At 50.6% G+C, this 70335-nt stretch overlaps 1 protein-coding gene and 1 long non-coding RNA gene across 14 annotated transcripts; both read right to left on the bottom strand.

The window, feature by feature from the left end:
• Nucleotides 1-7110: 7110 nt before the first annotated feature.
• Nucleotides 7111-14339, bottom strand: LOC113903156. The gene is made up of 3 exons (XR_003514035.1): nt 14177-14339; nt 11147-11207; nt 7111-8303 (listed from the first exon to the last, which is right to left on the bottom strand). It is a non-coding gene; the product is annotated as an uncharacterized LOC113903156 (long non-coding RNA).
• A 3015-nt stretch (nt 14340-17354) lies between these two features.
• On the bottom strand, nt 17355-56298 carry HM13 (histocompatibility minor 13). 13 transcript variants are annotated; one of them, XR_003514033.1, is made up of 14 exons: nt 55992-56297; nt 47842-47940; nt 47391-47519; nt 42773-42855; nt 36413-36501; nt 34535-34674; nt 34312-34437; nt 33558-33615; nt 30585-30668; nt 27617-27653; nt 25241-25343; nt 21064-21149; nt 18659-18861; nt 17715-17802 (listed from the first exon to the last, which is right to left on the bottom strand). XR_003514033.1 is itself a non-coding variant. In XM_027558883.1 (14 exons), exons 1-14 carry the CDS (start codon nt 56172-56174, stop codon nt 17961-17963), a joined length of 1485 nt encoding a protein of 494 aa, XP_027414684.1. In that variant the 5' UTR covers nt 56175-56298; the 3' UTR covers nt 17849-17960. The 13 variants fall into 13 exon arrangements, 11 of the variants coding, with proteins under 11 accessions (XP_027414687.1, XP_027414692.1, XP_027414694.1 ...); XM_027558883.1 differs by lacking the exon at nt 17715-17802 and adding an exon at nt 17849-18081 and having other exon boundaries at nt 18715-18861; nt 55992-56298; XM_027558892.1 differs by lacking the exon at nt 17715-17802 and adding an exon at nt 17850-18081 and having other exon boundaries at nt 18715-18861; nt 47842-47982; nt 55992-56067.
• Between the last annotated feature and the right edge of the window lie 14037 nt (nt 56299-70335).

The raw sequence follows: 70335 nt of genomic DNA on the forward strand, positions 1-70335 counted from the left end.
TTGAAAACTACCCATCCGTTCAACAACAGGAGAACAGGGAAATGAAATAATGGTGGCGTGGTGGTTGTTGTTCAATTGCTAAGTCGTGTCAGACTGTTTGCAACCCTATGGACTGCAGCACATCAGGCTCCTCTGTCCTCCACTATCTCCTGGAGTTTGCTCAAATTCATTCCCATTGAGTGGAGTGGTGAAAGTGAAGTGAAGTCGCCCAGTCGTGTCTGACTCTTTTCCACCCCATGGACTGTAGCCTATCAGGCTCCTCCATCCATGGGACTTTCTAGGCAAGAGTGCTGGAGTGCATTGCCATTTCCTTCTCCAGGGGATCTTCCTGACCCAGGAATCGAACCCAGGTCTCCTGCATTGCAGGCAGACACTTTACCGTCAGCTAGACCTGTATGTATTCTGCTGGATACCTGCAAAAATATGATGCTGCTTAGGGGGAAATACAGAAGGATTTGTTTTTTAAGTGTAAATTTAAAAAGCCACAAACAACGTTAATAAATTTCTTTGTATTAAAAGTATAAGAGGGCTCCCCTGGTGGTTGAGTGGTTAAGAATCCACCTGCCAATGCAGGGGACATGGGTTTGATCCCTGGTTCAGGAAGATCCCACAGGCCCTGGAGAAAATGAACTCTGTGCACTGCAATTACTGAAGCCCCCACGCCTAAAGCCTGTGCCCCACAAGAAGATAAGCCATTGGAATGGGCAGCCCGGCAGGGCAAGGAAAGAATAGCCCCCACTTGTGGCAACTAGAGAAAGCCCAGGTACATGACAGCCAGAAGACCCAGAGCAGCCAAAAATAATAAATCTTAAAAAAATATACATGGCCTGGAAGAAACATGGCCACTTTGTGATGTTACCTGGGAAGTGGAGAGGGTGGCAAGTAGTCTTGGAGAAAAGGGCAGAGGCACTGACTACAGGGGAAAGCTAGCAGCATCTGTAAAGTTTTATTCTTTAAAGAATATGGGAGGGGGAATTCCCTGGCGTCCAGTGGTTAGGACTCCACCTGTTCACTGGAGGGGACGCGGGTTCCATCCCAGGTCAGATCTTGCAAGCTGTGGAATGGAGAGGGGGAAAAAACCTAAAAGATGTGAGGGGAACAATGATAGCAAACTGCTGGGTTGTTAGCTCCTGGTGGTGGGAATACAAATCGCTGTATTTCTCCGTCATTTCTACACCACACTAAGTAAAACGTTAGGCAAGCAAGAAGGGCAAAAGGCATTTCCAAGCAGAAGGGCCAGTCCAGTTAAAGGTTGGGGGCTGGAGGTGGAGAGTTGCGCGGGGGACCCCGGGCGTTCAGGGTTAGCGGGAGGTCAGCAAGGGAGCGCTTTGCAAAGAGGCGGGGTGCCCGAGCGCCCTTCATCTCCGCAGGCCCGGCAGTGACTTCGGGGTGAGCAGGAGGGGAGAGGCGCCGCACCCCAGCTTTTGTTGGGGCGCGCACCTGCCTGAAAGAGGGCGATCCGCCCCTCGGGGCCGCCTGGCGGCAGGACCAGCCGCGCCGGGCAGATGGGCCGCCCGCTTCCTGCGCTCGCCCCGTGGGAACCGACCGGGCGGGCGGGGGCGGGGACGCCGGGAGCCGCGCACAGATGGGCGGGGTCCGCGGGCGGCGGCAGATGGGTGCGAGCCCGGCCTGGGCCCGGAGACAAAGGCTAAGGGCAGATGTTCGCGGCCAGATGTTCGCGGGAGAGGGGGGCTACTCTGGGAAAAACCGACTTGCCTTCCCGCCGCCCTCCCCCTAAAGTGGCTCCGGGCGGGCGGTGGGCTAAGTGAAGCTGGTGTAGCCAACGGCAGGGGCAGCTGGGAAGCGGGGAGCCCACGACAGGGGCTAAGGGGCTCTCTGGTGGAAGCATTTTACCCCTAGCTTCCCCCAACCCCGACCCCGAAAGTTCCATCTTCTTTCTGCAAAGTACCAGTAAGACAGCTCAGGAATCTGGTCTGAACTTCCCTCCCCTATGTGACCTCCTTCCCCAGGCCTCCGGTATTAGGGGCCGAGGTGTCAGCACACACCCCTGTCTGCATCACCACACCTCCACCATCATCATCATGAAGAAGGGAAGCGAAGGTCGCTCAGTCGCAGACGGATTCTTCACCAACTGAGCTATCAGGGAAGCCTAATGAAAACACCCCATGGCAGTCCATGGCATTCTCCAGGCCAGAATACTGGAGTGGGTAGTGGTTCCCTTCTTCAGGGGATCTTCCCAACCCAGGGACCGAATCCAGGTCTCCAGCATTGCGGGTGGATTCTTTACCAGCTGAGCCACAAGGGAAGCCCAAGAATACTGGAGTGGGTAGCCTATCTCTTCTCCAGCGGATCTTCCCGACCCATGGTCCAACCGGGTCTCCTGCATTGCAGGCGGATTTGTTACCAACTAAGCTATCAGGGAAGCCTTGTCATCATCCTAGCGGCAGCAATGCTGGCTGACATTTATTAAACACTTATCAGGGCTTTAAATCATTCAGTTCAGTTCAGTTCAGTTGCTCAATAATGTCCGACTCTTTTTGACCCCATGGACTGCAACACGCCAGGCTTCTCTGTCCATCACCAACTCCTGGAGCTTGCTCAAACTCATGTCCATTGAGTCAGTAATGCCATCCAACCATCTCATCCTCTGTCATTCCCTTCTCCTCCCGCCTTCAATCTTTACTAGCATCAGGGCCTTTTCAAATGAGTCAGTTCTTCTCATCACATGGCCAAAGTACTGAAGTTTCAGTTTCAGCATCAGTCCTTCCAGTGAATATTCAGGATTGATTTCCTTTAGGATGGACTGGTTGGATCTTCTTGCAGTCCAAGGGACTCAAGAGTCTTCTCCAACATCACAGTTCAAAAGGATCAATTCTTCGGTGCTCAGCTTTCTTTATAGTCCAACTCTCACATCCATTCATGACTACTGGAAAAACCATAGCCTTGACTAGACGGACCTTTGTTGGTAAAGTAATGTCTTTGCTTTTTAATATGTGCTCTAGGTTAGTCATAGCTTTTCTTCCAAGGAGCAAGTGTCTTTTAATTTCATAGCATCAGTCACCATCTGCAGTGATTTTGGAGCCCCCCAAAATAAAGTCTCTCACTGTTTTAATTGTTTCCCCATCTATTTGCCCTAAAGTGATGGGACTGGATGCCATGATCTTAGTTTTCTGAATGTTGAGTTTTAAGCCAACTTTTTCACTCTCATCTTTCATTTTCATCAAGATGCTCTTTAGTTCTTCTTTGCTTTCTGCCATAACGGTGCTGTCGTCTGTGTATCTGAGGTTGTTGATATTTGTCCCAGCAATCGTGATTCCAGCTTGTGCTTCATCCAGCCTGGCATTTTGCATGAAGTACTCTGTATATAAGTTTAATAAGCAGGGTGACAGTATACAGCCTTGATGTACTCCTTTCCTGATTTGGAACCAATATGTTGTTCCATGTCCAGTTCTAACTGTTGCTTCTTGACCTGCATACAGATTTCTCAGGAGCTCATTAATTCTCACAGCCACTCCGAGTAGAGATGCTCTAACCATCAACTCCAGTTGAGGGATGATGAACACAGAGGTCCTGAATGACTGGTGACTTAGTGAAGGTCAAAGAAGAATTTAGCAAGGCTAGGGTTGAAGTCTGGGTTTCTCAAAGCCTATGGGTTCCCAGGTATCATGCCTCCTTTACCCTCCTGTGTGCTAAGTGCTTTACCAACCTAATTTCTTCATTTAATCAACAATATTTGTGAAGCACCTACTGCACCTCTGGCTCTGGGCCCACACTGGGATATTAGAGTGAACAGAACAGAGGGAAGTCACTATTCTGTGGAGTTTATATTTAGGGGAGAAGCGCACACAAAGAGCAGGGTAAGTGCAGTATGTATTATCTCTTCTGGTGATAAATATTATGGAGGAAATAAGTCAGGAAAGGGGGGGTTAGGGAGGGCTGGGGTTAGGATAGTTTGCAATCTCAGGGGCTGGGAAAAGTCTTCTCTGGGAAGGTGGGTAGCTCAGTAAATAACTTGTATTTGCACTTCCTTCAGCTACTGGGGACAAAACATTCCAGGCAGAAGTCAAAATCAGTGCAGAGGTCCTGAGGCAGAAAGGTGCCTGGTATGTTCAAGAGGCTAATGTGACTCTGGTCGAGTGAGCAAGGAGAAGGCTGCTAGAAGGTGAAAGTCATGAAGATATGGGGGCAGAGACATAGCTAGATCTCAGAGGCCACAGTGAGGAGTTTGGTGAGGCAAGATCCTGGGATGGTTTTAAGCAGAGGAGGATGGTGGTCTGACTCCTTGAGCAGAATCTCAACGACTCTGATCCAGCTGCTGTAGGGTTCCTATCCCTGTACTGCAGGGTGGCCCCTGCTCATCTCCACCCTTGTGTTTCTCTGCTTGGATGACAGCAGTTGGTTTAGATCAGAGTGTCTTAATTTGAGGCGCCTAGATGGGTTTCATTGTTGGGTAAATTTACTGTATTTTTTTGTGGGGAAAAGATCCACAGCTTTTAACACATTGCCAAAGGGGTCTGTGAGGAATATAAAGTGTTCATAGATGTCTTGCTCATAAGAGCACCCAATTGGAAACAGTTTAAATATCCATCAAAAGGAGAATAGCTAAATGCACTGTGAAATACTATGGGGCTCTGGGAAATTATGAGACAGCACTTCCACTTTCAGGAATGTATACTAAGGAAAAACTCAATGTGTGAAACAAGGTATGTCCAGGAAGAAGAGTCAACTGGAAAAAAACCCATTTGTCCATCACTAGGGGATTGAATCGGAGAAGGCAATGGCACCCCACTCCAGTACTCTTGCTGGAAAATCCCATGGGTGGAAGAGCCTGGTAGGCTGCAGTCCATGGGGTCGCTAAGAGTCGAACACGACTGAGAGACTTCACTTTCACTTTTCACTTTCATGCATTGGAGAAGGAAATGGCAACCCACTCCAGTGTTCTTGCCTGGAGAATCTCAGGGACGGGGGAGCCTGGTGGGCAGCCGCCTATGGGGTCGCACAGAGTCGGACATGACTGAAGCGACTTAGCAGCAGCAGCAGCAGCGGATTGAATAAAGACCATTCTCTCCATATAATAGAATACATACATGCAGCTGTGAAAAAACAAGAAAGCTGCCTTTATCCTGAAATACTAAGGTTTCCTAGTACTTTGTTAAGTGGAAAAACAAAACAAGTTGTAAGGTAGTATGCAAAGACTGCCACCACTTTTGTTTAAAAAGAAAGAAAAACAAAATATTCATATTTGCATGTAACTCACTAGGAAACTGCCTCTGGGGTGAAAAGAGAGATGTTTCTACTTTTTAAATTGTGTACCATGAGGATGCATTACCTATTTAAAAATGAAATAAAATTAAAATGTAAAAGGGGGGGACTTTCCTGGCAGTCCAGTGGTTAAGACTGTGCTTCCACTGTAGGGGGCATGGGTTTGATTCCTAGTCAGGGAACTAATATCCAACATTCTGAACAGTGTGTCCAAAAAAAAAAAAAAACCACAAAAAATGTAAAAGGGAAAGGTTTGGACCCAGAAAAGATTAAGGGAGAGTGCTTTGCCTCTGGGGCTTCCTCCCTGTCTGAGATTGTGTGTTATGTGGTTAGGAGATATCTGTGAACAACCTGAGAAACTCAGCTGGACCTGTGACGGGACCTGAGACTCGCTCAGAGTCACGTCCACCTGGAGGTGGGACCCAGGGCTTGGAGGTGGGAAATACCCTGTCAGTGGGCTGAGGGCTCCAAGATAGGAGCATTTATAGAATTTACTTTTTTTTTAAAAAACAACTGGGAAAGTGTTGATCACTCAGTCATGGCTGACTCTTTGTGACCCCATGTACTGTAACTGGTAGCCCACCAGGCTCCTCTGTCTGTGGAATTCTCCAGGCAAGAATATTGGAGTGGATTGGCATTCCCTTCTCCAGGGGATCTTCCCAACCCAGGGATCGAACTGGGGTCTCCTGCATTACAGGCAGACTCTTCACCATCTGAGCCATCAAGAAAGCTTTATTTAACAGCTTTATTGAGATATAATTCATATATCATACAATTCACTCATTTAAAGTATATAACTTGGGGGTTCCCTTGTGGATCAGTGGTAAAGAGAGACAAGGATTCAATCCCGGATCTGGGAAGATCCCAGATGGTGTGGAGCAACTAAGCCCGTGTGCCACAACTATTGACCCCGTGCTTTCGAGTCTGGGAGCCACAATTACTGAGCCCACGTGCCTCAACTACTGAAATCTGGGTGCCCTAGAGCCCATGCTCTGCAGCAAGAGAAGCCAGGGCAATGAGAAGCCCAAGCGAGCACCACAACTACACAGTAGACCCCACTCTCCACACCTAAAGGAAAGCAATGAAGAATGCAGCAACGAAGACCCATCGCAGCCTAGAATAAATAAAGTCAAATTACAGAGTGTGTAACTCCATGGTTTTTAATATATCATAGAGTTGTGAAGTGATCACCACAATTAATTTTATAACATCTTCATTATCCCCAAAGAAATCTATTGGCGAGTCACTTCCCATTCCCCCCGCTACCTCTCAGACCCTGGCAGCCACTAATCCACTTTCTGTCTCTATAGATTTACCTGTCCTGGTTATTTCCTATCAGTGGAATCATACATATGTAGTCTTTTGTGACTGGTCTCTTTTATGCAGCATAATGTTTTCAGGGTTTCCCTAGAGTATACTTTTAAATGCCCAGAGAGGGACTTTCCTGATGGTCCAGTGGTTAAGACTCCAAGCTTCCACTGCAGGGACCATGGGTTCAATCCCAGGTTCCCTCATGTTGCTCAGTGCAGCCAAAGATAAATAAATAAAATAAAATGCCCAGTTACTCCAGCAGACTGTATAGGGGTTGTCTCTGGGGTTGGGATGTGGGATCAGGTCTCTGACTCAGGTTGAAAGTGGACCTTCCTCTTTCTCTGACATGTACCTCTACATGATTTGCTTTTTCATAATAATGTATTTCATGTATTAAGGCTGGTTAAAATGATAGTTCATTGGAAGGACTGATGCTGAAGCTGAAGCTTCAGTACTTTGGCAACCTGAAGCTGAAGCTTCAATACTTTGGTTGGGATGTGAAGAGTCGACTCATTAGATGCTGGTAAAGACTAAAGGCAAAAAGAGAAGGGGTTGGCAGAGGATGAGATGGTTAGATAGCATCACTGACTTGAATGTGAGCAAACTGTAGGAGAGTGGATGATGGGAGAGCCTGGCATACTGCAGTCAGTGAGGTCGCAAAGAGTTGGACACAACTTAGGGACTGAACAACAAAAATGATATTTACATGGTGCAAAAATAATTGCAGTTATGGACAACGAATTTTAAATCATTATAACTAGGCTCAAACACATCTTTATTAATCAAAACAGGAACCTTTACAATCAACACATTTTTGCCAACTAGAAATAAGTTTGCTTACTCCTGTAGCATAAAAATCAATGCTTCAGAAATCAACGAACTCTTGGAAAGCATTTTCTGTATCCTGCTGGTTGTGGAAGTGTTTTTCCTGCAAAAAGTTGTCAAGATGATTGAAGAAGTAGTAGTTGGTTGGCCGAGGTCAGGTGAATATGGCGGATGAGGCGAAACGTCGTAGCCCGATTCCTTCAACTTTTGGTTGTGCGACCTTTCGTCAGGCCCTTTCTGTTGACTGATACCGGCTGCAGTTTTTGGTGATTTCACTGATTTGCTGAGCATACTTCTCAGATATAATGGTTTCACCAGGATTCAGAAAGCTGCAGTGGATCAGACCAGCAGCAGGCCACCAAACAGTGACCATGACCTTTTTTTGGCACAAGTTTGGCTTTGGTAAGTGCTTTGGAGCTTCTTCTCACTCCAACCACTGAGCTGGTCATTGCTGGTTGTTGTATGCAGTTCACTTTTCATTGCAGGTCACAATCCCAATTGAGAAATGGTTGGTTGTTGTTGCATAGAATAAGAAAAGATGACACTTCAACATGACGATTTTTTTGATTTGCAGTCAGCTCATGAGGCACCCACTTACCAAGCCTTTTCACCTTTCCAATTTACTTTAAATGCCGAACAACTGTAGAATAGCTGACACTGAGTTCTTTGGCAACACTGAGTTCTTTGGTGTAGTTGTAAGAGGATCAGCCTCAGTGACTGCTCTCAATTGGTTGTTGTCACCTTCCGATGGCCAGCCACTGCACTCCTCATCTTCAAGCCTCTCATCTCCTTTGCAAAACTTCTTGAATCACCATTGCACTGTGCATTCCTGGGCCAGATGTGTTGTTGATGTTGCCAATTGTCTCTGCTGCTTTACGACCCATTTTGTACTCAAGTAAGAAAATTGCTCGGATTTGCTTTTTGTCTAACATCATTTCCATAGTCTAAAATAAATAAAAACAAACAGTAATAAGTTATTAGCAAAAAACCAAGTGAGAAATGTATATTAAGACGATGTATAACATAACCACGTTTATTGAAAATGTATTCCAATATCAAGTGGAAAATTTCAATAATGCAAAAACTGCAATTTTGTTTGCACCAACCTAAATAATACATATTCATTATAGAGAAGTTGGACAGACATACAGTTCAACTTAAGCAAGATAAAGTCATCCTTAATTCTGTCCTTCTACCTGTAAATACATACAGACATTCCTTCTGAATGTTTACGAAGTGGGGATGGGATCTGGGCAGGGTACAGGAGAGGCAGTTTCTGCACTGGGGAGCAGTAACTGGGGGGGTGGGAAGGAGGTGCTGTGGTCCAGGGATTTCTAGGATTCTGCTTACAGAGGCAGTGATTTTTATTTTCTGTTACTTGCTCTGAATGCCCTCCTCCTCTTTGCCCTAGCCTCTATTACAGCAAGGTGGAATTATGCATTTATTTGAGGAAATCATTTATTCATGAGCATTTTGTAGTAGATGCTCAAGAGAAAGTAAAAGATAATGAAACCGACTCCATGACCCAGAATATAAAGCTGTGCGTTTTGTTTCTCAGTTATGTCACTCAGGCAGGCCTCAGTTATTAATCACCTACTGTGTGCCAGGCTCTGGCCAAGTCCTGGGGAGACATAGATGAGTAATATTTAGGTCTCCCACTCTTCCTAGCTTCCCTAGGGACTTTCAGGTGGCCTTTGCCAGGATTACCACCTAAGTCAATAACTGTGATGATAATGATGATGGTGATGATCTAAAGTAGTGGTTAGTATTTTAGGCTCTGGGGTGAGGCAAACTCGATACATGGCTCTGTGGCTTTGGGAACTGTGGTGCTCCTGGCATGAAGCCCATCTTCCTGGGCCTCAGTGTCCTCTTCTATAAATGGTCTTAGCTGTTCTACCTGCAGGATTGCGATGCTCTGTGACAGTACTGCAATATGCTTCATCCCGCCTGGTCCCATGTAAAGTGGTAGTGATCACTGAGCGTTTATCACTGACCCCACTCCCCACTTGTCTGCATTTCACATAACACCGTTCCCAACGGAATCCTTCCAGCCACACTGTGACTTGAGTACCACCACCTCCATTTTGCAGATGAGGTAACTGAGGATGCAGTTAGCTCAGGGGGTGACGAGGACGTGAGTTCTCTCACTGTCTGACTCCCAGGTCCAGGGGGCCAGTAGACTGGGGGCTGGGAGCAAGAGGCTCTTCTCCACTCTCTCCCACACTTCCCTGGGAAAATCCAACAGGTGGTGGGGCCTCTGCACTGGGGACCATTGTGCAGGGGCCTGGGAGGGTCGGAGGGCCCAGTGTGTGTCTGGGAGAAGATGGATGCCTTCATTACCATGTGAATCCTGGGAAACTGCTTCCCTGGCTGGGTGGTGGGTGGGCGTGGGCCGCAGGGGGTGGGTGGGGGAGCTGGGTGTTCTCAGGCCTGGACCACACAGTGACTGGGAAGGGAGTCCTTATGGAATCCTGAGGGACCCATTAAGAAGACAGATAATGGGATTTCCCTTCTTGCTTAATTTCTTATTTTAGGATATCTCCATCCTGTGAGGCTTAAAAGAGACACAGATTGAACACAAAATGTTGTTTTTAAGGAAGAAAAAAAACCTTCCCCCACCTCACCGCCCCCCACCCCGCCAGTTGCAACTTTCCCACTGACTGTGCTGCACGTTTGGGTCTCAACACTTAGAGCTGGAGCCTTTCACAAAGTGCGCATGGGTCAGCATCTCATGGGGGCATTTCCCCGCGCCAGTCCCTGAATAGCTCTTTCATTCATGGAAAATATGTCCTGGGGGAATCCAGGGTGATTAGCAAATATTAATAGCTGCTGAGCAAATTAGGAGAAGCAGGTTTTAGACTTAAAAATCAAGGTATTGTCAATTTTTAAAAAAACATTTTAAATTGAAGGATAATTACAATATTGTGTTGGTGTCTGCCGTGCATCAATATGGATCAGCCATAGGTATACATATGTTCCCCAGGGTGTTGTCAGATTGATTGGAGCAGAAATGACTGGCCAGTGTTTGGACAAAAGGTCAGTAGTAGAGAGGGAATAAGGTAATCGGAATCACAATGGTACCCAGTGACCTGGTGTCCCCATTTTACAGATGAGGAAGCGAAGGCTTCAGAGGGACCCAGGCAGAGGGGTGCACAGACCATAGCAGGAAACCTGGAGCACACGCGGACTCACATACATGCACGCGCAGAAATACATCTGCAGCCCTGCCCCATGTAAGGTTTCCGTGCCCTCACATTTATACAAACCCCAAAGTCATACAGATTTCACAAGAAAACACATTCTTACTCTTGCTGACACGTGTAATTGCACAGAGAACCTCTAAGGCAGGAAGGGGCCCGGACCCTCCCCTGGACTCTGCACCATGGCAGCTAGCTCTATGGCCTTGAGCTCAGGTTTTTTCTACTTCCCCCGGACCACCTACCACCTTTGACACATATGTCTCCACCTCCTCTCCCCTCCCCCCTTCAGGGCCCCCAGGGTATTAAGGGGGTAACTCAGGTCTTAGCAGCAAGAGAGGTGCCTACTTTCGGGGCACAAACATGTGGAGAGGCCTTGAATGCAGCGCCCAGGGGCTCAGCCTTCTCGGTGTCCCCGCTGCCATCACCCTCCCCCAAGGCTTAGTCCCAGGAGCGCAAGGGGCCAGGCCCCACCACCGCTTTGTAGAGGGCAGGGTGCCCTGGGGAGGAAGGGCCCATTACAGACCCCGGAGGGGCTCATCCGCCTCACAGGGATCTGCCTTCACATGCAGATGGCCTGTTTGTCTCACCTGGTCTGCCTTAAAATGACAAAGAGGTTGGAGGCTGTCTGGGTATTACAGGAGATGACACCTGACCAAAATGAGAAGAGGAAGGTTGTTAACTACAGTAACACAATAGATATCAAAATTGTTTGCACTGTATATATGATTTGTGTTAAAAAATACATACTACAAAAAAAAATCTGAAATTTACGTTTAGCTGTTAACAGTAATCTCTGGGTGGCAGGAAAATGCTGGTTTATTTTCTCACTTTTTAACATATATGCTAATTTTCTACAAAGCATGGCTGTAACTTCTGGATAATAAAAGTTTTTTAAATTAAATTGATGTTTTTGAATTGTGGCATTGGAGAAGACTCTTGAGGGTCCCTTGGACAGCAAGGAGATTCAACCAGTCCATCCTAAAGGAAATCAGTTCTGAATATTCATTGGAAGGAGTGATCTGAAGCTGAAACTCCAATACTTTGGCCACCTGATGCAAAGAACTGACTCATTGGAAAAGACCCTGATGCTAGGAAAGACTGAAGGCGGGAGGAGGAGGGGACGACAGAGGATGAGATGGTTGGATGGCATCACCGACTTGATGGACAAGAGTTTGAGTAAGCTCTGGGAGTTGGTGATGGACAGAGAAGCCTGATGTGCTGCAGTCCATGGGGTCGCATAGAGCCAGATTCGACTGAGTGACTGAACTGAACTGATCTATTTGTTTCATTTATTTTTGGTCGTGCTGGATCTTCGTTGTGCGTTGGCTTTTCTCTAGTTGAGGCGAGTGGAGGCTCTTCTCCAGTTGCAGTGTGCGGGCTTCTATTACAATGGCTTCCTTGTTGCCGAGCATAGTCTCCGCAGTGTGTGGGCTTCAGTGGTTGTGAGCACAGCTTCAGTAGTTGCGGCACACGGGCTTAGTTGCTCCACGGCATGTGGATCTTCCTAAATTAGGTAATGTCTCCTGCATTGGCTGGTGGATTCTTTATCATGGAGCCCCCAGGGAAGCCCAATAAAAGGTTTTTAAAAATGAATACTGAATGACATGAAAAATTACAAGGGAGTGGTGTCCTCACATGAGTTCAGAGGTCTTTTTTTAAAATTAATTGTGTATTTATTTGTCTGTGCTGGGTCTTAGTTGCAGAATGTGGAATCTTTACTTGCAGTATGCAAACTCTTAGTTGCAGCATATGGGATCTAGTTCCCTGACCAGGGATCGAACCCAAGCCTCCTGCACTGGAAGCTTGGAGTCTTAGCCACTGGTCCACCAGGGAAGTCCCGAGTTCAGGGCTCTTGATTGCTGTGTGGGCAGCTTCCTTCTCTGTGCCTTTATTTCCTCATCCCTACGATGGAGACTCAGCACATGGAGGATGTGAACACTTGGGATGGTGCTTGGCACACAAGAAGTGCTCAGTAATGGCAGCTGCTATTCTTCTTCCAGGAAGGTTTCTGTTAACGCTTCCCAGTACAGATTGGATGCCACCTGGCTGCCTGCAAGGATGGGTGTGCACAAGTTCCCTAGGCTGGGTCATGTACGGGTTCACCTGCATATAGGTTTGCCCACGCACTTACGTGTCCCTCGAGCATTGAAGTCCATACATTGTGTGCGAGGAGTCCATACATGTTCACCCATGGGGTATCAGGGACAAGCACTGTGCTTGCAAACAAGATCACAGGTCCTTTGCTTCTGATCGCTGGGGTGGAGGAAATGCTCTTTCAGTTTTCTACCTCAGCACACTCATCCCTTGTTTCCTTTCAGCTCAAAACTGCTGGGAATTTAGGCTTCTTCCTGGCATTGGCCTAGACTCAGGGCTCTTTTAGGGGTCTTAGGACATTTGTAAGGTTGTATGTAGTATGGGTTGAACAACCTCCAAGGAAGAGGAAGTTGGTAAGAAGTGTTGGGACATGTGGATTCACGGTCCTGCCATGGTGCTGAGGAATATCTGTATGACCGTCCACCTTCTGGATTGCTTCGAGTTCTTAAATCTTTCTTATTCATCTGTCCCCGTGGACGGTTTCATCCACTCATCACTCATAGTGTTATCATTACCGTCGTGGAGCCCCACCCCTGGCTTCCAGGCCTTCCCCAATGTAATGTTTAGAAAGGACTATGTCACCCCCCTGCTCAGAAACCTTCCTTGGCTCCCACTGCCTCCAGGATAAGGCCTAAGCTCCATGGCCTGGCCTTGTGGGATCTGCTCACCTTTCCTTATACCTCAGTCTTTCCCACTCTGCCAGCCTCTTCCTTCTCCTCGGAAGGGGATCTCTCCTGGAAACAGCAATGAAAGCTAAATGAACTTCCTTTCCTCCTTTTTGTTTCTAATGTGGAGTCTAAGAGATTTGCGTTCAAATCTCATCTTGCCGTTTCCCAGCTCCCTTGTGACTAAGAAAGTTTTCAGATCCTTTCTGAGTTTTAGGGGCTTCCTTTGCCTGATGGAGATAATAGCTGATATTTCTTTTTTTTTTTTCTTTTTTTTGCTGGGGATGGATTTAATTTTACTTTCAGTTCTATTTGGTTTTGAAAAACTCAAGATTTGGAAAATACAAAGTATACAAAAGATTACAAGCCACCCAGATCTTCACATCTTTCTTGCCCTCAAATTTCCTCAAATTACTATCTCTTTTTACACATCTTAGAGACTCTTCCATAAATATTATCTATTGAAGATGTGCTGTGTGTTTTCCATGGATTATTTCACTTAAATCCTCACAGCCACCTGTGGGCAGACTGAGGCTCAGAGACCAGAGCCTCACGGTTGGTAAGCAGTAGATCCGAGACAACGTGTCCATTTATGAAGTGCTTTCTATGTGCCCTAGGATTGTCCCAGAGCTGGGACATTCAACACATACTGAGTGCCACTCTAGGTCACTGGGCCGGGGGCTAGGTTACTCTGGTGGGGAGGAGGGCAGAGGCTCAACCTTCCCACAGTTTATCAGTGGAGATGGCCTGTCGCTGTTGCCCCCTTTTCTCTGAGTAGGAAAACCAAGGAACAGACGCGAAAGAAACAGACCTGAGGTCATACAGTGGTAAGAAAAGAGCTGGGATAAGCAGACTTACTTTACTATTGGGGAAGCTGGGGCACGGAGACGGAAACAGACTTGCCTAAGGAAACATGGCAGGCGGCAGAGCCGGGATTCCCAGGCTCACAAGGTCTCGGCCTTCCCGGCCCTCCCCTCGGGGGGCGGGCCCACTGTGGCCCCGCCCCACCGCTCGCGCCCGCCTTCCTGGCAGCCTTGGCGGCTGTTTCCTGCCCGCGTAGCTGGGCGGGCGGGCGGCCGGCCCATCTGGCGGCCCCCACGGGGAGGCGGCCCAGACTCGCTGGAGCCAGGCGCCGGCCTGGGCCCCCATGCCCGCCTGGAGAGCCCAGGTGTGGCCGCGGCGGGGGTGGGGGTGGTGCCTTCCTTCCCGCTCGGCCCTTCCTGACGCACCCGGGCAGGATGCTGCCTCCTCCCCAACCTCCGCCTCCCACGACCTGGCCTGGAACGGGGAGGGAACGCTAGCGGTGGGAGAGCGGGCTGGGCAGGGAGCAGCAGGCCCCGCCTCTGGTCTCCACTCCTTAGGAGACCTCGGGCAAGTCTGGCCCTTTTTTTTTGGCGTGGGTGGGACGGGAGTAGAGAGCACTCCGTTTTCCCATTTGTGCGAGAACGGCTGAACTCTGACCGGGTCACCCAGGATCCTACCTTGCCACTCAGGGTCCGACCCCAGACAGGATTGTGGGAGCGGGAGGCACCTCTTCTGCCTGAGGATCGTGACATGATCATTGACTTGACATTATCCATTCGTTCAGCCATTTAAAGTCTGTCTGCCTGATCACAACGTCAGCCGGGAAGCCCGCGCTTGACCTGTGTTCGCTGCCATGCCCAGCGGCTTGACCTGTGCCCAACTCATACCTGGTGCTGAAAACCCAAAAGGGCATGTCAAGGCTTTACCCCCTCCCCCTTAAACTGGAGCCACCCCTCCAAATTGGAGCTTACTCATTTTACAGCTGAGCAAACAGGACAGAGTGGGCAGCCAGCCCTGCTGTCGATGCTGACCCTCTTCTCCAGCGCCACTCCAAGACGGAACCCAGAATTAAGCATCTTGATTTATGTCAGCAGCACCTGCGGTGAACATCCCCCAAACCAGGCATCCTAGGTTCAAATCCCTCTGGGGCCCTTAATGTCTCTCTACTTCAGTTTCCTTTATCTGTAAAAATGATGCCACCTCCCTCACAGGGGTGTTATAACCATTCCATGAGTATTTCTAAAATGGGTTATCATAATGCTGGACACGTTAAATACAGATGACCTAGTGTACTGGAGCTCTCCACAGGGCTGGCCTCCCTCTTCCCCTACAGTAGCCCCCTCCCACTCAACCGTAGTCAGGGGAGAGGGAGGCCACTGAAAGGGACACCTAACACATCAGGGGCGAACTTGGGGCTTTTGGAGCTGTTTCCCAAGAATCCACTCCCACCCCAGGGTGAGGCTGGCAGTAGGCCCACCAGGGGCCCTGCCCAGCCACCCACCCCCGCCTCTCCGGCGTGCAGACTCGATCCGTGCCCGGCCTGGTGCCATTTTTCCATGGGACTCTGGCTGTGGTGGTTCACATCTGGAGTCTAGACTCGGAGGCTCTGCAGGCCGGGCCTACCGCCCGGGCTGGGCCACCACTGCCCGCTGTTTGCTCAGCTGAAGCTGGTTAATTGGAATTAGAGTGGCCTCTGCGGTGCCGGCTGGCCGGGCGGGCCCTGGACGGCCGCTGCCGAGGTCTGTGGAGCATCTGGCGGGGCCAGGACGGTCATTAGGTGGCAGGCGCCCGGCGCCACTGCCACCTCAGCCTCTGCCGGGGGCCGGCGGTGACTCAATGAGGGCTTTGTAGGCTATGGACCGCAGAACCAACTGTGCTGTGTGCCTGGGCTGCCTGCCCCATCTGCCGCCCTCAGAGAGGCCTTGTTCCAGGACCACACGGCCTCCCCTCTGGAGGTGGCTGGAGTCGGCAGAGATCCGAGAAGCCCCTGAAAGGAACCCTCTTGGCTGGGGGAAGCTTTTGAGATTTCCCATCCTTCCTTTCCAGAAAGCCCAGAGAAGTCAGCAGTGACTCAGGCCCAGGGGTCTGCAGAGGAGTTGCAAAGTCCTTAGGAACTCTGGAATTTGATTCAGATTGCTCAAGGTCAAATCCCTGTCTAGGGGTAGGTAAGCTGCCTTAGTTCTCTCACTTGTACATGGGGCTAATATTACAGAAGGAGAGTATGAGAATTAAGTAAATCCTGTATTGAGGTGCTTGGTACTTGCAGCAGCTCCCATTATCTGCTCCCACTTGTTCTTTAGCTCCAAACTGGAAGCCCTGTCATTTTCAGCCTTTAAACCTGGAAGCTTAGGCAGAGATTTCTGGGCTGTTGAAAGTCTGAGTCTCAGGCCAGTGGCCACCCTCCCCGACCTTAGTTTCTCTATCCAGTGACCCCGTACCAGGCAGGTAAATAAAGGCTGTGCCCACCCCTTGCCTGGTCCACTGGGGGTTCTCCTTCGGGCCAGGGCTGCTGTCTTTGGCAAACTGTGGAGAAACCCTGGCTCTGGGATCTTCAGTTCTTGGGCCTGGATGGCCTCCCAGAAGCCCCCTCCCCAGCCTCTCCAGGGGCACTGGGGATGGCTCCGAGGATCAGGATCCTTCTGGCTTTGCAGCAGTAGTTTTGGGAAGAAGCCCAGGAACAGGCAGAAGGGGAGTGGTGGGTCCTCCATGTCTAGGGTGATCTAGAGTCCCAGGCTCCCCAGCTGAAGCCATGTGAACGTTGAAACCACGGAGGATGGGTTCTGCCAGCCTGGGAATAAAATCCACTCTTTCCTGGGGCCCACGTGGCCCTGCTGCTTCCCTGGCTTCACAGATAATGGCCCTCTTGCTGAGTCAGGCCAGACTTTGGATACCACAGCCTCTTCCCCACAGGCCTTTCCTCCAGAATGTGATGTAGCCGGTACCTGTCCAATACCCTCACTGCCCCCAAGTACTGGGAGGAGCATGGCAGGAGAACTGGAGGGCTGGGCACAGGGCTCGAGGGCCCCTCTGCTGGTCAGAGGGCATCTGGGGGTGCTAAGCTGGCACACTGGCCACACGCTGGGTGGGCAACCAGGATGGAGGGGCCAGAAGGTCAGGGCCTCACCGCAGGTTGCGACAGTCCACCATCCCCAGGAAGGGGCTTACATGAAAGTCTCTGGGGGGGAGGGTGAGTAGTAAACCCACTCTAAGGTACTGGGTGAGAACGTTCTCAAAGTGCAGTGGCCTGCCCAGGCAACGGGATGAGTTTTTAATGTGAGGCAAAGTCAGTCCACAATACAAAAGTCTAAAAATCAGACCCACTTTTCCCACCTGGCACCCAGGGATTGGGGGGGTGGGGACAGTTGGGGGCTTCCTTTGCAGGCAGGAGATGGGGAGGAGCAGAGAAAGGCCAGAGAAGGGGGAGAGGGAACCAGGCCCTGGAGGCCCCGCTGGAGGGAGCTTGCTGCCCCTGCCCTTCTCTGGGAGCTGCCTGCCTCAGAGGCAGATCCACACTGTGCGGGCCGGTGTGCGGCCAGCCCGCCCGGGTGTCTGGCCCTTGCAGGGTCAGGCACCAGCTCCATCACTTCTCCTTCTTCTCCAGCCCCTTCGATGTGGTGGCCTCTGTTCCCTCTCTGGTTTCTGTCACTGCTGCTGGATCCTTAGGATTTGACTCCTCATAACTGACCGGAAAAACAAGACAGAACAAGGACGACACACTTAGAGGAGGGAAGGGCAGAATCTTTGTGCCCACCTCCCACCATCACAGGAAAACCCTGGGCACAAACATCCTTGGCCCAGCACCTTCCAGGACTTGGCCCGGCCCCGCCGTGCGCCCTCCTCAGACCGGCTGCTGGTTCCACTTTCTCTGTGCCTGGTGGTGCCAAGAGGTGGCAGGGCAGCGGCAAATGGAGGAGAGGTTGGGCTTGTGCAGACCCATTTTAAGCTTCCTGGACCTCCCACTGGGGAAAGAGAGTGGGGAAAAACAGGGACAGCCAGGATGAGGCTACAGGACGAATGGCTGCCTCCCAGGGCACATAACAGGAGTCGGAAAGCTCAGCCCCAGGGGCGCGGGCGGGTGGGCAGGGGGGCTGCTCTACTGACAAATGGCAAGGTGCCACTCTCGCAGGCAGACACCCTGGCTTAGCTCTTCCTTTGGGCTCCGTTCACTGAGCAAGTGAGTTCATGCCAAAGATAATGCTCACATTTCCTCACCACATCAACCCTGTGAGGCAGGTATGTGCCCACTTCTATATGAACAAAGAGAGGTTCCGAAAGGGGAAAGTGAAGGTTATACACTTGCCCCAGGTTATGTATATGCAGAGCGGTAACAGTGTCCACGGCTGTGTGACCAGGGCTGCTGACCCCCACTCTCAGGTGAGCCCCACAGTACTGGTGAGGCCGCTGGGGTTCTGGGGCCCTGCTCCCCCGCCCCTCGACTGGGCACTGTGGCTGCCTGGTGGTGGTGGAGCTGCCTCTTGCTGCCTGCCCCAGCAATGCTCCCTGCCCTGTACACTGGAGTGGGGGTGTCTGCCCTACCTTGGGCCCCGGGGCAGTAGGGGGAAGTGGGCAGGTGGGCACCCGCTGGGTATTACATGGCGCTGGGATTCTGCGGGCGCCGGCGGCGAGGGCCAGCTAGCTTCTGCTGCATGGAGTCCGCCAGGCTGGCTGGGGAGCCCGAGACTGTGGGGAAGTGGGTGAGCCTCGGGGTGTGAGGCAGGATTTCCGCTGAGGACTCGTAGCTGTGTGAGAGACAGACAGAGACAGAAAAAAAGAGATGGAGAGGAAAAGACTAACGAGGACAGAGATTTCTCTTCCAGGGAGCAGAAGTGGGTCTTACTTTTATCTATCTCTGCACTTTCGAACTCTGTGGAAAGAAGCCAGTATTACTTGGAGGATAAAAAAGAAAAGGTGCACCTACACAGGAACACACTCTGCAGAAGAACAGGGATGCCCTAGATGTATCTGTACGTGTCCCAGGTGGTGCTAGTGGTAGAGAACCTGCCTGCCAATGCAGGAGACATAAGCGACGTGGGTTCCATCTCTGGGTGGGGAAGATCCCTAGAGAAGGGAATGGCAACCCACTCCAGTATTCTTGCCTGGAGAATCCCATGGTCAGAGGAGCCTGGCGGGCTACAGTCCATGGGGTCGCAAAGAGCCGGACACGACTGAGCGACTGAGCACACACGGAGATGTTCTGCTGCTGTGAAACATCTCTCAGACACACCCTTGTGTGAAGAATCAGGACGCAGAATGCCCCAAGAACGCCACCGCCTGTGTGAGGACGTGTATACACATTCACGCTTTCAGGTGCAGAGACACCTCTGGATGGCCAGGGACGGGGCTGGCTGCGTGGGCGGCTGGGCTATGAGGGGGCTGGTTGTCCCTCCCCTGCTATGGAATTTGCAACCACGTGAATGTGTTATCATTTAAAAAGTAAATGAATAAAAAAAGGAGAGTGCCACTAAAGGGAAAAGTAAAACCAAAGATAAGGTGGAGAATTAGGGAGAGAGATGGGCAGAAGAGAAGAGAGACTATTTGCTTTTTCACCTCAATCTAAAAACCTCCTGGGGGGGGTGGGGGGCAGAAAGGTGGGGCACCCATGTGGGCAAACTTTTACAGAAACCAAGCACCAAGTGGGTGAAGGCGGGCACCCTCTGTCCTGGCTGGGGAGGTCACCCCCAGTAGGTGCTGGGGGCTGAGGCTGGCTGAGAGCCGAGGGTGAGGGTAGGGACTGAGCTCAGGGCCCAGGTCCCATTCCTGCCCCCAGGTTCACCCCCAGCCTTGCCTCAGAGTCCACAGAGCTTTGCCAGGTCAGGAGCCCTGGGCAGGCATGTTGGGAGCCTGGGGCTCTGAGGCAGGGCAGGGAGGGCAGGGGCAGGTATGGGGGAGGGGTGAGTCACAGGCTCCCCTACAGGCAGCCAGGTGCACAGAAAGCTCTGGCAGGCACTCGAGGGACAACCTGGAGGCCAGGCAGGTGGAGCTGGTGGAAGGCCCCAGAGTGGGCAGCTTCAGCTGCAGCTGGCAGCTATTTCTGGGTCCCTGGCGGGTGGGGCTGGTGCTGCTGGGGTGTAGACACCTGTCGGAGTCACGCAGGCCTGGGGGTCAGGGTGGGGCTGATCACGGGTGTGGCAGGTGTGTGGACGGCCACAGAGAAGGGGTATGTGTGTGACTAAGATGGAGAGAAAGCAGCCGGCTCTGGGTTACAGCCACAGCGGCAACTGGACATAGACTGACGCTGGAGTTCTAACCAAGCATTTCCATCACACTAGAGTCCCCCTGCGGAGAAGGCAATGGCACCCCACTCCAGTACTCTTACTTGGAAAATCCCATGGACGGAGGAGCCTGTTAGGCTGCAATCCATGGGGTCGCTAAGAGTCGGACATGACTGAGCGACTTCACTTTCATTTTTCACTTTCATGCATTGGAGAAGGAAATGGCAGCCCACTCCAGTGTTCTTGCCTGGAGAATCCCAGGGACGGGGGAGCCTGGTGGGCTGCCGTCTATGGGGTCGCACAGAGTCGGACACGACTTAAGTGACTTAGCATAGTATAGAGTCCCCTGTGTCACTCACGTGTGGACACTGAGGCTGGGGGCGGGGAAAGACCTGCGTGAAGTCATATGGTGGCAGGGTCGGGATGGGAACCCAGGGCTCCCGACAGTGAGGCAGCCTGCGGTAGGGAGTCTACACAAGCCAGTCCCCTTTCATGACTCAGCTGGCATCTGGTGTGGGGGCTGCCTTGAAAGCCCAAAGGCCATTCCCACCCCTGGCTACTGGCCCACGGAAGGGTTCTGCTGGTGCCCACGGGCACCCACGTGCTGATGCAAAGGGCAAGGCTGGTGGCATGAACAGTGTTCCCCCAGAGGCACGTACCCACAGCCCTCAGAGGCTCCGCCAGCTGCCTGCAGTGCTAGGCAGACCCCTGCTCCCTGCCCCCTCTTACCTGAACATTTCGGTCACTTCTCCCTTGGCCAGTGCCACCAGGACAGGAAAGCCGATACATGCAGGGACCAGGTACAGGAGGGCAGGCTGTGAGAGGACAAAGGCTGGTGAGGCAATGCTGGGCAGGGCACCCACTCAGGGCCGGGCCTATCACCCCAACTCTCTTCTGGGTGTGACTGAGGGACAGGTTCTCGAAGCAAGTCAGTGGCTGTGCCTGCACTGGGGCTCCTGACTTCCCTAGAAGCAGCAGCAAGAAGCCCAAAGAAACTCAAGTACGCAGGGCTTTCAGGGCGTCCTGGAGTCTGGCTGGCAGCATCCCACTGCCCAGGACACCAGGTTCCTGGTGAGTTGGTCCTATTCCCAGAGACCCTGACTGCCTAGGTCTGGGGCTGGAAGTCTGCACTTTTAAAGACACTCCAGGAGATGCTGTTATAATGACAATGATGATGACATAGCTGCTATGAATGGAGCACCTGCTGTGTCCTGGGATCAAGGTCACCCAGCTGGTCAGGGCCCAGAGCCTGTGAGGACACTCCTGGTGAAGCTGGGTTTGGAGGACAGGACAATTATACCGGCCGGCACTGTTCCTGGAGAACCTACTCTGTGCCCTGAACACAGGCTCTGGCGAGTACTTCAGTCCACCTCCATAACCCCATGACCCTCCTCCTTCTGTACAAGCGGAAGGCTCATGCTTTGGGAGTGGGGAGTGGGCAGCTCAGGCCTTGGAGAGCCTAAGTGGTAAACTGAGGGTTGAACTCGGGTACCCCTAGACTCCAAAGCCATTCTTCTGCTCACAGTGTCTGAAAGCTGGACCTCATGCTACTGCTCAGCCTTCCACGGCCCCTACTGCTCCCAGTGGCCTGACGTCCTCAGGAGATGTGACCCTTGTTTCCCTCTCCAACCTCACCCGCCCTGCCCTGCTCTGGCCACATTGGTCTCGTTTTGGTCCTCTTTGTCACCTGCAGCCACAGGATCTCGGCACGTGCCATTTCTAGGATGTTCTTCCCATCTGTGCCTACTTTGCTTCTCCTTCAGACTTCAGCTCAGCAGTCACTTCTGTGGGGAAGCCTTTGCTCGCACTGAGTCAGGCCCTCTTGCTGCACACTCAGGGCCCCTGCAATTCTTCACGGCATTCTCCAGCAACTTGGAATGAAACATCCCTGGGCTGTTACAGGCTGGAGATTCTCTCCTGTTAGGCTGTTAACTCTGTGAGGACAGGCTCCACAGTTATCTTGTTCACTGCTGTCTTCCTACTACTCAGAAGAGGGCCTGGTGAATACTAAGCTAATGGCTCCCTCACAAAATACAGAGGGTGCCCTGGAGATGACTTGGGTTAAGAGTGAAGGAGACATTGTTCCTAAAGCCAAGCCTCGTTCCTAAAGCCAAGCCAGCCCCTGGCTAGAGGACAGGGCTCCACAGTCCCCGAAAGCTGACCATCAGACCATTTTCAGACTCTTGCCATGGATGGGCTGTGAACTACCCCACTTCACACAGGTTAACCTTGAACCTAATTACACCCTGAGCACTTGGATCTGAGTTTTATAGATGCTGCTACTGAGGTTCAGACAGAGGGAAATGACCTGCCTGCAGTCACATAGGGTGTGTAAGTGGCTGAGTTGGGATTTAAACTCAGGCAGCTGAGCTTCTTCCCCTGCATCAAGTCTTTGCTATGAGATCAGCTTTGGGCCAGGAACGACAGAAATCATGACAAAAGCCTGCATCGGGACTCAAGATGGGCAGCCAAAGCAGTACTCATGGAAAAGTTTATAACTCTAAATGCATTTATGAGAAGACTAGAAATAAACAATGCAAGTTTTCAAATCAGGAAGCCCCAAAGAAGGAGGAAAAGAATGAAGGCAAAACAAAAATTAATGAAATAAAGCAAATACAAACTTAATACAATTTAATTTCTGAAAAGCAGAACACTTAAGAGATGATGAAATTGAGATCAGAGGAGAAAAAAGGATCTGCCCTAAATCACATAGTTGGTCAGGATACAGACACGGATTCCCTGTCACTTAAATCCAGTGTCTTCTTCATCAAGGCCAGGCTGGGCAAAATAGAGGGCTTCCTGGGAGGAAGGTGGGTAGATATTTGGCCCCACCAAGGTCTTCCTCACCTAAGAGCCAACAGCAATTGAGGTGCTCCTTTGGGAAGAAGTGTTTGCTTAGTATCAGAGGGATACAAACCTATTCTTTTCTTTCCTCTCAAGGCACCAGGGAACCTCTCCAAAGAAATTCAGTGCTAAGGAGAGGATGGGATGTACAGCTTGGGGCAGTGAGCTGGGGGTCAGGACTCCTGGGTCTCCATCAGGCCTTGGCTTGCTCTGTGACCACAGATAGTCCGTTTTCCTGTCTGGGCTTCCCTCTCCGTCTGTACAGTGAGGGCACCTGATGATCATTAAGGACTTTTCTTTGGAGGTTGCTAGTCTTGGCCTGGAGTACATTTTTGATAGAGGTTAAAAGACACACAGGCAGAGGTGACACCCTCCCTAGGGAACTGCTGGCATAGGGACTGCCTATGTCTTGGTGAGGGAGGAGGAGCTCAAAGAACAGGTTCCCCTTGTGTCCAGAGCCCACCTCAATGAAGACTTTCAGGGAGATACCCATGTGGATGATCAGGGAGAATAGGTGGCTGCTGCTAGGCAATAGGGTCGGCTTGTGGTCAGGAGTCTAGGGCTCCAGCCAGGGCCGAGCTTGACTTGCTGTGTCACGTAGGGAAGGCTCCTTTTCTCTCATGTAGAGGACCACCTCTCCCACCTCTGCCCCCAGCCTGTGTGAGAGCTCCCAATGGAGCCTTCTCTGAGTCTAAGGCAGAAGGCAAGCCTGCCACCTGGTGGCCACCTAGGGGATAGCTCTGGGCTTGGAATCTGCGGGGGCTGACAGCTGGAGAAGACACCTCCCAAGACAAGGCCCAAGTACTCCTAAGTGCATGTCCCTCTCAACTTGCACAGCTCCTGAGGTCATCTGGAGCAGATGTGAATGAAAGGGGCTTCCTCACTGGTTCTTGGTTTCTCTACTGATGAGGACCTTGAACTTCCTGTATAGTGTTAGTATCAATTTCACAGTGTCTGTAAGGACTCAATGAGTTAATGAGCGAAAGGTTAGTTTGCACAGTGTCTGGCAAACTAACAGACTAACTGGGTCAGCAGCTTTTGTGATTAACTCAAAGGTGGCTTCTCTGTGGCCGGTGCCCAGGGAAGGGAGAAAGGAGGAGGGGGAAGGATGGAGGGAGCACAGCAATACCAATTGGGTCAGACGTGGATCTGAGCACTTCACTACATTAACTCATTTCACTCTCAAATAACCCCAAGGTGGCTACTACTGTTTATCCTCATTTTCTGTTTTCATGAATCAATGAGGAATCCTAAGTGTAACTTCAGACAGTAGAGCCTGGATGGCCACCAGGGCTCTCTTAGACTCCATTCCACACGGCCTTTCCCATGGCTGGGGGTTCATAACCTGGGCTTGGTCTTCATGTGACACAGGTTTGAATTCTGGGTCCATCACACTTTCCACGGAGCACCTGAACTGCAGCTCCTCATCTGTTCACAGAACCCTCACGAAGCACCGAGCAGAGCCTGGCACAAAGGAAGTACTCTGATTTCCAGCAGAGAGCAACCCTGTCTGCTGGCTTCCCCTCCCCGACTCCTCCTCTCCAGGCCACACTGACAGCTCCTGGCCTGGTCCACTTGGCAGCTCAGCACCCATCTAGGAGAAGGCAGAGCCTGGCTGGCTTGGGGGATGATGGGAGGGAGATCCTGACATCCTATCACTTGCCTGGGGGGCAGGCAATGGGCTGAGACCGCAACAAACACCCACCCGATTCCGTTCTTCTGTCTGCCACCACTACCAAGGCTGAGAAGCCACAGCTGGGGCCACGCAACACTCATCTGGCCCAGATGTGGGCAAAAATCTGCTGAGAGGGCTCAGGGAAAGGTTTTGCCTTCCTTGAAGGTCACAGGCTCGGCTGGCAGCCTTCCTCCTCCCCCTCCTCACCACTAGCGTGCATGTACTACCTGAAGCCGGGCTGCCATCTTGCACCAACTATGGGTGAAAGCCCGAGAGAATCACAGACACGGCTGCTCTGCACCCCTGGGTCGCCTGCACGTGTGACATGGGAGTCCTGGTCACCTGCAGTGAAAGCGCGCCCTGTACACGGAGGACAGTCATGCTCACCTGGGCGTGCTTGAAGATGTGCATGATGAAAATGGTAAGGCCCAGGCCGAAGATGTAGGCTGCAAAGCTGGTGTAGAAGTAGGTGTGGGTGTTCTTCTTCAAGCTTCGGCGACAGCATGGGGTAGAGAGAGAAAGTGAGACACAAGCACTGCAGAGCCACATGCCCTCTTAGGAGAGTAGCTGGGGAGACCCTGGAAGCTGTGTGGGGCTGAGGTTATGGGCTGTGGGGTGTGGAGATGGGCGTGCACTCTGGTTCTGCCCCATCTAAGCATCTCTGGACCAATCACTTTCCTTCGCTCAGCCTCAGTTTAATCATCTGCAAAACAGGAATGCCACGCGCCATCTCCCTGATGGTTGCTGAATATCAAATGCTATAATCGAGAACAGCGGCTATGAAGCTCAGGTCAGCATAAAAATCACCCGGACAGCATGTTAAAAAATAAAGAACTGTGTGGGAATTCCGTGGCGGCCTAGCGGTTAGGATTCCAGGCTTTCAATGCCATGGCCTGGGTTCAACCCCTGGTCAAGGGACTGATATCCCACAAGCTGAGCAGCATGGTCCAAAATACGAACAAACAAAAACAAACAAAAAAAAACACACAGAACCAAACCCCCCCCAGAACAGAACAGAGTGCTAGGCCTAGTTCCCAGGGAGTCTAATCTAATGGGTATGGGGATCTGCATTTTGGTATTTGTGTGTATGTGTGTTTTATAACTTTATTTTTGGCTTTTTAAAAATGTGTAGCTGATTTATAATATCACGTTAGTTTCAGGTGTATAACACTGTGATTCAGATATTCATATATTCTTCAGATTCTCTTCCCTTATAGGTGATTACAAAGTATTAAGTACAGTTCCTTGTGCTAAACTGTAGGTCCTTGCTGGTTTGGGGCTCATGTTTTGAGGCACTAAGATGCAGAAACTTAAGTTAAGTTCTTACTTTTAAGTGCAGTGGAGCTAACAGTTCAGTAACCCATTATGGATACTAAAGAGATGCTGATTACGAGGATAAAATGCCAGTGGCTTCCTGGGCAATTCGCTTAAGGTCAGCTTCAGAAGAGCTGACCCACAAGCATCCTGGCATTGCCATCACTTGATGCCCTTTCACGAAGCCAGCTCAGGACCTTTGTGTGTGTCTAGCAACATCTGTGGAATGAAGGGGGACCGACTCCTTTCCCTTTGCCCTGGCGGCTTCCGAGCTGGGAGCCGCAGTCCACTGAGAACAGTCCTGCTGTGCAGCCTGGAGTACAAGAGACTCCCTTTGGGAACGGTGCAGATTCTGGAACAAGCTCCCAAGGACCTGCAGGACAAGGATTCTTCCTTGGAGGGTGCTGCCAGCTGAACCTGGTTCTCTAGCAAATGGCCTGGAGACTCCTATAGGTTTCTCTTTGTATGACCTCTGGAAACCTAGCAGTAGAGCAGCCAGCACAGCACAGACGTGTTTCTACTTAGAGACCGGCCAGGTCCCTCCCAAAGGCTCCACAGTGGCCCTACCCAAACAACCCAGAGTGATGTGAGCAGGGGAAAAGTTCGGTTCTGCATGCAGCCTGGACTTCCATGATGCTGGCAATGGGTTTCTCACTACCACTTTCAACATTATTACTGTTTTTGCAACTACTGGACATAAGGAGATTAAGGAATAGTCCATAAACCAGCTCAAAATTAAGCATATACATGCAGAAAGCCCTCCTCTAGGAAGACTGGGCGCCACCTGCTGGTGGCAGGCCCAGCTTTGCCCAGGTGCATTCACCCACCTGAAAAGGTGCAACCTTTTCTGAGTTTCAAGTGGTGGCTCAGCTTGGCCCCCTTCCCTCTCCCTTGTGCTCACTTTCTACAAGGGACTGAAGCATGTCTGAGTAAGGAGAGGGTGGGTAACAGCGAGAGCAGCTGGGATACGGAGACCTGACCCGTGGCTGATAAAAGTCGGTGGCAATGAGGGCTGCACCTGCTGCTGGATGCCCTGGGAGCCACCGAGGCCAGCCAGTCTCAGCACTCCCTCCACACTGTCCCCGTCAGCCCCAGGCAGGAACGACCACTAGCTTCAGGATGAGAAACCTTGCCTGGAAAGGTCAGTTTCCTTGCCAAGACCACTCAGTGAGAAAGCACTAGGGGCGCCACCAGGACCTTCTGGGATTCCACCTCAGCCTGTGAGTCACACCTTCCCCACCCTCTCCAGGCTCTCTGGGCACTTAGAATCTCAGAATGTACAATGCAGATAAAATCAGAATTGTTCCGGCTGCTGTTGGGTGGAGGGTCTGTGACCTGAGGTACCCTCTTTGGGCTCCTCCAAATGGAGGAGCCCTAGAGAATCTCCTGCCTGGGTCAGGGAAGGCCTCACTTGTAGAACCTGAGGACTAGGGTTCCTAAGTGGCTTACCTGATGTCGAAACGCAGCAGCAAGGCAATGAAGATTCCTGCGGGGAGAAAACCAGGGTTAGATGGAGATAGGGAAGAAGCATACAACTGACAGCTGGGTCCCAGCCTGCCATTCTCAGCCACAGAGCAATCATCAGGGGACAAGGTGTGGCTGAGACTGCCAACTGCCAGCAGAAATCCTGTTTCTCTACCTTCAGTCCACCTGGAACAATGGGGAAGCCTCACTGGAAGAGGGAGGAAGTGGCAGAACTGTTCCAGGTAGACTGTTTTGGCCTGGGACCACACTGATTGGCACCTCACAGCACCATTTGCTGTACCACCCGGGGTGCAACCAAACATTTACAGGATGCTTAGGCACTAGATGCTGTAGGCAATACAGTGGGAGCAAAACCTGGGGTGGGCATGCTGATCAAATGTTAACAAAGACCAGTGTGAGACTGTAACTGTGAAAGGGTGCTCCTGTGTCATGGCAAGGTCTATCATGGGATGAGACCCAAGCTGGGGGTGCTGGGTGGGGAGGAAAGAGGGCTTTTTTGAGGAAGTGACACTTGCCAGGGAGAGGGAAGACCATGTGCAAAGGTCTTGAGGAAACAGAGCTCAGGAGGTGTGGCAGGACAGGCTGCAGCCCAGAGTAGGAGATGCTGGGGGCCGGATCTGCCAGGCAGGGCCCCGTGGGGGCGAGAAGAGTTGGGTCTTTATTCTAGGAGTAAGGGGACACTTCTGGAAGTGTTCTAAGTGGGAGAATAACATAAAAGATTTCGAAAAAGACCCATGTGGCAGCTGTTTGGTGGGTGGGAGAGCGCAGAAGCGGACACTAGGAGGCTCTGCAGGAGCTCAGGTGGGGACAGTGAACTCTGTCCACCCACTGCACTCCTATTTGCACTTTGAAATCTGGCCTAGTCATCCCCAGAAACCTGAGTCCCTGAGACACAGCCACCCAGTCCAGCCTCGGTATGTTGCACACACATGGCCATCCCTGTGTCTCTCCCTGACTTGTCTTTGGGCTCAGACACAGCAGGGCTGAACCTCATTTGGTTGAGAGCAAGCTCTTAGGAAGCAAACATTCTATGCTGATGAGAAGCACCGACTGGCAAGATGTGATTCATTTCAAAGAAGAAAATGATTTAGTCCCCAGCGAAGACTACAGCTGGGAGCTGGTGGGTGGTGAGAACAGACAAATGCTGCCTTTCTGGAAACAAAACTAGGAATTCAGTGGCCCCTGGCAGCTGAATTCTACAACTGCTCTTCAACTAATCCACAGGTCAGAGCTCCCAAGAGCTTCTTCTACTCATAATACTGCATTTGATTCTTAAAATAACACCCCGCAACCTATTCTTCCTTCAAGATTATCCCTGAGGCTCTGAGAGGATGCAATAAGTCACACCAACTGTGACTGTTGGAAGACTTCTGATACATACAGGGATTGGTGGATATGCAGAGATGTCCTGTGCAGGCCTGGAGCCCAGCACCACCTAACAAGGACGCCTGGGAAGTCTGTGGGTGCCTGGACAGACCCTGCTCTGCAGGGCGAACCGAACACATTTCTTCATCCCTGATGGGGCTTCTTCCCTGCCTCCCAGCACCACAAGCTATGGGGACACCTGGATTCAGGACCATGCATGACCTCTTAGGCAAGTCTCTCTTAACCTCAGTTTCTTCATCAGCAAAATGGAAATACTCTCTACCTCATCGGGCTGCTAAAAGTAGCAAAGATAATATATAAGAAAACACTGAGCATACTGCTTGGCAAACACCAGGTGCTTAACAAACGACGGCTCCAGGATCGTGATCTTACTATGGTTGTTACTGCATAAAAGCGGTTTTGACAGCATCACCTTTCTTTGCAGTCAGATAGACCTGGTCTGAGTCCTGTCCCTCTTGCCGGCTACTGTGTGAATTTACGTTAAGTCCCTTCACCTCTGAGCCTCAGGTTGCTCACTGCTACGAGAGAGAAAGCCTCTGCTTCACCACCATACGTATCATAAAAGGAAAGTGTCACACAGAAGTGCCTGTACACTCCCGCTCACTAGCAGGATGGCTATTACTTCCTACACTGGAAAACAAACTGGCTTTTAATTTGTTCCAAGCTTTCTTCTTTTAAGCAAACACCAGGGGTGCTTCTAACCCTCTGACCCGAGCCTCTGTGACTAGGGAGTAAGAATGCTCTTTGGGTGCGCAGCACCTCTGTCACCGGGCCTAGGTCTTCCAGGCACACAGCATCCAAGTCTCAGCCGTTTTAGCTGCCCTGAGAGAGGCAGCTCAGCTTTGCCCAGTTTCTTGACCAGCAGTTTGGGCTGCAGGCCCCCAGGATGCGTGCCCATGCTCAGGCCCATACACAGGCGTACCTGTGCCCATATCCACAGGCGTGCTGACTAGCACCCACACACATATGATGGACCCAGAGGCCAGGTCGTGTGGTCAGGCAGGTGCAGGCCACTGGTCCCTCTGCTAAAACTGCAGACACAGGAGCACAGCTGTGTGCCCCGTGTCCACGCACAGTGCGTGCTCTCCCTGGTGTCCTCCCAGCACTGGGGAGAGGGGGGCCAAGGAGACTGTGGCAGTTCTAGCACACCTGTGTCACCTGTAAACGCTGGGAAGGGTGTGTGTACGTGCAAATGTGAGGGGCCCAGATTCCTTTAAGACTGCCACTGAATGTGCTTATATTTCAATCTGTCATATACATTTATTTCTGCAGCTCTCGAGTAATGTCTGTTCACCCAGCCAAGCTCCATGAGGGCAGTCTTGCTCACCACCATTCCTCCGAGGGTCCAGCCCACGCCTCTGCTCCATGTGTGCTGAGGTGGACGCCCTTCACCAAACCCTGGGCAGGTGATGATGGGGGAATCGCACAGCCTAACCCTTCCTTCTTCCCTCTCCTGGTGAGTGAGACTGTGTTTCACAGGACGACTCCTTCTCCATGGAATCCCCTTCCACCCCCTGCACTTTGGCCCCTGCCCTGGCCCCGTCACCTGGAATGACGATGTCTCCGAGTCCCAGCATGGCAAAGTTGTCCGCTTCCAGGCCCTTCTCCAGCAGGTCCTGGGGAAACACCACTGGAGGGGGAGGCAGGGATGTGAGGAGCTGGTGAGAGCCAGCTCATGCACTCCCAGCCTCCATCTCTGGTGTATGGAACTTACACACTTGCGTTGCTGGGTGGGAGGATGGGAATGGGGAGTCAAGAGGATGCTGACGAGCTGAAGGGGGGTGTGTCCATCTGGAATCACAGCTAGTTAGAGCAGGAAGAATCTAGAATCATCTAGGCTAAAGGTTTAATGCCTTTATTGAGCTATAACTCACATGTCATACAATTTCAATGCCTTTTAATAGCCAGAACTCTTTGGTTAAATGGGACTGACCCCAAAGCCCAGCATATAAAAGATGAAAGAGCCCACACAGTGCTGGCATCTAATAGGCTTTCCATCTCACCACAGGACATGTGGACAGAGCCTTGTTCTGAAGAAGGAAGAGCTTGGGCTACAGGCTTTCTGTACCTGTTGATGAGGAGGAGGCTGCTGCTGCTAAGTCACTTCAGTCGAGGAGGAGGCTACATACCTACAAACCCCTTGCTTATAGCCCCTTACTCAGAAATCCTGCGGGCCAACTTGTTTGGAGAAATACAGATTGAGGAAAACGCCTCCCTGTATGTCCAGTTATGGCAAGGGGCAGCTGTAACTGGATTTCACCCAGACAGCCTTGGAGCAGAAGTTCACCAGTTATGTGTGGGCTTCAGGGTCAGACTGTGTGGGTCTGAATCCTGGATCTGCTGTGTGACTTTGTACAGTTTACTTAACTACTCTGGGCCTTAATTGTCTCACCTGTAAAATGGGTATAACAACCGAACTGACCCTATAGTGTTGTGATGAAGATTAGGTTATTTGAACACACTGTTAACTTTAACTGTTACGTCTTTACTAACCCAGTCCTGCTTCTGTGTGAGGCTGCCCTCCTAGGTGATGAATCAAGCATGGTATAAGGCTAAGACAGTCAGGACAATCTGGTCTCCGAATTCCTGACTTCCCTTCAGCTAGGGGTGGTCATGTGACCCAGCTCCAGCCAATGGCATATAAACAGAGGTAAGACGGGTGGGTTCTGGGCCAAGATTGTGCTTCCCTAATGAATCGGACAGAGTCCTTCCCTGTCCACTTTTTCCTGCCTTGAATACAGTCACAGTGATTTACAGCCCTCCTTGTCTGAGCCTCCTAAACCTGCTATCATTCAATCCTGAGTGGCAGATCTGGAAACCTACAGAGATGAAGTCTCCCCACTCAGGCCACACAGCCAGCACGTATCAAATATGGGATTCAAATCCAGACTTTCTGACTTCACTAACTGTCCACTTAACCACTCTGCTAGACTACTCCTAGCAGTAGAGGGCAACAAGCTTTCCCCATAAGACAAAATCCCCAATTCCAAACACCAGAAACCAGAGGGGACTGTCATTTCCCTGTCCAGAGTCTTCCAATGGCTCATTCACTGCCCACTGGGCAGCAGCCGGGCTCCCTGACATGCCATCCTCGGCTTCCTCAAATCTGGCCTCTTTTCTGCTGCTCCCCTAAAGTCACCATGCTCCTTCTCCGATTCTCTGCTCCTTTCACGCATTCTTCTGCTTGCAGTGCTGGCCTGAAGCTGTTCTCTCTTTCAAATGCCCCTACTGCCCCTTCACGCTTGCTAAACGCATATGCATTCTTTGGGACCCAGGAAAGCTTTCCTGACCTGTTGGCTGGGTTCATCCATCACAGCACGTGAGGCACAGTTGCTCTTCTGGCTTGGCCAGCATCTGTTCTCTTGCTCTGCACGACTGCCCTCACCTTACACCCTTGGTTCTGGGAGGCTGCCAACTCAAAACACTGCCCCCAAGCACTGCAGAAGGCGGTGACCCTGTCCTCTGTACCACTCCCAATGGGAGAACCTAGTTCCTGGGCCCGGAGAGGCCCCATGGGTTCATCCAAGCCAAAGCTGGGAGGAACTTTCCTCTGGGGTCACTGAGCCGCGACCCTGTGCAGCATCTAGGAGCAGCCGTGTGACCGTGAGCCTCTCTCCGGCTGACGGAGAGGACCCGTGTGCAGCTGTGGAGTCAGACCATGAGGAGCACAGCTGTTGCTTGGCTCTTGGGGCCGGCTCCATCCTGACTGCCCAACAGGATCCCCCTTCCTCCTTCCATCATGTCTGATGGATTCCGTACACCTCTTTGGGTCTCGCGATGCCAGGGAGTGGTTCTTGACAGTCTAAGGCTTAAACCCCAAGCTCATCATGCTTTTCTCATCCCCCTCTGATGAGGAACAATGAACTTGGGCCTGTGACCTGATTCTGGCCTGTGAAATACGAGAGAGGCTGCAGGGAGAATTCAGGAAAAAACATCCCTCTCTGATGAAAGGGAGACATAAAGTTCCCCTTTTCTGCCCCTGAACATGCTGAGAATGGTGGGGTGGAGGACTGAGGTGACCCTGGCTCTTGGCAATGCCACCGATGGTCATAAACCCAACTCTAGATGCTCCGCCACCGGGCTTGTTGCCGAGTGAAAGGACAACATTTCCACATTACAGAGGTCTGTAGGTGAGGTTTCTAATATTTCTAACAATGGATACACTGAAGAACACAACCAGGGAAGTGTGAGAGGAGTGGGGCAGACAACACCTGCTGGTTATGTGTTACAGGGATCCAGGGAGGGGGCTCCAGGTCTTGATGTGGGGGTGTCCTCCTCTGGAGGCCCCGCCTGCCTTGCCACAGGCTGTTTTAGACACCGCTCTCTATGACCAGCTGGCCAGAGGATGGCTGTGTGGGAATACAGCCGACAAATCAAAGAGAAGGAAACCAGGCCCTAGACACCAGGGAACTTGGAGAAGAAACAGCTGAGGGAGGGTATTAACTGAATCAGGGACCATGCGGGAATGCGACACCAGGGTGGGGGCAGACGGGCTCCCCATGGTGGGGTGGTCACTTACATTTTATTGGTGCCTCAAAGGACTTTGCCACTGTCACCATCACATTGGTGCCAAATACCTAAAAGGAGAAGAGAGGAGTCTGGAGGGAAGTGTGTGCAGATGGGAAGGAATGGCTGTGCGTGGCTTTTCAACAAGGGGCTGCCTGCGATGGGCGGGAGAGGGACAGGGAGCCAAGAAGGGTTCCAGAGCAGATGTAAAGTTGAGATGAGGCAGCCAACGACATGGCTAAATGGACACTTCCTGGGGCTCCTTGTCTGGACAGCAATGAGGGGCAAGTCCAAGGAGTTAGGAAAGGATCTCTGATGCCCTGGCTGGGCATCCTGTCAGGTCAGGGCTCTGTCCTTCCCAAGAGAGGAAGTCCTCCAGCACCACTCATTCAGGGGTGCCTCTCAGCAAGGGTGGCAGGTCCCTTAGCCCAGCGCACAGTCTCTGTCCTTACGGTCAGTGTCTTGCTCAACAGTGTCCACTCTTCTGCTTTAACCACCCCTGCCTCAGCTGTTCTGAGCCTCAACTTGCTTGCTGGAGAGACATGGGATAAGCAATCCCCTGCCGGGCTCACTGTGAGGGAGAGAGGACGGCTGGCAGGCACAGGGCAAAGAAAGGTGAGCTCTCGGTGAGCAGGGGTGGGACTCTGCTCTGTCATCTACTTCACAGCCGAGGGCACTGCCCCAGAAAGGACCTGATCTAGGGCCTTACCTGCAGGTCAAGGTGGCTGCCCTCCACCGGACCTCCTGTGCGTCCCTGCCCGACTCACCCAGAAGATGTCGTAGATGAAGAGCCCGCCCAGCAGGATGCAGCCGGTGCTGACGTTGTTCAGGTGCAGGAGCTCCACCCCGTTAAGGGAGAAGGCCAGGCCGAAGAGGTTGTTGGCAATCCAGTGCTGGGGGAAGGCGAGAGTGAGGCCACCTCACCGGTCACCACCTTGCCCCTCCAGCGCTCCAGCACCCCCCGCAACTGCCTAGGCCCTGGCTACTCACCTTCCTCAGCAGGTACCAGACGCCAACGATGCTGCTCAGGCCCAGGCACACCAGGTCCTTGGTGTCAAACTCATAATTGATGATCTCTGGGCAGAGAGGCCGGGTAAGTCCACTCCCCGGGGCGGGGCTGCCCCTCCCACCTGTCAGCCCCTGGACGGAGGAGGGCATGGCTGTGGGCTCCGTCAGAGACCCACAGGCTGGGGGTGCTCACTGGAGCCCTCCCCAACCCCAGACTCTCCAATTTCCTAGAGGAGGGAATGGAGGCCCAGAGGGAACCCAGGCCTGACGCAGGGTCAGTGGGAGGTGGTCCACGGTGCTAGAAGCCCACGCTCTGCACTAGCAGCTGGGCAGCCAGCTGGGGAGGCGGCTCCCTCTTCGAGTTTTAGTTTCCTCATCTGTAACAAGGGGATCACAGGGCTTCCCTGGTGGTCCAGGGGTTAAGACTCCACCTTTCCACTGCAGGGGGCGTGGGTTTGATCCCTGGTTGGGGAAGGTTCACATGCCAAGAGGTGTGACCAAAGAAATAAACACAAAACAAAAAAATGGGGGTCACAGCACCTCTCTGATAGGACTGCCATGGGGAGCAAGTGAGGTGGTCCTTACAAAGCACTCAGCACAGAGCCTGCATACAGTGGGTGCTCAACCAATGCTGACTGCACTGAGCCCAAGGCCCTTGCAAGGTCCCAGTTCATTCAGGAATCTTTCTACTCTGCCGCCAAAGGAGTCAAGAAGGTTGCTGGTTAGCCCTGTGTCACCAGTAGAGGAGGAAGCAGGTGAGAGAGAGAGGCCTGGAGAAGTGGCAAGCGGGAGGCCCCGAGCCTGCTCTGTTGGGGAGCCTGTGGCAGACATCCTGACGTTAGACCCCTTCTCCATCATCTCCGAGTGTCCTACTGAGGAGGCCCAGAGAGGTGGTGGAGCCTGCCCAGGGTTACAGAGCGCAGGCTTTCCTTTCAGATTCCAGACTGTAGTGGACTGCTGGTTGGCCCCAACCGTTGTTCACCCCTCTGTGGTGACAATACCCTGATGGAAACGAGGCCAACTAGCTCTCAGCCACATTTTCCAGCTTCCCCTGCAGCTAAATGGGCCTGCGGAACAGCTGCCTCTCCGTCCTTTGGGACAGCCTGCAAAGCAATGGTGTGCTACCCTGGACCCGCTGACCCGAGTGCAGCAGAGCACAAGACAGGTGAAAACCCCCATGGTCACTGACTGGGCACAGATGCCTACAGATGCACAAAGGAATCATATAAAATCGCTGCTCTCCAGGGACAAGGCAGCGTGTGCTGGGCACATCCCCAACAAGTGTGACATTCACAAGCTCAGACTTGTACACAAAAGAGAAATACCTTCCACCTGTCCAAGCTGTTGATAATCCTGTTACAGCAGTCGAACCCACACCCTAACTCACTCACAGGACCCAGGCTTTCCCCAATTCCCTGTGGCTTTCATTTTTTTCAAAAGCCATGGAACCTCCTTTTCAAATCATAGCTAGGGAAGTAATCACACTAAAAACAGACATGATAAAAATAGCTTCAGGAGCCGACTGTTTACTGTTTACTGAGCCAGGCGCTGTGCTGAATGCTTTCCACTCATCACTTACTCACAGTCCTAACAACATGCTTATAAGGGAGGTACTACATTATGATGCTCATTTTACAGATGAAAAACCAAAACAAAACCAAAAAAGCCCAACAAAACCCCCCAAAGCTCAGAGAGGTAACAGTGTGCACCCAGCGGCAGAGTGGGGATGTCATCCCAGAGCCCACCTTGCCCATCACTTGCTGTACCGGGGAGTCCCAGTATCGGAGAGACAAAGGGGAGGGGAGGGAGCGGGAAGAAATCCAAGGTACGGCCAAGGCAGGGGGTGGCGGCAGCACTGACCTTCCTTGTTCTCCCCAGAGCCCTGTGTGAACAGCAGCTGGTACTGTCGGTTTGGGAAGTTGGCTGGAAAAAACTTATTCATGAGAGGGCTGAAAGGAAAGATAAAGCAGGTTGGCAAACAGAGCCCCTGTGGGGGTCCCACAACCCCAGACATTTGTTTACAAGCTGTTATCTCCCAACAACCTCACAGGTGCCCTGAGAGGTAGGTGTTATTGTGCCCATTGTAGAGATGTGAAAACAGGCCCTCAGAGGGCAAGTGACTGCCCAGGGTTACATGGGAAATCAGTATCTTGAGCTGATTTGAGACCTGAACCTAGCCTCTTAGTTATTACCCAAGAAACACAAAAGAGGCAGACTTTCACATAAAACAGTTTTTAGGACAGCAATGGATTCCAAAGTCTGGTTTATCCACAATCTGTATGAGAGTCCCGTCAAGAATGCATATTCTGGCTTAAGCCTGCATAGGGTAAGTCCTGACTCTTCAAGGAGACCCGCTGAGTCTAGGCAGACAGCAGAGCTGAAATAAGGGGCCGACTAGTAGCCTGGTGAGATCTGACTCTTTAGAGTGAGAATGCCTGGGCCCATATTGCTGAGGCGGCTGGAAGGCCAGCAGCTGAGAGGGGACCATTAACTGCAAATAGCCCCAGATAAACCACATCCTTGCCAGCTCCCTGCCCAGCCAGAGGCAGTGGACCTAGCCTGGTCCACAGTAAAGCCATGATGCACAAACTGTGGGCAGACTCATAAGGGAAATGAGATGCATAGCCCTTTCTCCTGGGCTCAAGACAGAGAGGTAGATGGTGAGGTGGCGTGAGTTTTGCTGTTGACTCTAGAAGCAAAAAGGTAAACCCTCTGTCCCAATTTCTCAGAAGTCTGTTTATTTCAAGCGCAATCCAGGTGTGTGCAGTGTGACAAATCAAAGCTGCAGTTTCCTTTGCGTTCTGAGGCTACTGGAGACTTCCCATTAAAATGGCTATCTAATCACTCTTTCACAGGTAGCCTCTTGTGTGTGTGCTTGGAACTCAGTGACTCTTTGCGACCCTTTGGACTGCTGCCCCAGGCTCCTCTGTCCACGGGATTTTTTCAGGCAAGAATACTGGAGTGGGTTGCCACTTCCTTCCCCAGGGGATCTTCCTGACTCAGGGATCAAACCCCCCCCAAAAAAATCCTTCTAAGTGTCTGAAACTACTTTAATATGTTTTTTAAATCCTGCAAAAATCTAGCACACTTTAGCAGTTAGCAGACCCGAAAGCAAGCCTGAGTTGACTAGTATTCTTCTTGAGGGGATTTGTTTTGACCATTTCCTTTAATTATCAGTTTCCCAGAACACTTAGAGATGCTGGCAAGCAGCAATTCCTTCTGGATGATTCCTTAACTATTATATAAACTGTGCCAACACAGATAAAGCAGGAACAGTATAAGCTGAATTATTGTCACCTCTAATTTGAGTAATAACCATGCTGTCAGTTTCGGAATACAAATAAAAGGAATTAAACATGGGAAGAAAAAAGACTGCATATTCCTGGATTCCCTTCCAGATCTATTAAGTCAGATGACCTGATGGTCACCCCACTCCATAATTTGCCAGGCCTGCGATTTTTACAAACTCGGCTGGACTTGATAAGTGAGATGAATCACAGCCCCTTGGGCGAGAGCGGGCTCACATTCACTCCTTCCATGGGGCCTGTTTGTGGCTCAGGATGGGCTTGGCCTCGTCTCTGGAAGCATTCTGATTACTCAGCATGGTCTACTTCCTGGCCTGGCAGGGAGCAGAGACTTTCTTTTTTGGATTGCCTTCAGAACAGAACGGAAAACCAGGGCTTTTGGCTCAGTCTGGGTCTGGATACTAAGCAGTATCGTGGAGCAGACACAAACCGGGGTGGCCCAGCCCTGATGCTTGCTCTGCCACATGAGGCCCTGGGCTCACTTCAGTGCATCAGTCTCTCTGCTGAATGTGGGGATAATACCACCTGATTCAAAGAGCTGCTGTGAAAGTAGGGGAGAGGGAGAAGTTTAGCCCAGCGTTAGATCCTCAACAGGGGTCATAAGTACTCAATGTCTATCATCGCAGGTGGTTGAACTTGAAAGCATTCAGCAATGCCAGATCAGACTGATGACTGATGGGGCAGGCAAATCCACAATGGTGCTCCCAGCTAAAGGAAAATGGACCCAGGCCAAGGGGTACCCAGGGCACAGAGGTAAAGGCAGGGAAAAGGGAGCTCTCTAAGACCCTGGAGCTTGGAGGAAGAAAATGTGGATTAAGAACTATCTCTGGGCCTTAAGTTTCCATTCAACACACAGCCAATCCCTTCCCGTCTACAGAGGTATGACATGAATGATGACAAGGCTTTGTGATCATGTAGACACGACTGATACAAGATGCAATTGGGAGTGGGTTTCCACAAACAGGCTCTGAGCAGGTGGGAGGCAGCAGCTGGGAGGGATGAGGCTGGAAGCCAGTTTCAGCTCTGTTCACTGAATCACGTTTCAGGAGCATGAAGCCAGAGGGTGTGTGTAGAGGCAGAGAGAAGGCCTGAGGCGCTAAACTTAGGAGCCCTACAAGCAGAGGGAAAGGGGTTGAGAGCATGGACTCTGGAGCCAGGTTTCCTGGATTCAAATCCTGGCTCTGCCATTGAACTGTGTGACCTTGGCAAAGTTACTTAACTGTTCCTGCAACTGTCTCCTCATTTGGAACACTGTAACAATACCTTTCTCATTGGATTATTAAGAGGATTACATGAATGTTTGGCACCCTGTAAGCTTAACTGCAGCTTCAACTCCAAGTATGAAGTCTCTAGACAGATGTCTTTGTTATCCCAAGAAGAGGGGCTGCTGGATAATACGGGGCAAGAGACAAGCAACCTGGCTGGTGTGAGCCTGCCTTAAGGGCAAGGGTCCTGAGAGGCAGCTGGTAAATGCTTGCTGAATGCAGGTTTTGTAGCAGGCAGAGACTCACTCCTTCCAGCCCTTGATGGCTCACGTCAAGCCTAAAGGTCACTGCTTTCTGCTGGGAAACCACATCCTGCTGCCCTTCTCCCCTGGGGGTGAAGGCAAAGGGCAAACTGGTGTGTGGCCTCTCCCTCCTGGGGTTGCAGATCGTGGTCTTAGGGACCTTATCCTCTAAAGGTCAGCTAGGTGGGATATGAGCTCAGAGGTGGTAAAAATAAGCTGCACGGTTCCCTTGGCAGGAAGGGTACTGGCACAGGCATGAGTCTTGGTGGCTGTAGCGGGTGAAGGCAGGCTGTGGGCCCTCACTTTGCTGTAACACTCCAGGCTGTGGTTTCTTCCCTGGGAGGCTCACGGCAGCTGGGGAAGTGGAAGGAATCCCACAAACACCGCCGCCTGGACTCCCTGGCTTGGGGCTCAGCCCCCACAGCCTCTCAGCAGACAGAACCCTCCTCTGGCTGTCCTCAGGAGACTACAGGCCCATCGGAGAGCGCGTGCCCAGGCCCCATCTTTAAGCTCTCTTTTCTCCTTCATTTTCGCCAAAACTACAAAAAATACGTGGCTGCACAGTTAGACCCGTGCTCAAAACCACTCTGCTCCTGAAGGCTGTGACACTCTCTGAGCCTCAGTTTTCCTGTCTTGAACCTGCAGTCCTTGTTTGGATTCTGAGGAAGGTCTATGTTTGGGGATACATACAAACAACTAACCAAAATTTTAACAGTACTGTAGACTTCTAGGAGAAAATACTTAAGAAAACTCCATTCGATCAAAGGAAGGTAAACTTAATTCTTAGATCAACTATCTAAATAGCACAATTAAATTATGCCCTCCCCCTTTTCTACTAAAATTATTTTTATCTGATTCAGTTCTTTTCCCTGTACATTTTATAGTAAGGCTTTCTTTAATCCCATTCATCCCAGTTTTTCAGTCTGTATCAATTTCTGTTTCAGAGGATAGCTTGGACCCTGAATGGTGAGTACCCCTTATGCCCACGGCCAGTCATCATTTTCACAAGGTCTCACCTTCCCAAGTCACACTGTGTGCTCTAAATCGTCTCAAGAAAATGAGTCACTGACAAATATTACCATGTGCAGTTTTAGTGGCTTCGGTTCTATTTTCTGCTGATAATTTCTATCAATAAAAACTATGAACTAGTTAAAAGACAGACAACTCTTTCTTGGTTAATCCATGAGAAATTTTGGACAATGTTTCTCAGTTACTGTCCTAAAAGGAAAAAAGAAAGATCTGGGGTGTCAAAATGACACAGGTTCAAAATAGCCTGCTGGGCAGTGGCTGGTGATCTCTCTTGCAGGACTGTTGAAATAAAGTGAAATAATCAACTCCTCAGCACCTGGTCAAACAAAATATATTTTTTCATGCTAAGGCAGTGCTTGGGCTGTGCTAACGATTCTTGCAGATGCTGAGGAGGGTGGGATGCGCTAGAACTGGGGGGCTTCTAACCAGCATGGGATTCCCTGGTAGGTCAGCTGGTAAAGAATCCGCCTGCAATGTAGCAGACCCTGGTCCGATTCCTGGGTTGGGAAGATCTACTGGAGAAGGGATAGGGTACCCACTCCAGTATTCTTGAGCTTCCCTGGTGCTCAGACGGTAAAGAATCCACCTGCAACATGGGATCAAACCCAGGTCAGGAAGATCCCCTGGAGGAGGGCACAGCAACCCACTCCAGCATTCTGTCCTAGAGAATCCCCATGGATAGAGGAACCTGGTGGGCTACAGTTCAGGGGTCGCAGAGCTGGACACAACTGAGTTACTGGCACAACCAGCATGGGAAATGACCTCCCTCACTTGGTCCACCAGGAGAGAAGAGGTCTGTTCACTGGGGAAGGGTGACTAGGTCTGCCACTGTCTTGCTGGGCTCATCAGTCTCGATCTCCAGAAGGATTGGGGGGCTGGGGTGTGGCCCTAGAACACGGCCTTGTGGGTGAAGGTGGGTGAAGTTGAAGACAACACTGACCCCGGTCCCATATGTCTGTGTGAACTCGAGCCAGCTGCTCTCACTCTCGGTGGAATCTGGACATACCCCCTTGCTCTGGGCATGTCACAGACATGCTGACTTGAACCTTCCCACGCCCCTCCAAGGAGGTACTCCCCGTATCTCCATTTCATAGGTGAAGAAACTGATGCTCAGAGAGCTTGAGTAACTTGAGCCTTGGTTCCAGGTCTGACTGTCTCTTGGGCCCACATTCTTGACTCCCAGATCCTGCCTCGAGGAACGAGGCCAAGCTCCGCCCACTCCCAGGGCTTCCCTGAGGATCCCGCTCTTCCTCTCTGACTGCACCTACAATGTGCACAGACCTTCTGGCTCCCGGCCCGGCCTCTCCCTCCTACACCCTCTTCCAGGTTTCCTGCCCTTCGGAGCCGAGTTCAAATTGCGTTCCTGCCTTTCGGGAACTTTTCCTGGTCTGCTGACCACCTCCATGGTTGTCAGCCTGAGGCTGTACCTCTTCAAGGGGCCAGATGGAAGCAGGTTGGGGTGCTTGTGCAGTCACAGCCAGGGGATGGGCTGGGGACACCACTCCCGTTGGGTAAGCAGCCCCACCTGAGGACTCCTGGTTTAGTTCCTTCAACCCCCACTGAACTGACACAGCACGTGACGATCTGAACAGGGTGGCAGTGAAAAGAGGATGGGCTCTGCGGCCACAGAAACTTAGATTTGAATCTTTGTTCTGCTGCTTATCAGCTGTATCATCCTAGCAAATTTCTTAACCTCTCTGAGCTTCAATTTCTGAATGTGTCATAGGATTAAAAGCAACAGATTACAATGATTACAACAATGGCTAACAGCTACTGAACACACCGAGTGTCAGATACTGTCCTAAAAGTTTCTACGTGACCAATGAGAAAGGTATGATCATTTTCCTTCACATTCAGGTGAGGAAATTGAGGACAGAGAGATTAAGTAACCTGCCCAAAGTCACAGGGCTATTAAGTGGCAGAGTCTGGATTCCAAGTCAGGTAGTCAAATTCCAGAGCCTGTGCTCCTAACTTCTCTCAATACTGCCTTGCTCTCTTATGAGCTGAGACCACAAGTGAGAAGCCAGCTTAGCGCGTGCGCAGCAGCCACCACATGCAGCAGGTGGCACCGGCATCACTCATCTCAGTACTGTGACAACTACCACGACACTACTGTTCACAGATAATTTCCCTAACAACTGTGGTGGCCAACGCCCACCGGACAGTCTTATCCTTCCTTGGAAAGAAACCGGGGCCCAGAGAGGCTCTGGTTCTTGTGCAGGGTCACCCACGGTATAACACAGGGGAAAAGTTCCCTTGGGTTTTTACAGCCAGGACTCAAACCTGGCTCTGAATGACGCCAAAGGTCATGTTCTCATCCGAGACCCTGTACTGGCTCTTGAGAAAGCTGCTTCAAAGGTCGCAGAGATGCCTTCTGACCTGATGGTGTGGGACAGGGCCAGGATTCCCAGCACGAAGAAATACATGGACAGCAAGAGGTTGATGTACTCCTGGGAGAATATCTGAGGCAGAGATACAAAGAGAAACAGGACGTCAGGGTTGTTGGAGGCTATGAGGAAACCAGACTCCCTGCTTTTCTTCTGGAGATGGTCTCCCCGCTCTGGAGATGGGGAACAGTGTCAGGAAGAATCTCAAATGGTACTGGGAAGGGGGGCTTCCAGTTTCTATGGCAACAGGAAAAAGGGAAGGACCCTCAAGCCCTCAGATATGCCTCCCCAAGTGGTCGCCAAGAGTCGGACACAACTGAGTGACTGAACTGAACTGACTAAAGCAGTCTGTAGGTTTGCCCTTGGTGGCTCCACTTGGAGACAGGCAATGGGGTGTGTGTGTGGGGGGCAGACACAGGGGAGGGGAGCCTGATGTTCAAAGTCCCAAGAGAGCCGTCTGAACCCCAGAACAAACTCTTTCAAGCTTCCTCCTCTCTGCTCAACGGCTGAGGGAGCCTGTGGGTGGCCACCCGGTTATGAGTCACCTGCACCCCGTCCCCTCTCCATCCCTTCCTGGGCCGCCTCTCCCACAACGATGCCTGAAGCTCTGACTGAAGCTCTGACAGCTGCTTCGGGGTCTTATTTTGGGTGAACCTGAGGAACATTCTCTCTCACAGGGCTCCAGAGCCAGTGGTCACATGTTGTTAACTCTGGACTTTAGAAAGGCTGTGTTATATGGCTCCACGGTCACAGTATCATATTGTCTTTTGTTATCATGAGGCCCTCTTACTGGGGGGAAATAATGTGCTGTGGAGTGGGACACAGGGCCACTGATGACTGTCAAACAAGGCTGTTCTTGGATCTGTTTAAACGCCTGTCTGATCACCTTGCTCCCCTGCTTAACACCTCTCAGGAGGTTCCCTGCTTGAGCTTCTCTGCTCAAGTCCACACCCTCTCCTTGGCTTCTCGTGTCCTCGTGGTGACCACCGCAGGCCTCTCTGGCTGCAGCTCGTGCCACACTGGCCTTGGTGTGCTATGTTCCCACCCGCGGGCAGCCCGCGCACATGCCCCTCTGTCTGGGAAGCTCTCTTCTCCTCACTTGGGCTTCTGAGAAGCTTTCCTCGACATGACCTTCATTATTTCAGCTCATGTTTACCGTCTGCTACGTGCCGTACGCCGTGCTCAGTGCTGGAATAGGCAGAAAAGCCCCTGCTCTCACAGAGTTCAGGCTCCAGAGGGGGAGAATCTCAAGAGATGAAAGCGTAACACACTGTCAGGTGGAGACGGGTGCTAAGAAAAGCACAGCAGTGTAAGCAGAGTGGGGTGGGACTGTCACCCAGGTGGCCCAGGAAAGCCTCCGACACTTCACCTAGGAGTAGATCTGAAGGCAGAACGGGAGCGGCTGTGAGGAGGTCTGGGGGAAGAGCCCTGGAGGCGGCGGGAAGGGTCCCCAGGGGGCCTTGTGTGCCCGTGTGCAGGGAACAGTGAGGGTCTGCAGGCCTGGAGCGGAGGGAGGAAGCAGAGCGCCAGGAGACGAGGCCGGGACGGCAGGAGGGAGACAGAAGCTGCAGAGCTGTGAAAAAGGCTTTAGCTTCGTCTGGGTAAGACACGCTGGTGTTGCAGGGCTGAGGGCAAGGCTGTGACCTGGTCTGATGGCCTGAGAGGATTCCTCTGCAGTTGTGGGGAAGGCACACCCCACAGGGCAGAAGTCCAAGGTGACAGCCCAGCGAGAAGGGCACTGCGTGTGGGAGGATAGAGGACATGGCGAGAAGGGGGTCAGACTCCAGCTCTCTGAGCTAGAGAAGCAGGACGTGCCCAGGGCTGCGGGCTGTGGGGGGAGGGCATGTCTAGGGTTCTCGGCTGAGCAGCAAGGCAGGTAAGGGGCTGCTGTCTGAGGTGGGGGCTTGGGCAGGGGCAGGTCCCTCCGTGCTGTTCTGGTGCTACAGGCCTCGACTCCACAGCGCTTCCTAGGACTCTCACTGCGTGTTTATCTACTGATTGCGAGACTGGTGTCGGTCTCCACCACTTAACAAGCTCCTAGAGGGCAGGGGTGGGCCAGCAGTTTTCCCCACTGCAGTGCCAGCACCCAGCACAGCACCTGTGTGTGAGTTCTCAACAGAGACTTGTAGACTGACTGAACATCAGCGGGCACAGGGCGAACGCTCCGACCCGCACAGGCGTGTGGACCGAGTTAACTCGCAAGGATGTGCTTCCCCACTACACAGTGCTCTTTCAACACGGGCCGGGGGAAGAAATTTCCCTCTGGCCATGTCTTTGAGTTTCTGGTCAGCTTGACTGTGTGGCCTACGAATTGCGCGCCAATTCTTAACTTTTAGAAGTCAGGGCTATACCCGTGTCAGGGGCACTTCTGGCAGAAGCACAAGTCTGCAGAGTCTAGAGCACAGGGTCTGGGTAGTGTCCTCACCCAAAGCTTCCTTGCTTTCTACTATTTTATTCTTTTTTCTCCTTTACCCCAATTTCTTCCTTTATTTTCCTTATGCTACTGGATTTAATTTTCATAAGCTGCCTCAAAGCAATCAGGTTTAAATGAGGTGCGATAAGGTAAATTTTATGATCTTGAGAAATGCAACAAACTCCAGTGCCCTAACCAGGAGGAGGAAAGGGGCCTAGTGAGAAAGTGAGAGCCACTGTTATGCAAACTGTATCCAGTGGTCAGTCTGGAATTTGGGAAGAAACTGGTGCCTGTGTTATCCAGGCAGCTGCCTTTCAGAAATCACAACATGACACTCTTGTGACTTGGTGGGGATGGACACTGTGTCTTCTGGTGCAAGGCAGGCTGGGGCTTACCTGCCTGGAGAGGAGGACAAGCTGAGCAACAGGTGTCTGGAGCCTTAAATAAAAATGTTCACACCCTCTGCTGCCAGAAATTCCTTTCTAGGGAATCTAACCTAAGGAGAGAATCCTAAATACTGAAAATATTAGATGGTCCTGAGGCAAAGGCCTGCGTGTGTATTCCTAGCACTCAGTACAGTAGAGACTTGAGAAATATCTGCCAAAAGCCAAGTCGGATGCACCGCGCTCATGTACACGGAGCCACGGAGAGATCGCAAGAGTACAGGGGAAAGGGAAAGGGACACAGTGCCACGTATGGAGACGAGACTCTCACCAAAGACACACAGATACACTCAGACCATATGCCTTTGAAAAAGACTCACATCCAACGACACAAACGCCTGAGGGCAGGTGCGTCCGGTGAAGGGAAATGAAGGTGGAAGATGGAGATGGGCGTCAGGGGTGAAGAAAACAAGCAGGGCAGCCCGGCATGGCTGATGGCGGTGTGCTGTGAACCAAAGCACGTGAGAAATCCACCTCTTCTCCCAAGGTCCAGGAAAAGAGGAAAAGGAAAAACGGTGAACAGCTAATGTGACCTGATGCCTTCTTACTGACAGGAGTAAAAATCACAACTACGTTTTCTGTGTGAAGTGAGGCGGATACTGTCAGTCAGCCGTGGTGTATCTGCTTGGGAGGGATATTCTGAAATCATTAAAAGGGGTGGTTCTGATCCAATAATGAGGGAGCGATGGAACTGCAAACAGGCGCTGTTTTTGACTCATCCACAGACTGGTAAAAGTCAAGGATTTTGACGGTGCTCGGTGTAGGTGGGAGTACAGGGAAGCCAGCACACTTGTAACTGCTGGGAGGGCATGTAAACTGGTAAAATCAGAAGGATGTGGCACAGTCTGTTCCGATTGCCACGTGGAGATGCTGTCTGAGCGGGCAGTCCTACTGCAGATACACCTGACAACACGTGACTGTGCTGAGGCGCCCACAACGATGCCCACGGCTACAGTGCTGGGACTTCCCACCGCTGGATGCCCCCTCAGGGTGCATCCGGGAAACAGAACCACAGGCAGCTGTTACAGGGAACGAGGCAGAGCTGACGGTGCTCATACAAAAATATCTCCCTGGAAAGAACGGTATGTTTGATATATATATAGCTGTTTGAAAATTTTTACATAAATGTGGATCTATGCATAACGGAATAACTCACAAGAAACTATGCTGGGGAGAGTATTATGGTTTATTTGCATCTCCTCTTAGATTGAAAAAAAATTTTTTTTTAAACTACATACATGTATTTTTAAAATGTAAATGAAAAGTGATGCTTAAGGAAGGACTTTCCTTGTGGTCCAGTGGTTAGGACTTTGCACGTCCACTGCAGGGAGCACAGGTTCAATCCCTGGTCAGGGAAGGCCATGAAGGGTGGCAAAGAAAAAAAAAAGTCCTTGAAAAGTTTTCAATGACCAGGAAAAAAGTGCTTGCACTGTGTTATTTAAAAAAAAAAAGTTATAAAATGACTATAATTACGTTAAAAACATGCTTATGAAAAGTCTGAGAGGAGATATGCCAAGGTGCTAATGGTGATGACCTGCGTGTTTTTCTCCTCTCTGTTTTCTGCATAAATTACTTTTGTCATCAGAAAACAGTACATGTTAGACTAAGATAAAAAGTTTGTGAGTCTGCAGTACATGAGAAAATGCTTATGATGCTATCAATGTGAAGTGAGGGAAGCGGCTACAGGACTGAACACGCCACGTGGTCACAGCTACGGAGGAACCATGCACGGGAGCAGCAGGGGAAGGACACACCTCCAAAGGGGCTCTGTGACTGTCTCTGGCAGGGGGGTTTTGGATGGCTGCTGTTTTCCCCTTTTTACTTTTCTGTGTTTTCCAGGTTTTCAACACTGAGCCTGTGTAACTTTTATTGGGAAAATAAACCTCGATAAATTAAAAAAAAAAAAAAGAAAAGCAATTAGTATGGTAGAGGTATGTCCGAGACACAGCTATACCCCACCCCAACACGGAGAGTACAAAAACAGAAACCAGAACAGAACAGAAAGCTCCACGGAGAAGGGAAGTAAAGTCTGGTGGGAAGGAGCCCCCCGACATCACAGCAGGGAAGGGGGGCGAGGGGTGAATTGTTATTACTTTTCCTGCTCTTTATTTTCTATAAATGAACATGCATGCCTCCTGTGATGGGAAAAACAGAACAAAATAAAATATTTAAACCAAATGACACACCAGGTGACAAAGGACTTACTTTGAAAAAGAGGTAGAGTCCCAAGAGCGTGCAGCTGGCGATGATGGGGAACCGGGCGGCGTCCCGACTGGTGATCGTCTCGGGCATGTCCGAGGCGTTCTAGATGAAAAAAGGCCGTGCTGAGAGGGGACTGGTTCTGGCCTGCAAGGGTTGGACACTGGTGGGAACTTGGTGCCACGACAGCTCATTCGTCTCCCCGCTTTATGCCTGGTCACTGAGGTGCCTCAGGGGTCCCCATGTTTTCCTGACTCAAGGCTTTGCTAGTGCTGTTCCCTCTGCCAGGGCTATGGTCTATCCACCCCAGGGCAGGATGCTCTGATCCCACCGACTTGCTATTGACGAGACCGGGACCCCGACAGGGACAGTCCTGGAGGACCCAGTGCGTGTGCGGCAGAGGCAGTGGGTACCTAACAACTGCAAGAGAAAACACTGGACACTGGCGACAGGAGAGCAGCCCTCGGCCTCATGAGGGCTACTTCCAGTTTCCTTACAGATTAGCTGAGGTGTCAAGATAGCCAGTCTTTTATCCAGTAGGTAGTGAATATTCTACGTGGAAACAGACCAACCACAAAACAAAACTAACAATGGTTAAAACTGAGCATTGGGAAGACAACAACTGCAAGGAGAAGCAAATCTTGACAAAACTCAGACTCAAGTGACTGGGAAAATGAATCTGGTCAGAGTACAAGCCACAGTTAAACTCACAATGGCAGATAGCAGGAATGGGATCTGGGTATAGAGCTGACGGAGGATAAATACTTACATGAAACAACTGAATGCAAGCAAAATCACTTCAGTATTATTAAAATGAAAAAAAAAAAAAGGAAATGGAATTAACAGTACAACACAGAAAGTTAAATCAGCTCCATGGAATTCATGACAAAAAGATTTCCTAATGAAAATCTATATTGGTGTAATTCTGGTTGTTGTTTAGTCGTTAAGGCGTGTTTGACTCTTTGCAGCCCCATGAACTGTAGCCCACCAGGCTCCTCTGACGTGGGGTTTTCCAGGCAAGAATACTGGAGTGGGTTGCCATTTTCTTCTCCAGTAATTCTGTTTAAATTTATATTAAAAAACATTTTAAATATAAATCTAAAGGTCAAAAGCTTTCAGGACCACGAGGCTCCCCACCCACTTCTGTGCTCACAGTCCACAAGGACCCAGCGACCGTCACTGCACAACGATGCCCCTAGAGTGACCGCCCTAACAATGGCTTGCTGGGTGACTCAGGCAGATCGTGTGCTCTCTAAGCCTGTTCACTCATCTGTCAAACAGACCGACAATGTCTATAGCTTTCCCTGGTGGCTCAGACCAGGGAAAGGGCCTGCCTGCAAGGTGGGAGACCTGGGTTCGATCTCTGAGTTGGGAAGATCCCCTGGAGAAGGAAATGGCAACCCACTCCAGTACTCTTGTCTAGAAAATTCCATGGATGGAGGAGCCTGGTGGGCTACAGTCCATGGGGTCACAAAGAGTCGGACACGACTGAGCGACTTCACTTAAAAGGGCCAAGAGGCTTAAATCAAATGAGATGTCCAAGAGCCTGGCAAACTGTCAAGTACTGTGGCTGTCCAAGGAGCTGTGATTATCAGGGAGGGGCAGGTGGGAGGCCCTAAGCCAAATCCCAACACAGGCATGGCTACATTACAGCCCTGCAGCCCAGGCAGGGCTGAGGGAGATCCTCCCCCTGGAAGGACCAGGTGGCTGTGTGAGGCACTCTCTGGCAGCTCCACTAGGAGCAGATGAGCAATAATGACATGGCGAGGTAGGCCCATCTTCCTTCCTTCCTCCCAGCCCTTGATTTCTGCATTTGGCAGCACTGTGTGGTAGGGTGTGGGCAAATTCACGGCCCTCTCAGTGGACCTCCACAGAGTCACTGTATTTCCTGTGTAGCAGCAGGGTGGGCACAAAACTAAATGAGCTCCCGACTCTAAAGTGTCCACAGGCAGGCAGGCCAAGGCTCTGACGTGTAAACAGAACATCCCCGGGTAGCGTGACCCGTGGTAGAACTGCCTCGATACGTGGCACGAGCAGCCCGTGGTGGAAGGAGGGCTCTGACGTCAGCAGGCCCAGCCCCATTGCCAGCTCTGCTTCTTCCCAGCGGTGGGACCTTGGGCAAGTTATTTTCTTTCTCAGAGCCTCAATTTCCTCAGCTGTAAAACGGGTTGCCAGGATTCAATGATTTTTGCATTGGAAGTACTTAAGTGTTGTGCCTTGAGCTTCCCACAAGTTGTACAAACTATCATTATTATGTACAAGGGAGTCACGTGAAAGTGGACAGGACACTACTTCTGCAAGGAAGCAGGGAGTGTCAGAGGTGGTTAGAGCAGGTATTACTTAAGCAAAGCTGTGAAGGTCAAGCACAGGGTCTGGTATGCAGCAGGAGCCAGATAAATGCTGACTGAGTTGAGGAGTCTGCTTTGTGTACAAGGAAGGGAAGCATTTACAGGCAGAGGGACTTGCAGATGCAGGGCACGTGGTGTGAAAGGACCCACAGACTCTGGCATCACCTGCAAACCAGAGTGACTGCTCATTTCCACACATTCACTTCAATTCAGCCCAGGATCCTGGGTGGGAAGAGGCTCAGTATTATTTGATGGCAAACCAGGTTGGACAGATGCTCCACCACACAGTTAAATCCGGTCTTCTGTGGGTGACTGTTAGAAACACCCCACGTGCAATGTTGAGTCAGCACGGAAGACTTAAAATCTGACTGACCAGGACGGTAACACGGACAGCATTTACTGAGGGCTTTCTAGGTGCCAAGCATTCTAGGTACTTTACATGATTTCATCCTCACAATAACCCCAGGCAGCAGGGACTTTTAATACCTCCATTTTACAGATAAGGAAACCGAGGCTCAGAGAGGTGATGTAACTCGCTCTAAGGTCACACAGCTGGCCAAGTGGCAGAGCCAGGAGGCATGCTGAGGCAGTCTGGTTCCAGAGCCCAGACTCTTGGCTATCACCCCCTAGAAGTCCTCTGTCTTTCCTATCTGGAAATTTCTGCTGCCAAGTTATGTCAAAATGCTCAGGGGGCCTGTGACCTTTCTGAGGAACAGAATCCTGACAGCAACAGAATCTCTGTAGTTTCAAAAATACTAGAAGTTGGCCAGATTCTCCACTGATTCAATTTAGATTTTCAAACTAGATGTTCGTATGCAAATACAATGGCTCCTGGGGTGGGTTTGAGTGGCTGGGAGCTGACAGAAAGAGCAGAAATAAATTTAGCTTCCAGTGACACTGTGGATGCTTAGTTATCAGAGCGGAAGCAAAAGCAGCAAAGGAAGAAGGATGCCAACTTCATTGAAGTCGTTGGCTCTGCTGGAGCTCTGGGAGTTCTGCTTCCAGGCCATGCCCTACAAAGGATCTGGGATTCACGGACCATTCTGGCACCCCAGGTCTCCTCTCCTCACTGCACGTGCACTCACTCACCCAAGCATCTCCCAAACTACCCCCACCCGAGTCCTTCACCCTCCACTGCAGGCTCCATGAGCACCACCTCACCAGCCCCCTTCCTGCCTGCCCCCTCCTCTATTAGGAGCTCTTTCTGAAGGACCTGATCGCATCACACAACAGCTCAGAAACCTCTGGAGAATGGACTACCAAGCAGCCATTAAATGAGAATCAAGGTCACTGCGGGTGGGAGTTATCAACTGGTACAACCTGTGCACTAGATATTGATGAAATCCATCTAAATTAAACATGCACAGAGCCTCTGACCCAGCAAATCGATTTCAAGGAATCTATCCTACAAATACACAGAGAAGCGTGAAGTAACAAATGTATAATGAGATTAATATCAGCATGGCTTATGATAGCAGAAGATTGACACAAACTAACTGACCAGCGGAGGACTCCAAATTAGGGGTCCTCACACTTGAGCGCATGTCAGAATTGGCAGTAGGGCTTGTGAACAGATACGTGTTTCTAACAAGTTTCCAGGTGATGCTGATGCTGCTGGTACAGGGATTGCTGCTAAGTCGCTTCAGTTGTGTCCGACTCTGTGACCCCATAGATGGCAGCCCACCAGGCTCCCCCGTCCCTGGGATTCTCCAGGCAAGAACACTGGAGTGGGTTGCCATTTCCTTCTCCAGTGCATGAAAGTGAAAAGTGAAAGAAGTCGCTCAGTCGTGTCCGACCCTCAGCGACCCCATGGACTGCAGCCTTCCAGGCTCCTCCGTCCATGGGATTTTCCAGGCAGGAGTACTGGAGTTGGGTGCCATTGCCTTCTCCTGGTACAGGGATTACACTTTGAGAATCATGGCTGTGGGGTACAGGGGGACACCATACAGCTATTAAAGAACAGAACTTCTCCATGGGTACTGGTGTGTTAGATTTGAAGCATATTAAGTGGTGGAGACAGCAAGGTGCAAAAAAGAGTGTGTCTACAACAAAATGTGCGCTTCCCCAGTAACAAATCTGCTTGGAATGCAGGAGACACGCCAGGAGCCATGGGTTCGATCCCCGGGTTGGGAAGATTCCCTGGAAAAGGAAATGGCAACCCACTCTAATATTCCTGCCTGGAAAATCCCATGGAGAAGTCTGGTGGGCTACAGTCCATTGGGTCTCAAAGATTCGGACACCACTGAGCGACTAAACCACAGAAATACCAAAATGCAACAGCTATATAGCAAAGGTGGGGGAAGCACGTGCTTATTTACTTGCAAAGGCACAGACACCTCTTGATGGATAGCCAAGAAAAAGGCAGTAGGGGATGCCCCTGGGGAGGGAAACTGGGCAGCTGGGGTGGGAGGGAGATTTTGCTCAGTCCTTCTGGAATTCTATACCACGGGTGTGCATAACCTACCCTCCCTGCCATAAAACAATAAGATAGGTCTACATGTACTGACACACGGGAATGACCAAGATATACTGCTTTGGAAAAAAAAACCGAAGAATCAGGTTTCAGAGCAGTATGTACTGCAAAATCTCATTTTTATAAACATAAATTTACATATGTATACATACACGGGCACGTACATGTCTGTATACGCACAGAAAAAGATGGGGAAGGATGCACACCAAACAGCTCACTGGGTACTTCCAAGGAAGTGGTATGGGGCGGGGATTTCCTTCATGCTTCTGTGTTGCTTGAACTTTTGCAAACACAAAACATATAGTGGCTATGAAGATTGGCTGTTGTATTGCCTTCCGGATTCCCTACCTCAGAAAGGCTGCAGGTTTCTGGAGCATCTTCTTGTTACCTCACCCCAGCACCTGTACTGGACTCGCATCAAACTGCTCACCGCCTCCCAGAACACACCTGTGGTCCTACATCTCCCTTTCATGTCCTGCCCGCTGAGCTCTTGCCCACCCCGGCAAAGATCATGGCGGCCTCCTCGAGCAGTCAGCTGGTCACATGGCTATTTCTCGTTGGGGACTGAGCTCTGTGAGGGCAAGGCTTGGCCTCTTCGTCAGGCACTCCTGGTAGCCAGCCAGGGCCTGGCATAGAGCAGGAGCCCAGTCCGGCTGGCTGGGGGGCTCCTCTGAGTTACCAGCCAAAGGCCTTTGAATCAATCTGATGAGTAGCTGTTCCTGGGACCTGCTCCCTTTTGGGAACACAGGTCTCAGACAGGGATAGGCACTGCTCTTGGATGGCTCCGCCCATGGCTACTTCCTCCCAACACACTCCAGGACGCTTCACCTTCTCCTCCCACGATTTCACAACTCACTCTGTCACGGACAACTTGGCTCCAGGGAGAATTCTGTCCTCACATGCTCTCTCTCAGCTGGCGGTGGGGGTCCAACCCTACTGTGAAATCAAAATTCCTGGGCCCCCAAGCTAACTTTTCTCCCCTTGCCAAATGATCACAGAAACATGACTCAGGGTAGAAAACGGGAGTCATTTAGCCTCTCCTCTCCCCAGGCCAAAATGCCACTTGTGTGATGCAGGCAACTGCATCCAGGAGAGAGCCCAGGACTAGGAACATCTGGTTCTGCCCCTACCTGGCAGAGAAATCCTTTCTTTGCCTCCCAGTTTCTCTATACAATGGTAATAATAAAACTGGCTCTGCCTGCCTCAGTCAGTAGCTGGGAGAATCAGAGTGAAGGTTTGTAAGCTTTAGGATACCCTGGTGATTGGAGGCTACTAATGGTCAAGCTGTTTGTAATTCCATACAGTCTTCCAGTCCACCTGTCTCTCAGGAGATGCTGGGGAGAGGTATTTAGATGCTACAGTAGATCTAAAGCTCTCTTCTATTACCCTCTGCTCCAGCCACTCCAGACCTTCCACCAACTCCTGAACTGCCGTGTGCAGCTACTTCGCTAGTTTCCTTTGCTTCGAATGTCTTCTGGCTGAAATTCAACCTCTACATGAAGGCTCGAGTCCACCTCCAGCACAAAGCTGCCCTGCCCAGCCCCAGGCGCGCTCAATCTTCTCCCTAAACCCGGCAGCACTACTTGTATTACAATCTCAGATCTAGTTATTCCTCGCTCATCCACACACCCAAACTCCGTGGTGATAGGGCTCTGACCCACTCATCTTTGCAGCATTCCTCTGTCCTGGACAACAGTGGAGGTTCAGGAAATTCTGTTGTTTGGAAGATGTTTTCTAAAGAGATTAGTAATCCATGTGTAGAAGGTGCTATGGAGAATTACTCAAGTTTGGGGAGCCCCTCACATCAAGTGCCTAGCTCATTCCATGCTGCCCTTCACCTCCTTTGTCCTGATCTATTTCAGAATTTCTCCCTGCACCAAGTGTTTGTGTGTATGGCATGACAGGGAGGCTGAAAGCCACCTGAACTCTCCTTAGAACAGGCAGAACAATAAGGCAAACGGGGCCATCTAAGCCCTGCCTGACCAATCCCCTCTGCATCTGACCTAGAGGGAACCAGGAGCAAGTTCTCCGATCTTGGGAAAGAAAGGTGGCAGGCCCCAGTCACTGCTCAAGTTGGGTAATGTTTCGAGAACCTGGGTTAGAGCAGTTTCAAAAGCGGCAGCTGTTTGTGGGTCTGCCCTCCTTGGGCAAGAGAGCTTCCGCTAAGGTTCAACTTCAGGTTTGCGTGGGGAGGAGCAGCAGGGAGCCCGCGCAGATCAGGAGCTGGAGGACGACTGACAGGCTGACAGGAAGTGAGAAGCCATTGGCGCAAAAGGCTAGAAAGAGCTTCTTACAGAGAAGGAGGGTGGGAAGGAGGAAGTCTGGAGGTGGAAGGCCCTGGGATCCTCTTAGGTATACAACGGGACAGATGTTGAAGACCAAGGATGGAGTCTGGCCCAGTCTTACAAGAGAGGCCAATGGCAGCTCACTAACTCAGCTGAGTTACTCCAATTTGGTGGAAGGACTGTCTTAAGGGGCATGAAGAGAGGAGCTACTTTGAGGTAGGGTCAGGGTCTGGGGTGGGAACAGGGTTAGGAATAGCATCTGGACTCAGGCTAGGATAGGTCCAAGCTTGGGTGTTAGGCAGGGAAGAGGAAACCAGCAAACTTGGGGTCTATGACAGGTTAAAAAAGAGAGGCACCAAAGTGCCAAGTTTTGAGGAGCTGGCTGACTGGAACTGGTTCCACAAAGTGATACAAAAAAACTGGGGCCTGAGCTAGGGGTTCTAGGAGTTAATATTTCTGTGTTACTTTTTTTTTTTTTGAGGTGGGGCAAGACTCTATGGGTCACAGATTCCAGCCGGACAGGTGTGAGAGCCTGGGTTCCGGAACTTACCCGGGGAGGGGGGTAGGGTGAGGAATGACAAGAGACTGTACCATTCAGGAGGTGTTAGGACCAGCGACCCAGCAGGTACAGAGGGATGCTGACCCAGAGCCTGGGATGCGGCGAGTGTCCCAGGTGGAATGAGCAGCGAGAGCCGAGGGTGAAGCTGGTCTGGCCGGGACCAGGAGGCTCGAAACAGTGCTCAATCATAGTGTGAGGGTCTGCCAACGGTGCTTCCAGCACGACGCACAGAGGGAGGGCGCAGTCCCTATTTGAGGAAGGGGTCAGTTCAGGAACCTGGTTCGCGGATGGGTGCCCACATCCTCAGGCACCTAAGGTCAGCCCCGGGATGTGAACCTGGCGTGGGGAAGCCGTGGTGGGCGATAATGGGAAGGGCCAGTGTCCGGACAGAAGAGGTGTCTGTCCTGCCTAGAGCGGGGGTAGGGGGAGGGTCCGTGTCAGCCGTGTCAGGGTGGGAGGTGGACAGCGCCCGGTTTTGCCGCGGACCCTACCTTGCCGCGGGCGCAGCGCACGGAACGCAGGGCGCCGAAGAAGATGGGCAGTAGCGCCATGAGCAGGAGGCTGCCGTAGGCCAGCGCGATGCCCTCTGGCGTGGAAGGTGGCCGCGTCGTGCCGTTGGTTGGGCCGCCTGCCTCGGCGCTGCCGTTATGCGGGTCGCTGACGGCCGAGTCCATGGCGAAGCTGCGCTCGGGGTCCAACTCCAGCTCCAGCCGCTGCAGCGGAGACGCAGAGAGAAAGATCCGGCGCTGTGGGGAAAGCCACGTTCCCCTAAAGAAACAGGAAGTGACGTGCCTCCCTCGCCGGCCCGCGCCGCGCACGCGTGCGCGTTCATGTCTCCACGCCCGCGCGCCCTCTAGCGGAGGCGGAGGGCCAGGAGGCCGGTTGCTAAGCAACATGCTGGTGGTAGGGAAAGGAGCGCTGGACCACTGCAGGGGGCATCCACTCCGAGGGAGACCCGAGGACCCCATTCTCCATTCCCAGTCAATCTCCTTAATCCCGGGATGCCCCATTCCCCGAAATTCCTAATAACTAACGATTTGTTTACACATGCATGCATTCATCCAATATTTAATCATCCCCTCATTCCTTAAATACTGAGTATCCCATTACATTACAGGCACTGTCCTAGGCTCTGGAGACACAGAAGGGAACAAAATAGGCAAAAGTCAGCCCCTGCTCTCATGAAGCTTGCATTTTTAGTGTGGTGGGAGGGGGTGTTGGGAGGACAATAAACTAAATGAATAAAAATAAAAATCGATGTAACTGTGTAGTTATATGTTATATAGCATGTTAAGAGCGATTAATAATTTAAAGAGACCTCTCTCTTTAGGAATCTAGTGAATTTTTGTATATGGCTTGGGCCAGAGTGGTTCCAGCCGGTTCCAGGGGACAAAGGTCAGGAGGCTTGCTTTGCTGGTGGCCAGGCCTGTGGGGGTCCCAGTGTCATGTGTGTTCAGAGGTGAGGAGAGGGTGTGGAGAGGAATGCCTCGGGCTTGGGTGCATGCCTGGACTGTTTGAGGTTCCTGGCGCTGCTTCTGATGCCCTAGTTAAGAGCTGGAGAAAGTAGGTGGCAGATAAACTGAAGAAAGCTGCACCCTGCAGGCACCAAGCACCAGAGAAACTCTGGACCAAGCAGTGGGAAAAGAGCATGCTCTCCAGGAACCCAGGAAGTGAGCCAACCTCGAGCCAGGAAGGGAAGATCTATTCTCTTCCAGTATTCCTCTAGTACACTCTACTGAAAAGACTTAACATATGTCAGATGCTAAGGGAGAAATATTGACAGGGTCCAGCTCCATTATCACAGAGCTGGCAAAAATAGTAGATTTAGAGCAGTAAGTTGATTAGTGATACAGATAGTGTAAAAATCAAACAGCCTGGGTCAAAGCTGGACAGGTGGTGAGGTGGGATTGGAGTATAGGGTTCATAGTGAGAGGAGACAAAGGCAAGGAGTCACACTAAAAAAATTGAATAATAGAGTTGTTTGCCTAATTAGTGCCAGGCACTGTACTAGTAACTTTAAGAGTGTTTTGTTTGATCTCAGTAACACTGCTGAGATACGATTAGTCCCATTTTGCAGATGATGAAGCAGGCTCACAGAGATAAACTAGCCAGCCAAGTCACACAGTTCAGCAGAGGAAGAGGAGAGACGTGAAGTCTGGTCTAGAGGGCTCCAAAGTCTCTGCTTTTTCTAATATTTCAGCTACAAAGAAGGCTAAGGAGTTTTTCCCAGAGTGACTTAGTTTGGGGCAGATGGTGTACAGTTTCAGGCTCTGTTTTTCAGAAGCTGGACATGACCTGAGTGGATGGGTGAAGGCAGTGTGCCTGATGAATTCATCCATCAATAATTCAGGCCACAGGATTTGCCCAGCAGCTGGGCCTCATGGCTCCAGGCTCTTCATCTGAGAGTGTACAATTGGAAATCAGAGACACTCTCGCTTCGTGCTAGGCTGAGCACTTGATTTAGTTTGGCCCGGGGCAGATCTGGCCATCTACCTTTACCCTCGTGGGAGACTGTGAATATGACCCAGGGAACTGAGGGGTCGATTCAAGTTCAGAAAGCTCCTGTCAAGGCTTCTGAAGGGTTGGATTTCTGGCTTGGAGCTAGCCTGTCTTGATAGTCTCTGGAGACAGGGATAAGACAATCTTGAGGAGGCGGGGTGGTGCCCTGAGGCTTTATCTGCTGGAACCTCCTGTATGGTGTTACTTTCCCAGAGGAGATCTGAGCCAAGGTCAAGAACAGAGCCTGTCTAGTTAGCCTGGAATAGGTAAATTACCAAACACTTGCTCCAAAGAAAAATGTAGATCCTACTCCTTCCCCTTTTACTTATTACTGTGTTTGGTCACTGTGAATGGATTTCAGGTTTTCCAGTTTTTCTCATACATGCGCTCTCTCTCTCTCTCTCTCTCACACACACACACACTTGCACATCTATTATATGCTTAAATAATTCTGAAAATACTAAGCAAGGATCATTATTGGATGGTAAGCTGTGGGAGAAAGGTTTTTAAGGTGCAGGATAGTCACACAATAACAGATGACTTGTTATTTATAAAAGGAAAAACTTGCCTTTATAGTGGAGTGATCTGGTGGACACTCCCTTATCCAAGTGATCAAACTTAGCCATTACTGGATGGGATGGGACAAAAGGACTTAGATGTGATGCAATGTGGGGGACACATCACCTGAGCAGTCTTCTTGCCAAACATGTTTAATCTGTATCTATTGATGAGGAAACATCAGGAAAAATCTGAAGATGTCAGACTGTGGCGTATTCAGGACAGCTAGCCAGAACTCTTCAAAAATGCCAGTGCTGTGAAAGAAAAAAAAATCATGGTGTAGATGAACAGAGACTGAAGAGAGGTAAAAAGCAAATGTAATGTATCATCCTTGATCGGATCTTGGATCACAGCATTTTCAAGAAGGCTATAAAGATAATTTTCAGACGCTTGGGAAAATTGGAATGTAGATTGTTTGGGTGTGATAATGGTATTGTGGTTCAGTCGGCCCTTGCTGATCAGGGTGTGATTCCTGGACTAGCAGCATCGGCTGGAAGCTATAAGAAATGCAGATCCTCAGGCTCCACCAGACCTACTAGATCTCCAGGTGATCCAAATGCACATTTTGTGTGACAAATGCTGGTGTAGGAGACCTCTTGCATTTGTAGGAGGTATATTCCTGCCTCAGGAGCCCAGGGGATCCTGTCCTCTTGATCCCGGAGAGAACAGGCAGGAAAACAGTGTAACTCTGTGTAAATGTTTGCTGTTATATTATCTGCTGAGGTCACAGGGCCTTTAAATATATGTGCTCAATAAATATTTGTACACGAATGAATGAGTATATTGTTCCCTCCACCTAACCTACTTTATCTTTCCCCACAACCCTGCTTAACCCCTGCGCATCCCTCAAAGCTTGAGTCACATGTGATTTCCTCAGAGAACCTCAGGGAACTCCTGTTACTTCTAGCAGCACAGAGCCAGCAGTAAGTGCCACCGATGTTTTACTAAGATAAAAGAAACAGGGAGAAGCATTCTCTGTGCCCCATACCTCCTTACAGTAAGGCCGGAATCCTCATTTGCGAAGATCTTCTTGGAGGCCCAAACTGCTCATGTGGCTATGTTTTCAGTTCTATTATCCTAGAGAAGTTCTCACCCAGCTCTATTAGGGAACTTGTCTGAGAATTTTCCTGCAGGGTTTTTTTGTTTGTTTGTTTTTCTCTTTTGCCCTGGTGGTAGCAGGAAGTCAGAGTGAACCTAGGTGTGTGCCCCTGGGGAACAAATAGACAAAATGTGTTGGGTGTATACCAAGGCCAAGTACCTGCTCGGTTAGCGCGTGTCCTGGTTTGGGCAGGACAGGCATGGTTTCTGCCTTTTGCCATGGCTTATTATTATTCTTTTAAAATATTCTTATTTATTTATTGCCCACGCTGGGTCTTAGTTATGGCACACAGGATCTTTGATCTTCGTTGTGGCATGCTAACTCTTAGTTGCAGCGTGTGGAATCTAGTTCCCTCACCAGGGATCAAACCTAGGCCCATGCGTTGGAAGCACGGAGTCTTAGCCACCGGACCACAGGGAATTCCCTGATTGTTATTATTATTAATTTATTTTTAATTGAAGGATAATTGCTTTACAGAATTTTGTTGTTTTCTGTCAAACCTCAACATGAATCAGCCATAGGTGTACATTTGTCCCCTCCTTCTTGAACCTCCCTGATTATTATCATTTAAAGAAAATATTTACTTATTCGGCTGTGCCAGGTCTTAATTGTGACATATGGACTCTTTAGTGAGCATACTGACTTTTAGCTGCGGCATGTGGGATCTAGTTCCGCAACCAGGGGTCGATACCAGACCTCCTGCATGGGGGGCCCAGAGTCTTAGCCACTGGACCATCAGGGAAGTCCCTGGCCGACTAGTAATACAAATAGAACCCCTTGCATTCTCAAGGGTATACTAGTTTGGATGATAATGTATGGTCACCCTCATAGGTCAGAGGGCCTAAGATGAGAATTCTTGTTTTAGTGCCTTTGGTGGGGAGTGTCCTTAGGAGGAAGGGGAGGAAGGAAGGAAGGGGAGAAAAGGCCAAGTGAGAATGGGGTCTCAGCTGGGGACTTGCTCCAGCATGGTTCCAAGGGGACCTCTGGGGCACACCTACTGCACAAATTTGAGGCCTCCTGTGCCCTGTGTCTGTCAGTCACTGGCCACAGTCTAGGGGTGAGGGAGGGAAGGGAAGTCTCCCTGTCTAGTTGGCTTCTGTTTGACCAAGGGCAATTCTCCAGAGAAGGTGGCAGCTGAGTGTTTCTTAGCCAAAACTCACAACAAGTAGGGGTCAGGTCACTATGTCTGGTAAAGAGCATCTGAATGGGGTTCCAACTACATCCCTTACAATACCCCTGCCCTCCTCAGCATGTGTCGATCTTTAAAACATAGAGCTGAGCATTAAGAAAAATGTGTGATACAGTTTATGTAAATTAAAAGTACATATCACATTGATAAACCCTAATGGAAAAGAATATGAAAAAGAATGCATAACTTAATCACTTTGCTGTACAATATAAATTAATGTGCACGCATGCTAAGGTCGCTTCAGTTGTGTCCAACTCTTTGTGACCCCATGGACTCTAACTCACCAGGCTCCTCTGTCCATAGGCATTCTCCAGGCAAGAATACTGGAGTGGGTTGCCATGCCCTCCTCCAGGGGATCTTTCTGACCCAGGGATGGGACCCATGCCTCCTGTACTGCAGGTGGATTATTTACCGCTGGGCCACTGGGGAAGCCCCCATGTAAATTAACACAACACTGTAAATCAATTATACTTCAATGAAATAAATTTTAAAAGTACATATTACATAGCAACATTGCAAACCTAACAAGGATATTTACATATTAAAGAACACACATTGAGCACATTAGAATGGCTGCATACAGAGGGATGGGAATAAGAGTGGGTGTTGGTAATGAAAACAAGCAAAAAAAAACCATACAAAAGTAAAGTAGGGACCTTGTGGAAAATAGTGAAGGTAGTCTACTATGAAGGAAAGAGTATGATGAACTCATCCGTCTACTCCTGACATTCAAATAGGAAATAAAAGATCTTTGAAGACTTTAAGAAAAAGTCATCACTTTGAACTCCCTGTCTTCCTTGTTGGTTTGGGGACAGATGCTGGGTTTGCCAAGGGAAAGACAGTCCTGTTCTGACAGCAGCGAGGCAGGGTGACGTGGTTGGTGAGGGCTAGAAGACCAGCCAGCTGCACTTTAGGCAAAGGTAGCAATGTACGGGTTCTAGAACTCCTAGGAAGAGGTGAAAAACCAACCCCTGGCTGGGACAGGCAGGGACAGAGCTGGGCTTCAGTTACCCACTTAATACCGGGATGTCTGTATTGTCAGGATCTTTTCTTGGCTTTTCTCTGCACAGTGTCTTTATTTTCTTCCCTAGCAAACCTGTGTGTGACAATGGCTTGAGTTAATATGCTGTATTTGCCTCAGGAAACTGTAGGCTCTCTCGACTCAGTGTGGTCAGGGTGTCCAGCTGTACTGACACGAGTCCTCTTTTTTGGGGGGGTGGGTGGATGAAGCTTATATTACATGGTCTGAGTCTGGGGTCAGTGGGGATTTACATAATCTCGGGCCATACCATAAGATGTTGGAATGATGGAATATTAGTCATAGAATGTTAGCACTGCACTGCACTCAGGTAAAAATGTTACTGTCTTGGCATTGGTATTTTTCCTGGGGACGGAACTGTGTATATATATATATATATATATATATATATATATAGTATGGGGAGAAAAGATTTCCCAGGTGGTGCCAGTGGTAAAGAACCCGCCTGCCAATGCAGGAGACATAAAGACATGGGTTTGATCCCTGGGTCAGGAAGATCCCCTGGAGGAGGGCATGGCAACCCGCTCCAGTATTCTTGCCTGGAGAATCCCATGGACAGAGGAGCCTGGCAGGCTGCAGTCCATGGGGTGGCAAAGAGACAGACATGACTGAAGCAACTTAGCATGCATACACGCATGGGAAGAGAACCTTGACAATCTGCTTGAGAGAATGTGAGACCCCAAGAACCCTCTCTGGCAGGTGCCAAAGAAACAGAGATGGCAAATATGCTTTGCATTAGAAATGATCAGGTGTTTGTGGGAAGAAGAGAACAAGACAGACAGAAATGAAAGGGAGGATGGATAAAGGAGAGGAGCCAGTGAGATGGTGAGGCTGGGACACCGTGTGGAGAGAGAGGATACATGCCAGCTGTGGGCATGCACATGCATTTGTAAGGCTTTGATGTGAGCATCTCTTTTCTCCTGAATCTTCATACAGTTTTCCATACCTGCAGTATGCCCTGGGTGGATGGGGCTGTGTGTACATCGGGGATTTTCCTATTGGTTCAACATTGAATGGCATGGGGGGCTTCCCTGGTGACTCAGCTGGTAAAGAATCTGCCTGCTATGCGGGAGACTTGGATTTGATCCCTGGGTTGGGAAGATTCCCTGGAGAAGTGAATGTCCACCCACTCTAGTATTCTGGCCCGGAGAATTCCATGGACTGTATAGTCCATGGGGTTACAAAGAGTCAGACATGACTTTCACTTCACTTTACTTCAATGGTATGGGGAAATATACACTAAGGAGAAAGGATTTTGGAGTCGGAATATACCATGAGCACTCTTCCTGCTGAGTAGGAAATGGATTGGCCAGGACAAGAATGAAAGTGAACAAACAGACCAAAGAAGAGATGGTGGTGGATTTGGCTAGAGTGTGGCTGATGAAGTTGGAGAGAAGTGGACATGATTAGATATAAAGACATTCCTGATTTAGGATTTTATTTAGAAAATAGGATCAACAGGACTCCCTGGTGGGGACTGAGGGAAAGCTACTGGATGATAGAGATTCTATTAACTCAAAGGGGGAAGATTGGATGCCAGCCAGATATCCTCTCTTTATCTTAATTGTGCTGCTTCAGGAGGCAGCTGCTCCTCTTGCGCTAGTCCACTCCTCTGCCAGCAGAGGGCAGCCGAGGCCAGTTTACAGATTGGGCCCCGGGTGAAATGGGGATGTCCAAAGCCGGCCTGGCTATGGGAAAGGCCACTGCCTGGCTGATGTAAAAACAGCAGGTCTGCTCTGAGGCTTAAATCCAGACTTTGATTTTGAGGCCAATTCAGATGCAGATGCAGAAATCTGGGCTGTCCATGTCCAAGGCAGCTGGCCAATCCAGGACACATCACCTCTTCCAGGCTATTTTAACAACTTCCTTATTTGTTTCCTGGAGTCACCTGTACATCACGCCTCCTTGCTTGAGACTCTTCAGTGTCTCCCATATGCCCTTGAAATGACCTTATGCTCCTCACTATGGGCTCTGAGGCCCTGCTTGTACTGCCCCTGCCCTCATGCCCAACTCATCCATGACTCCTCTCCTCTTTTGCATTAAGCTCTTTTCTGCCTCAGGCTATTTGCATAAGTTTCTGCCCTTGCCAGATCTTCTCTCTCCCTGATGGTTTGTTAAGCTAGTTCCTTCTCATGGATTTCAGCTTACATCACCTTCCCTGACCACTTTCCTATTCTTTCTCAGCTATTAAAAAAAAGTCCTCATAGCACATCGCCCTTCCATTAGCAACGTGCTATCTACCAGGATTGGAGAAGGCAATGGCACCCCACTCCAGCACCCTTGCCTGGAAAATCCCATGGACGGAGGAGCCTGGTGGGCTATAGTCCATGGGGCCACTAGGAGTCAGACACGATTTCACTTTCACTTTTCACTTTCATGGATTGGAGAAGGAAATGGCAACCCACTCCAGTGTTCTTGCCTGGAGAATCCCAGGGACGGGGGAGCCTGGTGGGCTGCCGTCTATGGGGTCGCACAGAGTTGGACATGACTGAAGCGACTTAGCAGCAGCAGCAGCAGCATCTACCAGGATAACCTGATATGTTAATTTGTTTTTTTTTTTTTTGCTCCCTCTATTTTCTCCTCCCCTTTCTGTATCCCCTTTCTGCAAACCCTTGGAGGCGTCCCTGGTGGCTCAGATGGTAAAGAATCTGCCTGCAATGTAGGCGACCTGGGTTTGATCCCTGGGTCAGGATGATCCCCTGGAGAAGGGAATGGCAACCACTCCAGCCTGAAGTGGGTTGCCTGAAGAATCCCATGAACAGAAGAGCTTGGTGACCTGCAGTCCATGGGGTTGCACAGAGTCGGACACGACTGAGTGACTAGTACTCTCAAGGGAGGCTGGGTCATAGGATTCACAGCAGAAGTTGCCTCCAAGACGTTTTCCTTTCTGGCTTCATTTTCCACATGTTTAAACATCATAGAGCAGATACTGCGAACTGCGTTTCCTAGGCCCTACCCTGCTCCCAGATGTGTTCTGTACGACCTTCACCAAGGTCTAACAACTGTGTTCACTCAGTTGCCAAAGTAAAAAAACAGCAATTTCGAAATAAAAATTTGGGTATTTGGTTTTCTTGACTATTTAGAAGATCTGGCAGGCTCAGCCCTGCATTTTCATGCGATGGGCACTAATAGTTACTGAGTACCTACTAATGTCACTGTTCAAAGTGCTTTCTCACTTGAAGTTGCTGTACAGGAGGTATGAGTAGTATTCTTTCTCATGGTTAGGAAAACAGGCACAGAGTGGTTAAGTGACTTGCCTAAAAACCCACGGACGCTAAACAGCAGCATCAGAATTTGAACCTAGGCAACACAGCTCTAGAATGCGGGCTCCTAACCACCAGGCAAAGCTGCCTTTTGGCAATTTGGTGAGCTGAACTGCGTTGCCCTCTTTAGGTGGGACATGTGCTCTCTGATCACCAAGTCTCACACTTTTTTTTGGTTGCCTGTTTGGTCCCTGGAGTCTTAAAGACTTTGTAAACCTTTGGTGTAGACAGGGGGCTCATTTCTTTGGAGGTCTAGTATGGGGGAGAGCAAGGGGCTCTTGGCGGTTGTGAAGTGAAGGAATGTCAGTGGAGTCTGGGATCAGGGGATCCTCTCCATTCTTGGCAGGGCCACAAGAGGTGGTCAGACTGTGGGGATTAATGGACAGTGTGCTGCTGAGAGGCTGGACCCAGCCCTAGTGATCCCAGCCTCCATCAAGACTCCCAGTCCCTCCTTGGCTTGGAAGTAGGGGCTGCTGGACCTCAGGCTCTTGGGTACTGTACTTAGAAGTGGTCCAGTGCCAGGGAGAGTCCCCTTGCTTCCGTCCTTGTCCCCTGGCAAGAAGTAGCCTCTGGTAAGGATGAAGATTGAATTTCCTTTCAATCCAGAGGATTAGGGAATAGGAGTAGAATTTAATTTGGTTTTTGAGAAAACAGGGAAATGAATATTTCTTGCCCACCTGAGTTTGGGGGTTAAGATTTACATCTGATGCAGTGATTCATAATTATTATTATTTTTCAGTGGAGCACAGCATGCAGGGTCTTATCTCCCTGACTAGGGATTGAACCTGTGCCTCCTAAAGTGGAAGCCTGGAGTCTTAACCACAGGATCGCCAGGGAGCTCCCTGCAATTATTTTTACTGTTTCCATTTTTATGAAGTTTTTGGCTTTCAGCTTGTTTCCCCCATTAGACTGTGAGCCCCTTGAGGGCAGAATAATGTACTGTGTTTACCAAGGTCCACACTGTACATCTACTGTCTGGAGGGTGCCAAGCACATAGTAAAAGAAAAAGTGTTAGCACATAGTGGAAAGTATCAGTTGCTCAGCCATGTTCTACTCTTTGCGACCCCATGTACTGTAGCCCATCAGGCTCCTCTGTCCATAGAATCCTCTATGCAAGAATACTGAAGTGGGTTGCTATTTCCTCCTCCAGGGGATTTTCCTGACCCAGGGATCGAACCTGGATCTCCTGCATTGCAGGCATATTCTTTACCATCTGAGCCACCAGGGAAGCCTGCCATAAAGCAGATGCTCAGTAATCATAACATGCACTTATGGAGCACTTGTTTTCATTCATTGTGGTTAACAATTACATGTATGTATTAACTGACTCATTTGGGCTTCACACCACCTATCTATGGGCAGGCATCTTCATACACGTGGAATCTGAAATACAGAGGCCAAATAATTCACCCAAGGTCACACAGCTTGGCTGTGTCTAACAGACATTTATTGAATCAATGGATGAGTGATTCCCTGGCATGCACCTTGCTCTCTTTGCCTCCAGGCTATCCCTCATCTCACATAGTAGTATCCACAATATTGTAATTAAGTGGGTCAGACCCTGGAAGGGGACTGTCTCAGAGCCTTCAGTGAGTGCCTGAGGCCCATGGGCCAATGTCTTCACCCTTGGGGCTAATGTGACTGATCCTTTTAAATCACCTTTGACCCCTCCCGTAGTCTCCTCTCTTCATTCCCAGCTTTACACCCTGCACTTCCACAAGTGAACTACTCACAGGTTCCTAGATTCTTTCCAGCCCCCTGCTTTTGCTCAAGCTTTTCCCTATATGGGGACCATCCTTCCAAACCAGAGGTTGGAAGAGATAAATAATGAGATTCCATTATTCTGGAAGATGCTAACAGGAAGGTGGGCCAGTTCTTTAAGCCACACCACCCCATTTCTGGTGATACTCCAATGCCAGATTGTATCTGGTCTCCAGCCACCTTATGATGGTGACGGTGAGGGAGGTGCTTAGAGAACACCGTATGCTCATCCCCATTTCTCTGGTGGGACACAAAGTCCCAGAGAAGAGAAGGAACTTGATAAAAGCAAAACAGGAGATGAGATTCGGAGTGGGGCTAGAATGCAGGTTGCTGGCCTCCCAGCCCAGAGTACTTTCTGCAATGAGGCAGCTCTGTCTGGCATCACAGAGGATCTGACCACCCAGAAAGAGCACCTCGATTCTGAGCTAACAGTGCCTGAAGTTCCACCACTGGAGATCTTTTCCTCTGGGGTGCTTAGGGTGTTAAAGGCTTCTCAGTCTTCAGGGAGCCCCAGCTAATGATGAAAGCCCCTGTGATGAATCCTCCACTAAGCTTATGTCAGCCAGTTCCCAGGAAGATGAGTAGCTGACAGGCAGCCAAGGGTGAGATGCCGTGGGAAGGAGACCTTGACTGAGAGCAGGAGGAATATGGGAAGCACAAAGGCAAGCATAAAAACGGGGGCGGGGCGGGGGTGTCAGCCACGGGAAGGGTGGGGCTACTGTGACCTTGGGCTCGGGACTCAGGAAACTTGGCTTCATCAGAAACTTGCTCTGTGATGCTGGACAAATTTCTTTCCTATGCCGAGCTCTGATCTAGGTCAGTGCTGTGGAACAAACTTGCTTCAGGGTTTATCTTAGGGCTCTTGGTGTCAGGAAGTTGGGGCTCTGGGTGGTAATTGCCATGACAACTATCTCTGAGGTGATGGTGACCAAGGAGACTGTTGCCAAGTCTATGATTACCAGGTACAAGAACCAAGTGATTGGCTCTCAGTTCTGTCTTGGGACAGGTTGCTCCCTGCCACCTCCTACCATCACCTGCTAAAGTTTAGTGTTTGTGGGGCCAGACAAGTTGACCCAGGGATTTGTCAGGAGTCAGTCATTGTGATCTAGCGCCCTTGCTTATGCTGACAGGCTGTGTGACCTTGGACAAGTCTCTGCTTTTCTCTCCGCCTTAGTTTCCTCATCTGGAAAATGAAGGATTTGCGTAAGGCCCTTTCATCTCTAAATTTCTATCAATTTGCTTTTAAACAAGAGCCAAAGTGAAAGTGAAAGTGGCTCAGTCTGTCCGACTCTTCACAGTCCATAGCATTCTCCAGGTCAGAATACTGGAGTGGGTAGCCTTTCCCTTCTCCAGGGGATCTTCCCAACCCAGGGATCAAACCCAGGTCTCCTGCATTGTAGGTGGATTCTTTACCAGCTGAGCCACAAGCGAAGCCCAAGCAAGGGGGTCATTTCCAGGAATGATATGAAAAGTGTTAACTGTGATGACTGCCACTCACTAATGTATCCACACATTATGGGCAGGTACTAAGTCTTCAGTGGCTGTAAGTGGGGAGGTCTGCGTGGTTCCAGGGGAGGGTCTGGGGTGGCCATTACTCGGGGTGGGGTACTTGGGGGCATTCAAGGCAGGGGTTCTTAACAGCTAGTCGCAATGTATCTAAATCTTTTTCACAACCAATACGACCATACTTTGCATCCTGGCTGAACACCAGCCCCAGTCATATCTATGATAGTGGAATTGCAGGCATTGTGAGCAGCAAAGAGAGATTTTCCAGGCAAAGGGGCCGCACTGGTGAAACCAATGACTCTCAAGCCCAGCCCTGGTCAACATCTCTGAGAGTAGAATCAGTCCCTCTTCCTGGCCAGGGCACCTCCCTGAGTCAGCTGTGCACAGTCCCCAGAGACTCGGGTTTGCCAGTGTCTCAGTTTCAGGATGGCTGATGCCCAAACAGGCGGGCAAGGCACAGCAGGAGCTGGCAGAGCGGGAGAGCCCAAGGAGGAAGCAGGGAGCTCGGGGGACGCCTGCTCCTCCTCTCCCGAGAGACCAAGCCTTGGGCCGATGCCAGACCCTTGGCCTCCCGGATCTGGTCCCCTCCCCTCTGCTTTCACCTCCTTGCCTCTCCCAGCAGGACTTTGCAAACAGCCTCTCCGGATGGGGGTGGACACGGCTGCCGCCTCCTCCCTGCGCACTTTCCATTCCCAGCCCTGAGCCTCAGCCAGGGTTCCTCAGGAAAATTGGCTGAAAGAGACATTTTCCATGCTCTTGACTCCTCTGCTGGGTGGCTGTCCCTGCCTCCACTCTCTTGTCTCTTCTGCAGCTGGTCACCCAGACCCAGCAGGAGGGGAAATATTTGGTCAACGGGTTGCTGCTCACTCACAATTTAATTTTATATGTTATTTTATCTCCCTGGACCTCAGTTTCCTATTCAATGAGATGAGCTAGCTACCCTGGGAAGCAGGTTTGGGAGTCAGACATTGTTGATTTAATCCTTAGCTCTGCAGGTTCTGGGTGACTTCGGACAAGATACTTAGTCTCTTGGAGCCTCGGTTTTCCTCACCTGTAAGATGGTGTTGTCTCTTACTGTTGTGAAGATGACTGAAACAGCTCTGGTAACTAGAAGAAAGAACACCCCTCTACTCCAGGCAGAAAAGTATGAAGAATGGAGTAGCCCAGGCTAAGATTTCACTCCAGGACTTGGAAGCTGCAATTTCAAAGCTTTACTGGGATTTTGGGCAGTGAATAGGCACAATCGTTGAAATATTGCTCAACTTTGGAAGAATCGGAGAAATGCAAGTCAACAGTGAGACACCTTTTCTCCCAAACTTCTTTCACCCTGTGCCTGAGAGAATGTGTGTGTGTGTGTGTGTGTGTGTGTGTGTGTATGTGTGTGTGTGTGTGTGTGTGTGTGTGTGTGTGTGATGTGTAGTGTCTGTGTTTGTGTGTGCTTCCTCATACCAACAAGCAATTCTTGGACACCTTGCTGATATCAATTCTGACACCATCTACCCAGAGATAGCATCCAATCATGCAGGCAAAGGGCTCAGTCCCAACAGACCGTCTTCCATTTTGGATGCCAATTGCCAGTCTGGGTTGTTACCTATACTTCTGGCTGACTGGCTATAAATTAAAGGTTCCCACGATCCCCTTGGGTTTGGTGAATGGCGCACAGAACTCAGGAAACCCTTTTACTCACTAGCTTACTGATATATTACAAAAGATATTAAAAGGACATGGAATCAACAGCCAGATGAAGGGTACGTAGGGTGAGGTCCTTGGAGTCTGCCAGGGAGATACATGGAAATGGTCTGGTTTCCCCAAACTGGAAGCTCTCTGAATACCCTCTGTTGGGTTTTCCCCTGGGCGTGATGGATTAACCCATTGGCTGTTGGTGACTGATTGAACCTTCAGCCCCTTACCCCTCCCTGGA

The sequence above is a fragment of the Bos indicus x Bos taurus genome, chromosome 13 (genome assembly GCF_003369695.1).
Source record: "Bos indicus x Bos taurus breed Angus x Brahman F1 hybrid chromosome 13, Bos_hybrid_MaternalHap_v2.0, whole genome shotgun sequence".
NCBI classification, from domain to species: Eukaryota; Metazoa; Chordata; class Mammalia; order Artiodactyla; family Bovidae; genus Bos; species Bos indicus x Bos taurus.

Bases quoted from the DNA above. Each gene is read 5' to 3' on its own strand.
- HM13 (XM_027558883.1), bottom strand. From the start codon at position 56,174: ATGGACTCGGCCGTCAGCGACCCGCATAACGGCAGCGCCGAGGCAGGC. The intron at 36,502-42,772 runs GTCAGAAGGCAT...CTTTCCTTTCAG, and splicing joins GCCCTGTCCCACACCATCAG to CCCTCTCATGAATAAGTTTT. The intron at 30,669-33,557 runs GTAAGTGACCAC...CTCCCCCTCCAG, and splicing joins CTTTGAGGCACCAATAAAAT to TGGTGTTTCCCCAGGACCTG.